Source organism: Manacus vitellinus, unplaced genomic scaffold, assembly GCF_001715985.3.
Source record: "Manacus vitellinus isolate BGI_N305 unplaced genomic scaffold, ASM171598v3 scaffold_166_pilon, whole genome shotgun sequence".
NCBI classification, from domain to species: domain Eukaryota; kingdom Metazoa; phylum Chordata; class Aves; order Passeriformes; family Pipridae; genus Manacus; species Manacus vitellinus.
The window spans coordinates 35,201-102,245 of NW_021939170.1; the positions used below are offsets into that span (position 1 = coordinate 35,201).

Consider the following 67,045-nt stretch of genomic DNA (forward strand, 5'->3'; position numbering starts at 1 on the left):
TCCTCTGTGGAATAACAGTTTACTAATAATGTCACAGATCTTTGTGAAAACTGGCGTTTCTCAGAAAGGTAGTGTCTTTAACCAAGTCTTTCCCTTATTTCTGTAATTCATGATCAGAAACTAATGAAAGTTTACTGTTCATCTTTCTAAACTCATTTGAAGTACAATTGTACTTAGTCTTGAAATTATTTTCTTTATATTGAATATTTTGAAGTATAGATTTGCTCTGTATAAAGTTAAGTGTACATATGGTAAGAACCGTGCTACTGTGTTGTCACGTTTGCCTTTTAAGCATGTGGTTAAGTTCCAGCATGTTCAGGTACAATGGTAAACCATCTTGTCCTGGTAAATACGCTGAAGTATTTAATTCCTCTTAGTATCTCAGCAGAAAATTGGTATGCTCTACTGTTTGCTTGTTCTGACCTGCTCTGAGCTGTATGTTTGTGGCAATGTTTTACAGTCCTGCTGCTAGTGAGAGTGCCCAGCAAAGCCAAGTGGAAAAGGACAATTGCTGTGGCATTTTGAAATCAGCTGTGTATGAATTGCGTTCCTTTATTTTAAAATTGACTGCAAATGAGAATACAGGTCCAGTGCCAGGGAAAACCGCTTGTAGACCCTGAGAATCAAGACTGCAGGGGAGAGCACAGCCAGAACTTTTAGACTTTTGGCTTCCTTTCAGCCCACAGGATGGACTGCTGAGGAGCTAGCAAGGAGAACTAGTAGGAAATCTGCCAGCCTGTCTAATGTGTAGACAAAGTTCCATGGGAGCTTCATTAAAATAGGTCTTTCACTTTTTCTTAGTTGATAAATAATTTTTTGAAAGTATTTCTTTCCAGGAAGCAGCTTGGCTGTATGCATTAGTATTTCCACTGTATTTAAAGTACTTGCATGGGCATAAGTAGTTGAGACCTAAATAGCTGTAAATAGCTGGGACTTAACAAAAATGCAGATTTTAATCTTGTGAGTGAGCCTCCAGTAAAATCCTTATGCAGTGGTGGAACCTTATAGGCTTTATTGACACTCTTTTTGAACAAGTGTTCACTTCTTGTGTGTCTATCCTACATGTGCTATTGGTGCCTCAGCCTGGTATAAAGCAAGGTTTATCACTAAATAGGTGAAACTAGTCTGGGTTTCGTTCAAAACATAAATCCTAATTCAGAGGCAGGTCAGGACCTAAATTGCCACTGTGTCCCTGTTGGAGCTAATATGAGTCTGCTGGAGTTGTGAGGTGTCTCGGCTCATCAGCTCTGTGAAGCAGCTGGCAGCAGGATGGAGCTGGCATAAAACCTGTTGTACTCACAGTTACTAGGTAAGTTCTGTGGATCTCGTGGCCCATATGTGGCCACATAAAGCTTTTTATGTGAGTTGTAAAGTTAGTAAGCTGGACTGTGTCTGATGCTTCAGGCAGCAGATGCCTCTAGAACTTGGGGAAAAAGAAGGGTGCAAGAACTGGTAGTGTAGTGTGTGCTACAAACTACCAGACCTACTGGCTCTAACAAAATGTTTGCATAGAAATGGGTGTTTCAATTTATGTTATTTTAGCACACTGAAGTTGCTTCTGCCTAGGCCATGTTGACTGTTTTGGTGCATACTGATTTGTTAAATGTCTAAAAATTGTGAGTTTCTGTCATGATTAAAACCCTGATTCAGAGGATATAATAGTGAAAGTAGTCAAAAGTAGGAGTATTGTTGGTTCTTTAATATATCTAGGACCTTTAGCTATAAATAGCTGTACTTAAGCATCCATAAGATTTTGGAAAAATACTCAGTTTGCTTCATCTACCTTATTGGGAAATAATTCAGCTCTGTTCCATTAATGTTTGTAAGGGGAAAGACTACTGAATAAATGTACCTTCTCTGGTTACCGTTGGTACAAAATGTACATTGTTTGTCTGACTGTAGAGCCAAAAGCGCTACACATCTCCCTGATTTGCACAACTAATAAGTGGATAAACTGGATGGGAACAAAGGATAAACCAAACGGAGGATTAATTTATGCAATTGCAGCATTTTCAGACGTGTGAAATGTTATCTCTGTGAAGGAGCTCAACTGGTTATACTGGTTAGTACCAGCTGTGTTCTGTCTCCCCTCTGTGGGAGCTGATGCCCTAATGGCAGGCTCTTGTTTTCCATTAAACACTGTCAGTTAATCTCTGGGTGAGAAGACAGCATTGCCTTCAGATTTCAGGATACTTTCTTAGTGCAGGAAACATGGTGACAAGTCAATTTATGATTTGGTGGAGGTACAAAGCAGGCATATAGATTTTGCCCTAAAGACATTTTTTAAACTACTGATTCTTGCTAGAAACCACAAATAATTAGTGCATAAGCTTAAATGCAGTCAAAGTTTTTATTGTAGTTATTGTTGGGCGAGATTTCGACATTTTTCGCTAACAGGCTATCCAATCTTTCCTTGAGTTTCTTTATAACCATTTTTGGAAAATAAAAAAAGTGAAAAAATTATAATAATTAAAACCCCCAAACATATGTAGAACTTGCTCTTTTTCCCATGTAAATTTGTTTTAGAGAACCACCATCTCACTTTCTCTCCTGAAAGCCCAATGTGTGCTTCAATGCATTTCTGAGTCTTATTGTGACAAGGTCTGCATTTTGATACTAAAAGGAAATAGGAAATGAGACAATATGGGTCTAGCACTGTTACTCCCTTTCCATGTTCAAATAAATGGCATTTTTTTATAACTGGGAGGAGATAAAGCTTGGCTCTCACAAGGGAAGTGGTTACTGTAGCTGTTTTTTTACAGGGTGACTTTTGATACTTTTGTTGCATTACTGTATACTTATTTGCAGTTGCTAAAATAATGTATAATTACAGCATTTAAAATGCTTAACCCTTTCTGTTTTACTGCATTTGCTGGTCCTTCAGCACTTGTGGGTGGGCAGCCAGGGAGTAGGAATTGAGAACTGTGCTGTTCTGTATTCATACAGCATCTTGTTTCTAACTTTGTGTAGATGCATGACTGGCTGGCTAATGCTTAACCCAGACGTGTTAAGCGAGTAGATAGGAAGGCTGTCCTCTGAAAGTGTTCACCTTCCATGTTGACAGTGTTCAGAGCACTAGTTTATGTCCTGTTGTCTGAGTGTTCTTGAAGAATTTGTTGTTACAAACATGACCGAAGCTGACTGTTCAAATGCGTTTTGGTTTTCTAGGATAGGATTATGTAACAGTATGTTCTTCACTGGTCCTGGGCTGAAATCAGCCTTGTTCCAACTACACTCTAAAGGCATGTCTTCCTTTTGATATCTGCATGGTCTCGGGGCTCTGTCACCCTTTGCCTGTCACAGGTTGCCTGACACTTTAATGCACCAATTAATTCAATGGTGACATCAGTTTTTAGTTTCTAGTTCACAGCCAGGTCACTCCAGTACCTAGTATAAGATTAACTTATTGAGAAAAGTATTTCCATAAACAGTCCATTAGTAAGTCACAAGGTCATGATTTGTTTCCCATGCAGACTTTCCCCCAACTCTAGTTTCACCAGTGTGTCCTGGAAACTAGTTTTTATTTCTCGGCTTTAATGTAAGTACTGTGGTTTCATAGTAATTTGCACACCTGTTTAAAGAAGTGAGACTCCTTTCCCAGTTACTGTTCCATTTTTGTGAGGCTGCTACTATCATACAGGTTCTCATGGTAAGAAGTAAAATGAGTCTGACATCTTCAGTGATCAAAATGTTTGCTTAATCTTTGAGTATTTTATTAAAATTGAATAAGTTATCCATGTTTTAAAGAAAATGATGTTTTTTCATTCTCTTTTCTTAGACCTTGTATTCTTTTGGTTGTAAAATGAGCATATTGCAAATGTGTTTCAGTGATGTTGGTTAAACTTTTAAGACTTCTGATCATGCTTTGATTTGACATAAGATTCCTTTTGTAATCTCTTAATATGTGGCAGTGCCATTAAACTGGAGCACCTTCTAGAATTGCAACAGATCTCGATTTGTTCCCCACTTTTTTTGTTCTTCTAAAGTAAAACTTACATTGGATAGCAAATTAAAGAAAATTAAATTGGATTATGAATTTGTAATAATCAAACAAATTCTGGGATAGAGTTCTTACTATGTCCTGTAAACAAGTTGTTTTAACTAAGGTTGAAGGTCCATTTAGAGGAGTCATAACACAGTGGGGTAATGACAAATGGAACTATAAACTACTACTGCTGCCATGCTGCTCAAATTGCATAGTAATCACCTGTTTAATTTTTTTGCTGCTTTATCATTTTGTATGCTGAATCACTGCTGATGAGTTCCTTCGTAGCACCCCAGGGAATCCAGGTTCAGTTGCTGCGACTCCCTTTGGGTGAAAGATATTTCCTCTGTAACAAAGAGGATAATTTACCCTTTCTGAAGTTGGTTCAGTGAAATCTTGGGCTCTTATTTCCCATATTTTTATGATTTTCATCACTGCTTCAAGTTACAGTCCTAGTTTGTGTTTTGTGTTTCTTATCTTTAGATGTGTTGCTCAAAGAAGCAACACTGTGGTTTAGGTTTCTACTGATTTATATGGATTCTGATTTTAAATCCTGAAATATACTGTGAAAGTGTGGACAACTCAAAACCTAATGAGATTTCACTTATGATTTTTTCTGCAAAAAACACCCATGAAACTTGGAGGAAAGTTTATAGAGGCAGATGTGACAGTTTGATCTTTCCAAATAAGAATTAATGTTCTTGAATATAATTAGCTCTCCATTTTCCTTTCACTTAATTTTGAGTAAGACAGTTATGGCTGCTGGCAAATAAGTGAAGTCAGTTTAAAATTTTTAGATTGATCCAATGAATCTACAAAGAGTGAGCAACTAAGAATTTTCTTCAGAAGGAATTCAGGAAAAAAACCCCACAACTATAAATGCTCTTCTGAGCTGTGCAATTTAGATTTTTGCATTACAAAAATACTTTAACATATTTGTATGTATAGAGAATTACAGAAATCAGTTCTGTATGAGTTGTGCTTCATCAAATCAAAAAAGGATTAAGTGAGCTGGGCCTCACCTGATGTGCCTTAAATACATACTGGTACTTGAATAGGCTCAGAAACCATACTGAAACTTCTAGCTAGCAAATTCTTCCAATTATTTTTTTTTTTTTTTTACATCCAGTTGGATTCTCATTCATTTAAGTCACATTTTTATTGTTAACTTTTTATTTCAAAGTAATTGTCACATCCCTTACTCAGTGGTTTGGTTTTGGTGGTGTTTTTTTGGTGAGTTTTTGGTGGTTTGTTTTGGTTTTTTTTAAATATTGGAGCTTTAAAGCATTATTGTCATGTATTGCTGCTTTCTGGATTGTTGTGCTTCTGTCTGAATATTCTTACAGAAAAGAAATATCACTCTTGTTAGTCAATTTTCTTTTAAAATTCATCTAATAGTTCTGAATTTCTCTTGTTGGTATTTGATTTATGTGTTTTCTGGAGAATGCATCTTCTGTTCTTTTCCCTTTATTGTGCTCTCTTTGACTAGAATTGCTTATGCAGAAAGTGAATGTTGGATTTTAAATACGGGTGAAATAGAGAATTAGTTACTTAATCGTGAAGCCTAAATTTGGTAACAGCTTAGGGAGACTTAGCATTTTTTTAAAAATGAGATTGCTCCTATGGACACTTTCATATTAATTGGAAAGCTTTTTTAAGGTGAAAGCAGGGAGTGGAACAATCCAGAAGAGCAGTCATGGTTAGTCTTCTGCCTTCTTCAGAAATGTAATACCCTCTTTTTCAAAGCTGACAGTGGGAAAAAAGTAATAGAAGAGTACGTTTGTCAGCCAGTTTGCTCAAAGTGATGTGGTTTAATCTGACTTATTAACGATTGAGTGCACAATGTTAAATGTTGTTTGCATTATTATTTTCAAGTTGGAAGTAGTTAAGAATCTTCTGAGTATAATGCTGAAAATTTGCCTTTGTCAAAATATGTGTCTTGCTTGAGGTGCTTTTTGTTAAGTGTCTGTGATGAGACTAGATGCCTGTCATCTGCCAGTTTGAACCAATAAGTTTTGGTGGTTTCTTTTTTTAAAGGTTGTAATTTTAATAGACCAGAGTTTGTTGTTCCATGAAGAAATTGTAAGACAGTTTTTGAACAGAAATAGAGGATTCAGTCAATGTTAGTTTAACCTTCCCTTAGAAGACTGAAGTAAAATGCACTGGAAAAGCTCTGGAAACCAGATTAAGACACACTTGAAAGCACAGATTCACTTACTGCCTTTCTAATTTTAGGGCATTGTGGGGGTCAGAATTACTGGAGATTTCATGAGAAACAGGTAATAGATTGAAGTAAAAAGTTGCTGAAGGCATATATGCATGTCGTGGTTTGAGACCCCCAAGTTTCAGAAGTTCATGTTAAAACTACAGTGCAGAAAGAGTATCTCGGTGAGCTGGTGCTGTGAAGTGACTGAGGAACTCTTCTAGGTTAGTTCCAAAGCAAAACAACAACACTTGCAAACCATCAGGCTGTTGGACCTTTTGTGAGACAAGGTGGTTTCTCAGTCAACCTCAAAACTTGTAGTCTCTGTTGGTAGGGATTTGTGTCTGCCAGTGGGATGTGGAGAGGAAAAGTTGGGTCTTGGCTTTACTGAAACTCTGTAGCAGGATCAGCATTGTCATTTATGGCCTGTTCTTCTGGGTTTACCTTTGTTGGTGTTTCAAGTACTTTCCATTTGTTCTTCTTCACTGCACTGAGCAGTAGGGAGAAAGTTAAGGAAAAAATGTTTCTGTGATTAGATTCTGTACTAGATTTGGGGGGGGGATGGGCTTCTGATTTTGGCTTCTTACCTGAAAGCTCAGACAGCCATGAAATGCTAATTTATATCAAGTTGTTCTTATGGGTGCAAAATTATATAGATGACTTCCAAACATAAGATTTTTTAAATAAGTGCATATTCTTTCTTAATTACACCTCTGTTTCACTCTGATATGGTTAAAACCTCTTAAATTTATGAAATATTTTTTAATAGTGTTTACTCCGATGGAGGTCCTGGAAAGTACAGACGTAGTTAGAGACCAGCATTAATACAGCATAGGTCTAAGATCTTTTGAGCTGATGACAGCTGTATGTTTCATACTAGAAGCTGTGCTTTTAATGATCAAAAGGATTTGTGAAGGGGTATACAGTGGAATATCACTGTTTGCTCATAATTGTACTAACTGGTGAATATATGAAATGAGAAGAAGATTCAGACAAAGGTAACTGTTCCTCCCCCACACCGTGGCCTCACCCCCCAGAGACTAGTGGCACTTGTGCATTGTGTTTTAAGTTAGACATTTTTGCTTATTGCTCTCATACATTTGTGTGCTGCCGCCCTTCATAACGGCAGAAAACTGGATATGTCGATTGAGTAAAATAAAATAAAAACTCCAGACAACTAACTTGCTTCACACGTTGATCATAATTTTAGTTGGTAACATTTCAGTTCATGGGCTACATTTCATGATCTGCTTTCTTCTTAGGAAGAACATTGCTTTTTAGTGAATGCTGTTAAGTAAATATGAACAGCTCTCTTGGCTTATTTGGTTCTGGAGTGAGGAGAGGCTATGATATGTTGTCTTAACGGATAAGAGAGATCCACATCCTATGGATATGTAAGTAGTTTACTTTCTAATGCACTCTGGTAAGTTGTAAGGTCCTAGTTAGATAGTAACATCTCCCAAATTAGATGATGTTTTCTTTGTCACTTTCAACTAAAGGTATTATATGTGAATGATGCAAGATTTCTTTGGCTGTGAAGAGAATAACTTTATAAGATAAATATTTTAATTTTGTGAACTGTAAAGACTCTCCCTAAAAACAAAAGGCAGATCTGAGCGTTTTTCCTCCCAGAAAAACCTTTGAAATTAGTGCTATAAAAGTCTTCTGAGATAAATTGGAGGTAACAAGTCCCGTGTACTTTTTTTAGCTTACCTCATGCAACTGAGTCTTTAGCTCATGGTGAGTTTGCTGTGGAGTTGATGTAAAGTCATGCAATACTGCAGAGAACGGTCCCACTGAGTGTGCTCTGCAGTGCAAGAAAACGGGGTCCTGATCTCCAGCAAAATGCTTCCTGTTGAGTTCTTAACAGCTCTGTTATGATGAGTTGTTTATTACTTAAACAAGCCATCTGAGGAGAAGCTGAATTGCAACAGATCGTATAGGAAGTAAAATTCAGTTCTGTGCTGATTGTACCTATTAAGTTTCTTTAACTATGATGTACTTTAAGTCAGCTGGTATAATGCGGTATTCGTAAGACTTCAGTGTAAAAGTCATGTAAGACTTAATCACACCCTTTTATAATTGTTGAAACTGCTGTATTTCTACTTTGTTCGACCATTTTGGTTTTTTTGAATGTAAGAATCTCTCGTAAAGGAAATGCTTCATAAAACATGCTCAGATATTATAACAGCACATGAAAGTATGTTCTGTTTTTAGATATCTGCCTCCCGTGAACTGAGTTTGACAGAGATTTTTTTTTTTTTATGTGCTACAGCGGAAAGAAAGAGAAGGGCTTTTTCTTAGGCGGATAAGAGAAAGTGAAAGCATGTGACTGACTTGTGCAAAATGTGTTTTTTTTTTCCCAGGCTCTGCAATAGGAGTCCTTATGAAGTGTTCTTTAACTTCGATTAGTAATTTTCTTTGTCTTAATGCCATCTATGTTATGGCAATTACCACTTTACTGTGTGTATTGAATTATCGGTTGCAGGGAGAGCATGAGAATGCATCTTTCTTGACTAATGTCTGGTCATGGTCTGTCTAGGCCTTGGTAAGAGATTGCCTTTTTGTTATTGGTGCCCTCAGAAATCCAAGGTGGCTTTTTTGGTTTTGTTTACCTTTAATTCCGCTGCTAGCTTCCCTACCTAGCTGAGGTACCATTTTCAGTGTGCTAATGAAACACTAACATTGTCTGGGTACAGTAATCTGTTCCTGTCTGCCTGTTAGATGCTGAAAAAGTGACAGTCATTTTGATAGTTTTGCAAAGCAGGAAATTACAGACTTCTTATGCGTTGTCGGAAACTTCAGTGCCCAGGGCAAAAAGAGCTGCTGAGATCCCTAACAAACACACAGTTTTTCTGTTGTAGCTTTAGTGTTTGTCAGGAAACTAATTTAACTGAACACTTCTTCAGTTTGGTTTTTTTTTTTACAGTTTGTAGTAATTGATAATCGTCTTCTGATTTCTTTAGGTATAACTTAGAAGTAATTTTTCAGTAAGACATGGTGCAAACAGACCTTATTTTTAAGAAGTCATTGCTAGTGTAGTTACCCTAGAGAAAGCCTTCATGAAGTGGAACTTCCTTTCCTCTCCTGGGTAGAATAGACTTGGTAACACTGACAGACATATTTGTTGAATGTCCTCTTGCACGGACAGCTTCCTTCAGAGTTTTGACATAAACCATAGTTGTATCATTTCTCCCTTTTCCACCCCCGAAAGGTCAAGTAGGTCATTTGAGTTTTTCTGTGTGTCAGCTTAATTTGAGTAAAACTTACTCACTGAATAGTTTCTCGAATAATTTTTTTATTGTAGTTCAAATTTAGTTGTACATAATGGCATTTCTGGTTTAACGTTTCCTGAACGTTGAAGCGGTGGGATTTCTTGTATCATTTTTGTGTAATAATGCTGATGGTGTGGTGCATCATCAAGGAGATGCAGTGTCTTCTACCTTGAGAAGTCAAAGACTTTTTCAAGATAAATTTAATCAAAGCAAAAATAAGGAAAGCAAAGCCTGCACCTGTGGACCAAGATTTTTTTATCAAGTCTTTTATTAATACCTCGGGAGGGTACCTGAGTACATCCTTGTTTTCGACTTAATTACAGGAGCAGATTTGATAATTACAACTCTTTTATACTTGCTTTAGTATTTTAAAAGAAAGGGCAAGCTCAAGGTGTGTGTGTGTGTCTTTATGGGAACTTTTTAAAGTTACTGTATTCCCCAGCCTACACTTTTTCTGATTTATAGAAATGGGAATTTGTTCCCTGACCTACCTTTGTACACAAAGGTGGCAAGTGTATTTGACTAAACAATGTGCATTTACTTCTGTATCTTAAAATTTCCTGTACTGGAGTTAATTTCAGCTGTCATGTTGCCTTTTTTTTAGTATTGTAGTGTGCTGAGTAAACATAATTTTAAAATTTTCCTTGAGGTCAGCTCAGCTTCTTTTAAACATCTCAGGTCATTTCACATGACATGACTTCAGTTTCTAGGGCGGGGTCTGTATACAAACCAGCAGATGAAAGCTTACAGCAGATCAAAAATCAATTGAGCAAATTCATGAGGGGGCATCCTCTTCTCACTCCTCCCTGAAGCCACACATTTGCTGGTGAAGAATTTAGTGGGAGATGTTGGTCAGAGATTGTTCTGTGGTTTTACTGCAGCATGCAGAGATAGTTGCAGTTTGACATAGGATATTGGGCCAGATGGACTTGTGGCTTGTTCTTACAAAGATGCTCCTGTGGGGAGATCCTGTGGAGTGACAGACTGTGCAGCTGGGAGCCTTGTGAATGCACAGGGTCTACAGTTATTTGTAAGTTCTGTTCTTGTGTTTATATTGGAGTCATACTGCCATGTTTCTTTTCTGTCCTGGAAATGTAGCATTTTCTTCCTACCATAAATAGGAAACAAAGGAAGTTGTTATTTTGGGGGAATAACCTTTTGAACAGAAAGCAGGAAAAGGGTAGTATTAATGGCTTTCAGTGTGATAAACTTTCCAATACATCTAATCTCATGGCTGCAGGTCATAACCTCTACTGTCTTACTGAGTTGAAGGGGAACAAACCTCAGCTTTTGGGGGCTGTTGTTTCTGCTTTGGCAGCTTCACTTTAATGATAAGACTTTCTTTATCCTTTGAAACGGTAGTCTTCAGTCTGGTAATCCCATTGCTGCATGTGAGGAGATCTTCTCTAGTGGAATAAATATTTATTACAGTACATGTGTACTGTGAAAGAAGTTTGTTTGTTAGAAATGCCATCCTGTCTGTTTTCCTGGGAAATTGTTCGAGATTCACATGAATTAGATTGGAAATCAAATCCAGTCTGACAGTCTTCCATTTTCTCCTCTCCAAGTTTCAGTGTGTGTGATGCTGTTTTGTGTTTTTGATCTGAAGTCAGATCCACATCAGTAGGGATAAGTAGAAATGAATAATTGAGGCAGGGAGTGGAAACTCCTCAAACTGACATTGCATCTGGGAGGATGGTACATAGAACTGTTTCAACAGGTTACCTACCCAAGTTAGGATAGCTTCTGGCCCCTTCTTCCTCTGTAGTGGCATAAATAGCTGTTTATTCAGAGCCTAAGTATTTAAATTACCTAATGTGTTTCTAGGCTTATTACCACTTAGTTCTAATGTTCATACTTGATCTAAAAGTATTCTAGCAGCAAATTCAAGATCCTACTTGCATACAAATATTTCAGGTACTCTTTGCTGTTTATTATTTTTTAAATTCTCAGTGTTTTTTTTGATGATTAAAAGCATCTTCATCTCTAAGTTTTTCAGTTTGGTAATAGACCTTAATGTCAGACATAAAGACTTAAGGTTTAGAGTACACACAGCACCTTGACTTTTCTTCAATGGATATGGAATGGCAGATAGGGGAGTGAGTAGAAATGAAATTTGGATGTCTTGCTTAAGCAGGTTTGCTTTCAGATGAATACTCTGAAAAACTATTAACTTTTTTTTGCTTTTTGTTCCTCAAATTTTTGAAAGCTGCTTGATAAAGAAATAAAAAGGCTTGAACATTTTTTTCTGTGTTGTCTCTTGGAATAAACTCTCAGTACTCTCTCTGAACCTCTAGTTTTACAAATGTTCTATATGACTTCAGTTTGATAGCATTCCCTGGGACTCACTTCAGCTGTTATTTAAAGATTACATTATAATGCTAAAATACCTTAATATCTCTGTCACATACTCCTTGTATGTATACAACTTTGTTGCAGCCTGCTGCAAGCTGCTTTATGTCGTGTCTGATTTCTGTTTTATTTGCTAGTTCTCTGGCCTATAGAGTACACTTTGTGTTCATTTTTCCTCTGTTATATAAGTACCTGATTAAGTTGGAATATTCAGAATAATACTGTCAACTTTACTTGGATTTTTTTGAGATAAAATTCAGTGTTCCTATTTAGTTGATTTTGTGTTTTCTAATGAACTAACTAGGGAAAATGCTGCATCTTGGTTCTGTGAATGACAGATTTTAAAAGAATAATACACTTTTTTTTTTTTCTTAATAGCCTAACATTAATATTTTGTAATATAGAATTTTAGGAAGTACTTATTTTGAACTGAACTGCATAGAAAACACAGATTTCAATTGTGGCTTCAGTCTGAAATCTTATGGTAGCTTTATTACCGACAATATATCACATACAACTGTGCCTCTTCCCTGAAAAGGGGAGCACAGCAGTCTTCATGAGTCTAAATGCCTGTCACACACTGCTGTAACTACATTTTCTCACAAATACTTGAACTAAATTTAAGGGTGGCAATTAACAGTGCATGGACTCCTAGTCCAACAGTGGTTTGCACATTCCACCCAATGCTGAATTTTGTGTTACTCTAGTTGTACTGACAGTGTGAGGTGGTAAATTGAGAACCAGTCTGCTCCAGGAGACTGGGGCTGCAACTGTGTTGTATCCCTCTAGAGCAGGTAATTGTGTCCATAAGGAAGATCACATTTTCTGACATTTTGTTGTTACTGTGTTGATTGTGAATTAATTGTATTGAAACTATCTGAAATTCATTATCATTGGGGGCAGCATTAAAGCTTAATACGTAGGCAGATACATCTGTGCATTAAAATAGGATTCATGTTAAAGTTTCCTTGTAGGGAGGGATACATGCAGTATGCTTGCAGCAGCATCCAAAAATGTTTGTCTTGCTTTTAAAACTTTACAGAACTATGGAAATACTGTCCTGTACGTAGGGCTTTGTGTAGCAGGCTTTCTGCTTCTTGTGGATTTTTAAAATGTTAAATGTGTTGGTGGCATGTAATATGAAATACATTGATTTTATTATCCTTTCATAAATGAGACAGTCATACCAGGGATTGATACAGTTTACATGCTTTTCCCATATAGCTTTAATTTGCTCTGCAAGTTATTTTCTTAATTAAGAAAAATTTCCAAGGACAGAGCTAATATGTGTGAAACTGAAAATCAAAGCTCTGATATTTGTTTACTTTACAAAAACAAAAGCATTCTGGAACAATCTGAATAAAGCATCTGCAATTCAGGACTGAAGTTTCTCTTGAACTGTTTTAAATAAAATGCAAAAATGCTTTAAATTCCACTACTGTCTTAATCATACTAAGTCCTAATAACGATTGTTCTTCTTAATCAGGTGGTGGTGGCAGTGACAACTAGGAAGCAGAGGAATAAAACCAAAATATTTGTAATTAGACCTTCCCTTATTTCATATTGCTCATTTCAAATGGATGGTATCACTTGGGCATGCGGTTTTTAAGGGAAGTGTGCTGAGACATAGAAAAATCATACTTGGGATAAGGAAGTGCTTTCAGTTGAGCATGTTTTTGGCAGTTGGCTTTTTCTATTATTATTTTGGGTTTCTAAAGTGGAAGTTTAATGATAACGTCAGATTTCCAGAAAATTGCTCCATTAAACTTCAGACTTAATTTGTAGGGAGCAAACATAACTGTGGACAGAAGGTGGATGTTTGAGGATTGCTTTGATGAGCTTACACAAGTAGTCCACAAAAGCCTAGTGTATAGTATTGCAGAACAAACACAATGTTTGTCTTTTGGGCTATGTGGGAGCGCAGTTTAAAAATCTGAAAGCACGCTTATGTGTTGCTGTCCTTTTTTTTTTTTTCCTTTGAATCCCTGGGCTTCACTGAGGGCTGTTATCTCAGCTGAAGCAGTGCTTGAGGGTAAGTACTGCACAAACAGTTAATAACTGCTTCCTATCTATACCTTTTAGGGTCCTTTAGCGTGGATTAATTTCATGGCAATTCTTAACCGAATTTTTCTTGGTTGCTGGTTCATGGCTTGAAGTTTTTCTTGCAGTTCAGCTTTGACTTTATTCATTGAAAAGCTTGTATGGGCCCCGACGTTCTTACTGGCTACCTGAAAGATGGTCTGAGTAGTTGTGGGTTTTATGTGACTAAAGAAAAGTCGGTGTCAGTGGTCATAATGGTAATCTTGAATGCTGACAGTCAATTTCTGATGAAGTAAGAAGTTTAAATGGACAGTTATAAAGAAGGATATGACATCATGCACTTGTGAAGTACTAAATATTTATTACATTTCTGATGACTGTCATATTAAATATTTGAACTAAGTCTGAAATAAAGCCAAACTTTAAGTGCATCATTGTTGCTCTGCTTCTTAAGTTCCCTTTCTAAGGTAATCTAATAATGTAAGAGAAAGATCTTTGTCTTAAAAACATGTCTCTTCTGCCTAAAGTATGCATATACCTCTGTGTTCCTGTGCTCCAAATAATTATCTTACATGTAGACTTGTCATGTGTCCTACTGAAAATAGCTTTGGTGCTTGTCTTCTAACCAATGCTGTAGTTTTCTCAATGAGAAAGCAAATGTGCTCATTTGTGATCATACTTATTTTACAGCTTCAGCAATATAAGGCCACTTCTTTTAAGGTGATGGTAATCTGGGTTTTTGTGCTTGTGGGTTAGGATTAACTGAACAGTCTTTCTTACAAGTCACTTTAATTTGATACCTATTCATGGTAATAAAGCAAGCTACTTGCATGCTGCTGTTAAAACTTTTGAAATGAGTGCTTTAGAGATTTTTCAGTTTCAGTTTAATTTTTTATAGTTGTTTGAACTCCCTCATGTGTCCACAATTCTTGTGTTCCGTGATTGCCCGTGCTTATTCCTCTTTATAAGTTCCACATTTTTCACAGCTTTTTTCCTTCTTCCCTTATTCTTTTGGATCAATTAAAAAAAAGGTAAATTTAGATAATCTGATTTTGTTTAACAATAATGTATGAAAATTTAGGTTACTGTTGTAACTCCTTCCCAGCTAAAACCCATACAGCTAACTTGGGGAAGGGATCTCAGAATGTAGTTATGAACAGTAATTACTCTTACTCAGTTGTCCTGCTTATTAGAGAGGACAGGGAAATATTAACTCTTCATTTCTAGAAAACTTTCCTTTATTCCTCTTCAAAAGGGTTTTTATCAGCAGTAAGAAATTGTGCATTGTTCTGCCAACCATACATACAGTTGGCATGATCTAGAGTTTGTTACTTGTTTTAAAATATTACTACTTATTTTCAGTGTATCTGTGGTCTCAAAGTCCTATGTGAGGTTACAGACCAATTTGTTCCAGCTGCCATATAAGTACCAGAATGTCTGAATAATGGAATAGTGAGAGATGGGTAAATGTCAGTGTAGATTTGGGCTTGTTCCACAGTGTGGTTTATTTTGACCTGTTGGTCATACCTTTTAATGTTTTTGTACTGCCTTAGATGCAGAAAGGCTTTCAGTGTCGAAAGTGGTGTGGCGATTTAGTCAGCACAGGGATGGCATTTTAAGAATCTTTGCTAAACAATCACTCTGTGCAATCATGGTGGAAGGAAAATATTTCTTAAAGCTGGCAAGCATGGGAATACTAAAAAGTGCTATGCTTGAATCAAAAATTGCTGTTTAACTTTAAAAATAAGTACAAGAAATTACATGTAGCCAGAGCGTTTTCTGGTGTACTGCTGAAAGGCAGAAGTGAAGGCACCACCCAACAGCTTCCCCCATAACACTCTGAATTCAAATTAAGGGAACGCTATCTGAGGACTTTTTGCAGGAAGTCTAGGTTTGCTTTCCCCTTCCCCCGCCCCCTTTTTTTCTGTAATAATTACTGAAGCCATTGGTTTAGAGAACTCGGACAGTGGTCCAAGTGGGATGCAGAGAGCTGGTGTGGAGAGCTGTACATACTGAACACGGGTTTTAGTGAGCAGAGAGATACCAGTTCTTGATGCCCCACAAAATCTGCAGCAGTTGGGGAGTAGTCTACTGGAAGTCAGTGTCCTGACTGGAATCTGAACATAATGAAAGCATCTTTATTCACCACCAGTGTCTCTGTAAGCCTTAAGCACTTCATGTTAAATACTGGTGCTCTTCCATGTTTCACAGATAGGAAGAAGAATACCAGCTGACCCAATAGCTCTTACTCTTACATCATCCCTCAAGTACTCTGTAAATGCTTCATACTGCTTCTAATTTCTCTTGCACAGTATGTCTTGATGAAATCCGACTATTCCTTTTCATATAGAGTGTGTTTAATTGTAATATCTTACCTATATAATTTCATGCTGATGCATCTTTCTAGATATAGGTAATGTTATTTTTATCTTCTTATGGCAGAGTGCCCATGATTTGTGAAACTGTTATTCACAGATGCTTATGCACAGGAGAATATATTGTGCTTGGGAGGAAATGATTAATCTGAAACCTGAATGCAAAGGCTTTCTGGTCAGGTTTGGTTTACATGGAACACTGTGTCCTTCAAATCACTGGTGACAAGCTGAAGCTCCTGTAAAGTGATGCTTCTCTTGTGTTACGCTTTCACGCTGCTGTGTGAATGTGTCTGCAGTTTATAAGTGAATTTTTAAGCAGATACTGAAGATACCCATTTTCCTTTATCCAGGCCCATATCAAAGGGATGTGACCTAAATGCATTTTTACTCTGACAGTGTGTAATTTGTAATTAGTATCAAGAACTACATTTCTAAAGAAGTACTATAAATGAAAAACTTAAGTATATAGTGAGATACGAATGCAGCAAAGTTTTAGAATAAAATCTCAGGAATATACTGAAGATGATAAGAAAAAAGTGTATATTTTTGTTAAGGAGTATACTTGCTGTCCTGTATTGGCATACTTATTTTATCATCACAGATCTATTCGGTTATTATGGAAAAACTTACTGTATGGTAACTACACAGAAGGGTTTTTTTAATAATTTTTTTTTTTTCAAATTATCTAACTAAACACTCCCCTCCTCATCAATTAAGATTCCAGCACTTATTTTCTCGTTAATACTAGAGATTTTAAGGAAGGCAAAATAGGAGTTACTGAATCTACAGCCATTTTGGGCTATGTGGGAGAGCAGTTTTTTGGCTTGCAGAAGTTTTGAATGCCTTTTCCTGTAATTTTTTTGTCAGTGCTGGCTTGTTATCTTACAAAAATAAGCATTTGTAATAGCAGCTGCCATTGTTAAAGTGGGTGTAGTTACTGTATGCTTGGCCTGTAGCTAGATTAGCTGACAGATAGCACCAAAAAGTCTTCTTGGTGCTCAGGGAGACAGAGCACACTCTGTACCTGGGGGAGCATTGTGTGAGCAGTAAGGAACTGAAGAGACTGAGTCTGGATCTTCATGGTGAGAGCCAGTTCACCTTTGGCTTTCTGCTGCTAGAAAACGTGCTGTTCAGTATGGATCTACCACAAACTGGGTGGAGGGTTGCTATGCGTTGTATTTCTTCACCCAGCAGTTACTCAGAATAGGCTTGCAATTAATTTTTTACTTTATTTCTGCACCTTAGGAAAGCTTTTTATTCCAGATTCAGAAATATATGTGGAAACGCTTAGTCCACTTCGTCTTTTGAGCAAATGTCTGCATGAATCTTCACAGGACAGGTATACTTTAAATGAGTCTCTGACTGTCAGTGAGTAAGACATATCTCTTTAGGAAGAAGTGCCTGTTTAGTATAGTATATTGCTCCTATATCATATCGTATTAATGGTATTAATCCATTATTATTATTTTATTATTATCCGTATTGATAAATACATGGACAAGAGATATGAAAAGAAAAGAAAAAAAACTTAGAGCACAGACTTAAAAAAAATGAATACCAAATAACAAAACAACAGGAATAAAACCAAACAACCAAAACCAAACAACAACAAACAAAAACCAAAACAGAAAACCAAAAGCAAACAAACAACAAAAAAAAATTGGGATGATTAGGATACTGGAGTCCTGCTTCATGACTCCTAAGTGCTACTTCAGTACAACTAGTAGGTGACAGTAACAGTTGATTGTAATTGTAAGCAGTGTGCAGTAAGAAACAAGTATAACCCTGGAGAGGAATAATGGTTATCATGAAACCATATCAGTCAAATCATTCTTCAGAAGAGAGCAAACCTTTTAAACTTCTTTCTGCATCTCTGGTCTCCTTCTGTAAGGCTAGTGATTTTGGGGGTTTATAGCTTTTTGAATTTAGCTTTAAATCATTTAAAGACTTAGTGGTTTTGAATAGTGTCAGATTAGTTCTCCATTTGCCTTACACTTACTGACTAACCAGTCATTAAGATTTAAAATTTGTAGATTATGTTATGTGTCTTTGCTAGGAATAACATACTTATATGCCTTTGAGTTTTTTATTTCCTTTCTTTTGTTGCTTATTTTTATGATATTTGCTTAGAGAAGTTTAAAATTTTCTTTCCAGCAATGATCTTGGAACATTTGATATCTGCTGATAATTCTGCCATTTTGAACAGTGTCAGAATGTTCTACATTCCCTTTCTTGTTTATAACTGCTTCAAAAATCATTTATAAGTTGTAGCTTCTGAAATTCTCTGTAGCTTATCCTCTCCAAGTCACTTGTTTGCATGCTATCTTATTTCCACCATTCCAGCTGGAGGTGGAGAATGTAGTATGCAAGTTTTTCTGCTCCTCCCTATGATCCCTATGATCTGAAGCTGACTCAAAGCATATTTTTTTTTTTTTTATAAAATACTTGATGTTCTTCTATGTTGAGGACAGGGGAGTTAAATTGGCTAAGAAAGTCTTTATCCCGTGCATTATGTCTGGAGGTGTTTTACTCTGCTCTGAGAGTCATCCAATATATAATAAGCAATTTAATCTTTAAAAGTAGGACAGACACTTGAAAGAGTATGAATGTTCTCATATACCTGATAAATGGACATTAAAATTATAAAAATATTATTATAAAAATAATCTCCAATGACAACCGTGGTTTAGGAATTCTGTTTTGGGGTTTATCCTGTTTTTAATCCTACCTTTCTTGTAATGGCTTCAGAGTTTTACATCACCAAAGACCACATGTGCTCTGACTCGATCCTTTATATCTTGGCCAATCACACTTCACCTCATACTCCTGCTTTGGGATGGGACAGGCTTGAAGAATCTGAAGCGGCAGATCAGTTTGGTGCCTAAGAGATTCAGCTTCATACAAGAAGTAAAGAATTTGGTTCTGTTTAAAGGGGAGTTGACTTACGTGATATATAACAAGTAAACACTTGGTCTTAAACACTTCAGCAAGAGCCAGAGGAGGGCTCTAGTGGGCTAAACTGAGGGAAAAGAATCTCCTTCTAAAACCTGTCTGTGAGGTCCTATAACCTGTTGCAGATGAACTAATCATGTAGTTGACTGTCAGTGAGCACTCGTATTCCAGTGTTTTTAATGACATTACTGCTGTTCTTGGAGAAAGGCCCAGTAGTATGTTATGCTGTGATGGTGCAGAATTTACATATTCTCTTCAGCTGATGTAACAGGAATTGGGCATACTGGGATCTACCCTCTATTGGGACACTGACCTTTGTCATACAGTAATAAATTATGAACCTTGGTATAAGCTGTGTTATCACACTTCAGTTACTTTAGTCAAAACACATAAGATTATGAAAATAATTAAGCTACACAATTGTTACTAGCTTTGGGTCTCATGTATCAACATAAGTTGTCTACCTTCTGTAATTTCTAGAAATTCTGCTCAGTAATGGTAGAAGCTTTTAGGTTTTGAGAGATAAAGTACCATATTCTCTGGAAAGCATTCAGTATGAAAGGTCTGAGATCATGTAATGTAACTACTGTTTTTTACATGTTGAAAACACCACAGTATGCATATACCTTGATGCATCTGGATTGCTATTGGGAGACTAAATGATGATGGAAAATTAGAGAGCCACAGGAGCTTTTTGTAATACTTGTGTCATATATCTGATAGCTTAAAAAATATACAGGAAAGAGCAGCCCATTTCATTAGCTTTGTAACAAGCATCTGTGGCAAACAGAGGCTGTTGTTTCTTGGCTTGTTTTGTAGGAGTCGTCTCACAGGACGGATGATCCTTCTTGACCAGGCCCTGTGAGGTTCTGCTGAAGGGGATGGTTCATTCGTGGAGTTAGAGCTTTGGTTGTGAATATTGTCCTGTTAGCAGTGAAATATTCTCTTTGACAACTGCACCTTTTGACATACCAGTCTTCAAGGTATGTCTTCTCTAGCAGAATATTAGGACTCACTTTCATAGTTATGTAACTTTTCTGCTTAAGTCTCTATTTTAAGGAGCCAGATACATAGGTCTCTGGGAAGTAGTGTGTTCAGTGCTGTTAAGTGGCAGTACCAGGTTAGGAAAGTTTTCTGGTTTTTCATTTTAATAAGATGTGCCATACCTGATCTTTTGCTTTCTTAGGATGGGCACAAATGGATAGATGATAAATGCCAGCAGTAGTGAATCAGCAGGAGAAGAATGAGAGACTTACAGGAGAACAGACTGTGCCTTGTCCATCCTGATCTGATTCTTTTTACTGATCTTGATATCATTAGAAGAACTTAATGTTAAAAGAGCACTACTGGAACTGTAAGTGGCAAGAAGTTATCTAAACACTAATAGCTGACCTCCTCAATTCAGTGAATGGTTAACTCTTCTGTCCCTGCTCCCCACACTGAGCACTGCTCCTTGCATGCCTCCTGGCTGGCCAACTAGACCAGTGTTCTTGGGATCTGTTGAGGCCTGGGTTGCATTTTGCAGGGTTTCAATATTCTTAATTTTTGCTTAAGATCCTCAAAATGAGATCTTTTTCTCTCCAAGTAAGATAGCAGAGAAGCCAAGACATCTAACTGTTGAGAAGCACAGGAAAAGGAATTGGAGCTACAGTTCAGCTTTCATATACCACTGTGTACCCTTTGTAAGAAAAATACTTGCAGAGAATTAGTATTTAAATCACTGAGCTATTAGAAGTAAAGATTTGCTTGTGTATTTCACTATCACTTGCTAAAGTAGCATGTCTACTACATACTCCTTGTTTTTAAAATACTGAGTCATTGATCCATAGAAAACAAGTTGTTAATATTTCTGACTATTTAATTACTGTTTGCAAGTCTTCAAAATTAAGACAGAGAAACAAAGGATGTTTTGCCTTCTCTGTTGCACAGGATGTTGCAGTAGATTGTTTCCATGCAGCACACTAATCTTATTGTATTTAGTTTTATAGTTCATGAAGCAAATAATCCAAAGTGAGTAAAGCAATTATTAATGTGCAGACCACTTAGCTTATGCATTAAAAACCAGTATTCATCACACTGTTGATCTTGCTCTGTACTTTAGAACTACAGTTTAGAAGCATTTCTTTGGAATTTCTTGGCAGCAACTGATGTCTGTTTGTTTAAAACTACTAATACAAAGAATTCAGAAGATCCTTAGTGTTGCCTTACAGGGGCAAATTTTAAATGTTAAAAATTATCAGAAACAAAAAAACAAAGCCTTTTATTTTTTTTGCCTGGTTCATGAGAAGGCGAAACATTTAAGAGCAACATCCTGGCTTCCTGATGAAGCAGGGGGGGCAGATATTGAGAAAGGTCAGGCCCCATGGCCCAAGCTAGCATGTTCTCTGAGGCTTGTTTTTCATCTGCTCACTTAAGTGCTACCTTGACTATTCATGGCTACCTTGGACTCATGAATAGGTGCTGCTGTATGAAGATCAGAATTCTCTGTACCTTGCAGGGTCAAGTTCTTGGTGGAATATGCTTTGGAGGTCATATTTTTATTTTGTGCTGTGGTACAGTGATATGGAGACTGGCAGCCTAGCACAGTGCCATGTAGGAAAGCTTCAGCTTGCCTGGAATAGATGAAGGAGTTTGCTATAGATGAAATAAAAAATATTAATTAAACCCTACAGGTTTAATTAAATCCCCTCACTAAGTGAAGGGTTTTCTGCAGTATGCAGGAGTTTTATACAGGCACGGGAAAAATATTTTTTCCACAGACCCAGCAGACAAGAGTATTTAATGAATATTTTAGCCCAGCCTTGAGTTAAAATCCAAATTGTTTTGATCGCTTCAAAAGTCATGTTCTGTAAATATATGCAATACTTAAATTCTGCATAAGATAACTGTGGTTTAGTAAGCAAAAGCTTTCAGACTCGGTTGGTCTTTCCCACCTGCATGGAGAGAAAGCACAAGAGTTCTTTGTGCAAGCCAGAATAGGTTGGTTTAGCTGTCACATGAGAGGAAGATAGCTGCTTCTCCTTTTTAAAGAAGAGGCAGAGATTATGAAACCTCCACTGTTGTATTACATTGTTCATGAATTCAAGTCCAAGGGCCTCTAAAAGACTTTTTTTATATCAGTTGGGAAGTTAATCATGATTATATGAACAAACGAAATACTGTGTCATTCTTTCACTGCTGAGGTGGTGTTTTCTGTCTAGTATACAAAGTATTCATGCAACTGAGATGGTTCATGCCATGGAATAACTAATATAAAACACCAGATTAACAATATTTTAACTTGCACCTATTTTAAAGCTGTGCTGTTCTTATCAAAGATTTTTTTGTCTTTAAACAGATTTTTTTGACTGAGGAAAAAATGTAAAGTTGGCTGTTTTTACACAGTGGCTTCTTCTGTATTTGAAACTTTCAGGCACATTCTTCATTTGGACTCTACCTGCTGCTATATCTTTGCTTTTCAAGAATTATCACTAGTGTTTGTCTCTGTTTCTAGAAGGTAATGGTATGGAATTCAGTGCTGGGACAAAAATGATTCTTATGTGACTTGCATTAGATCTAGAATTAAGCATTAATGCTTAACCTCTGAAAAAACATTCATTCTTAGGTGGATTGTGTTTCTATTTATAAACATTTTTAAGTCTTTAATCACTAGACACAGTTCTACATATCCAAAATCACTTATTAACAGTAGGTTTAGATTATAGGTTGCTTGAAAGAAAATATATTTTGTTTACAGTATCCGTTTGCGTATTACATTTCAGCACTGGACAGGAAGAATTATTTCCTGCCTCAGAATCCTTTGTTTCCTTTGTCTCTGCAATGAGAGAAAAAAAAATAATGGGAGCAATGTCCTTTTGACCAGCAAAAACTTCATTTTTTTTTTTTTAAGTACAGATTTGCTATAAATGACCCTAGTAATACATTGCTGCTGAAGATAGGAACTGTAATTTTAACGTCATTGTATTACAATGAATGTTACAGGGAATACATTGTAGGTCATCATACAGTACATAAATGCAATTGTGACTCCATAGTTAAATGTTTTAAAAGCTGAGACTTCATGCAAGACAGCTGTGGTTACAGCTAAATTATTATATAGCTCTGTCTTCCACTTTGTGATCTTACTTTTGTAATAAAATCTCAGTCTGACAGTTGGCTTAACCAAGCTTGCTTATTTTTAAAGAGCACTAGCCTCATTAAGATGGGTGGGGATCATGTGCTGCTGCTTAAGAATGTGGTTTTCTTGGTGATCTAGCAGATAGCTCAGCAGAATCAGGAAATCTTCCAGACTGTCCATATTTGTTTTTCAGTGTCTGACAATGCTTTTTGCTTTTTTGTTTTTGTCAGGAATCACATGCAACTAGTTTGCTGTAAATCAAAAAGTACAAGTCCAAATGGATTTAATTTTTATTTTACAGATACAAACATGCTATAAAATTTGCTATTATTGTAACCAGCTTAAATAGTTCTAGTCATCAGTCACTCAGAAAGCAACTGTCAAGGCCACTACCCTGAATTTCATGACTTCTGTGTCTAGTTTAAATATATTTTAGGCCAGGTTGGATGGGGCTGTGAGCAGCCTGGAAAGGTGTCCCTGCCTGCAGCAGGGGGTTTGGAACTAGATCATCTTTAAGGTCCCTTCCAACTCAAGCCATTCTGTGACTCTGTGATACTTACTGTGTGTTAGTTTACAGGTTCTCTTTTCTGAGAAGAGTTGATACATAGGAAGAGGCACTATGTACATAGTTTCAATCTTGTTTATCCTATTAAGATGGAAAATTTTCACCATTAATTTAGATTCATTTTGTAAATTGTATTAAAATAGAGATTGCAAGCTTTGAATTGCCAAGGAATGCATGAATCATTGCAGCACTTGTGAAACCACTGGTGAATGACACGACATAGAGTAATTTTTGTATTGGTTTTATATTTGTCAAGATCTTCCTTTTTATTGGGTGTTCAGTGTTACAAACAGTACACACATTTTAAACAAATATCCCCCTGAACAGGTATGGTTCAAATGGGAGAATAACAAATCAGCTTAAAAGGCTTGTTGGTCTGTTGGAAATAATGTTTTAGCAGCTGCGTTGTAAGGAGAGGGAGAATAGGGTGGCACAAAGTTTAAGAATGCTGTGGCATTACACTTTAACTAAAATTAATTGTGGTTATGACTTTTTTTTTTTTCTTTGCTGTAGTCGTGACATGGAGAATAAAGATACCCTCAGGGGGCTGCAGAAGATAGATGACCGCCCAGAAGAGCGCATGATCAGAGAGAAACTCAAAGCAACGTGTATGCCAGCCTGGAAGCATGAATGGCTAGAAAGAAGGAGCAGAAGAGGCCCCGTGGTAAGTGGCACAGCTGAAAGGGTAACAGCTATTACAAACAAAAATCCCTTAAAATTTTTTCTATTAAAAACCTCTTTTTCCTAAAATTTTTCCTACTCTTAATTACGGTCCTCCTGCCCGTTGTTTATGAGGTGTTTAATAAGAAACTGTGGGTGATTTTCTGAGATGTACGCGTTCGTTTGAGCTTTGTTTTTAGGCAAAGATGTTATCGCCGTGCTGCTGCTTTGGGAACTATCGCGTACTGCTGGGGCAACACTGCCCTCAAACGGCAAAAACCAAAATAGCTCCTGTTCGTTAGGTAGAAACTTGATAAAACCAGCAACAAAAATAAAACCCAGACTGAGCTATTCCTTCGGCCCGGTCCCAACTCTGCTAAACTTTGGATGGCAGAGTATTCTGCTAACCTTCATTTAGCATAAATGGCTTGGAAGCGGTTTTAAGAAATGCAGATAGATCAAACCCCAAAATTTTTAAGCATAGTTACAATTCTATTCAGCGTAACGCTGGTTGATTAATAGCCACTACTTACCTACAAATGTAGTTGCACTGGCTGATGTGACTCTCATGTACCAACTGATGGTAGTGTTAATTTAAAGCTAAGATCATCGGATGCAGTAAACAAGTGTTTGGGGGCAGCTTTTCTAGAACAGAAATAAGCTGGTTCTCTTGGTTCTGTCATGAGAAATAACACTGAAAATACTTACAAGTGCACCAAAAAACCAATACCTCAAAAGGTCAAATAATACCAAACAATTTTTACTTGAAAAAATTTAAATACATCTGTGTTAATGCATGGCTTGAAATTGTTTCTCTGCTCAGCCCACTTCCCTTGAGGTTTCTGGGTGTTTTTAAACATTTGATGCTCAGATCCTCAGTTACTATAATTTACATTTTAAATGTTTTCAAGCACTAGTAGCTGGTAACTTTAACTTGTCCGTAGATACAATATTTGCATTCTGACTTCCCAGCAGAGAAGCATTACAGTAATTGGTAGGAGGGGAAAAAAGGCTTTCCTTGCTCTTTATACTTCTCTTCTATCCCATTCACTTTAATAATAACTAGGCACTAATTCTAGATGTCTCTTCCTACACATACCCTGAGCAGGGAAAGCCCCTTTCAGTTTTTATCTTAATCAAAGAGACCTCTGGAACTTTCTAGTAGAGTCTGCTCTGTTTATCTCAAGTGTTACTTTGAGCTTCCTTCTAGTTTTGAGTCAAGCCTCTGAAACATCAATAAGTGTAGAACTAAAAGTGAATCTGCTCAGTGTGACTGTTTTTAATTCAGTTGCCAGGACCTTACTCTTCTTATGTGTCAATGTGGGTCTGACAGACAGACAGCTGAAAGTTGTGTTGAAATACTCCGATCCTCAATGTCAAAATTTAAGTGTTCATGCAACAAAGCACTGTACTGGAAGTGTATGTACTGCCTTTACTTAAGCATGTGTGTCTGTCGATGTCATGCAGCGCTGTGTGCAGTGATTAGCTCAGATACCAGATGTGGTACAGCTATTTTACTTGTATGGCAGGCAGAAAATGTTGGTGTGTTTTTTACAGGACATAGCACACCTGGTTTTGCTGGCTTACCTCTAAGTTTAAAATTTTTACTTTGCACTAAGTGTTGTGCTGTAGAAAGAGTAGCCCTAGTATTTCTCAGCTGGTTCTGTGTGTAGTGGATGGATCCAATATTACAGCTTTTAATAAGCATACAGTGCCTGTAGAAAGAAATTCTTTTAGTTTCTGCTGTCCATATAGGGAAACTGCTGTCCTTTGAACTATCTCAAATGACAATTATAGAAGTAATTGGAGAATCAAATCAGTTGGTGCCACAACTAACATAAGTGGCACAAATGGACAGAAAGAAAGGTTCTTGCTTTTGTGTTGCATGTAAATCAATAAGACAACCCCTATTAGACATTAAGAGTAGGACCCAAGGAATATGCAAACTTTGGATATCTATATAATGGCTTAGTTTTGATTAATTTGTTTTGCTTCAGTGTAAAATTACCAATTTTTAATTCTAACTCATGGTTTAATTCCCACAAGGTCGTGAAACCTATTCCCGGGAAAACAGATGGATCAGAAATGAACAAACTCTGTCTAGAACCTCAGTCTGAAGGTCAAAGCACTGCTTCTTCAGCTACACAGAAAGGAAGACGTAGTCCTTCTCCTAGCAGCTCCTCTTCATCATCTGCTAGGACAGTTAAATCTGAATCACCAGGTGTTAGAAGAAAAAGGGTATCTCCAGTGCCTGTAAGTTGCAAGCTGTAATTTTTAATTTTACTATATTCTACAATCTCTTGCTTGTAGGGGCAGTTGGTCCTCCCTCTGTAGAGCAAGATGCTGATACAAAGAGGTTACAGCAGGGTATTGCTTGAGTGATATACACAAAACATATCTGATGTGATGTTTCTCATGTGTGGAATTTTATTGTCTATTCTTAAGGGTGCATTTTGTTCTTCATTTAGTCCTGCTTTCATTTTTTATTTCTAGGACATAAATGAAGAAATATAGTCATGAAACATGTATGTTTGCTTAGCTTGATTAACATGAAGAGGTGCTAGTACTTTCTTTTTCTCCATATGGTCAGTTTTTTCCTACATGTCAGTTCACCAGGCAGGTATATTCCACTGAGGATAGGATTGCTGACAAGATTAAGATTCCTGCAGAAAAGTATTACTGGTATGCTGTTTGTGATCCTCTGTTTTTGATCTTTTTGTACAGATTAGGGAAGACTTAGACATGTGCATTGCTAGAAGTCTAAAATAGCTATCACTGCATTTGAGAAGATCTGGAATAGAATGTTTTCAGCAATAGTAACTGGCTTAATTAAAGAAGAGTATAATATTTTAAAGAATAATATCTAATGCATTACCTTGTAAAAATGCTCATCGAACAGTTATGCTTCAGTTGATTTGCCTACAAATTCACAGGGCAATTAGATTAAGAATGAAACCCAGTTGTCCTGTTGTTCTAAACAAGTATTTCCAATGTCAGGAGTGGCAGTATATATTTTAACTGTGAACTAGAGACATATACATTTAACTGTGAACTAGAGACATATACATTTAACTGTGAACTAGAGACATATACATTTAACTGTGAACTAGAGACATATACATTTAACTGTGAACTAGAGACATATACATTTAACTGTGAACTAGAGACATATACATTTAACTGTGAACCAGAGACATATACAACAAGTTACAGCACTGCAGTGCTGGTCCTTTCCTCTGGACAAGGGAAACTGAAAGTTTGAGTTGTTGTTTGGTTTTTTTTTAACCTATCTTATTTAGTCCTTGATCCATTTTTACATGCTTGTTTTTATTTGTTTTATATTAGCCTTTCACATTAAAAACGTTAGAAATCCAGGTTATATTTTACTTAACTAGTGGACACTGAATCAGTTATTACTTTCAACCTGATATGAAATTCAGGGGATATAAATAAAAGCTGAAGATTTGATATTGCATGGAACCATTAATGCATCTCATAATGTTAGAAGTGTGAATAACTTAAATGAAAGCAATTTTCTTAAAAGGTTTGGGCCATTGAATTTTTGATCAATTAAAAAAAAAAAAAAAAACAAACACAAAAGCATCCTCAGCTAAAAGTTGCTCTTATTATGCAAAAGAGGAGAAAGCTGTATCTTTTTTTCTTTTCTTTGAAGTTTTCTTAAACTTTTGGTCGTCATTGAACGTATAATCCCTTTTGTAAACTCTAGTCATAGCACTTCTCATTAATAATGTTATGATTTTATAGCATTACATAATAATTTCCTGTATTGAGTCATAAGTCCTGATTATCTTCAGATTGAATTACACTTGATAATTCTGTAGTAATATGGTAAGGCAACCAATGAAGATGTCAAAACAGAAGCAATTTAAAAGACTCCTGTTGTAGTGTCAGACAAGTTTCAGATACAGCATTTCAGTTTTTCTTCTGCTTTCGAGTTTTGGGCATGGACAAAAAGTAATCCTTTTAAAGTTGTATAGTCTGAGCAGACTGTAGTAGTTTCAGGTTTTTGGGACTCCTGTTCCATCTCATTTGACAGGGGTGAAATAAATAAATAGATAACCCACACCTAATTAAACGTACTTTTGTCCTATGGATGCTTATGACAGAAGCACTTGTGTAGTTTCAGAGTGGACGGATAACACCACCACGACGAGCCCCATCTCCAGATGGCTTCTCTCCATACAGCCCTGAGGAGACAAATCGTCGTGTCAACAAAGTCATGCGAGCCAGGCTGTACCTGCTGCAGCAGATAGGACCCAACTCCTTCTTAATTGGAGGAGACAGCCCTGATAATAAATATAGAGTGTTTATTGGGCCTCAGGTAGAGGATGTTTTTTATGTTGTTTATAGCTTTTACTAATTCATAGTTATTCTTGGAAAACTGTTCAAAGCCAAATTAGATCAATGATTACGGTTCTATAAAGCAATGTCTAAAAGTTGTAATTTGTGCTTGTGCAGTATAATGATCAGCTTCTGTTTTGTAAATCAGTTTTGTCTGAAGTTTCTCTTTAAAAAAAAAAAGACTTTAGTTTGGAAGTAATTATTGTTGTCCTGTCTATTTTTCATTCCTAGAAGTGGTTCTTAATTAATTGTCTTGAATATTTTTGGTTGAAATTCGGCCACTTACTTCCTCTATTCATTGGATCTATATAAATGACAAGCACATGACATAATTCCCTTAATAGTGTGATAATTTCATTAATACCCCTAATGAGTTCCTTTTTCATAAACTTTCTTGGTACTAATGTGATGCAGTATTGGGATATATCTAGGCTGGGTAAACAGAAGCATCTTATTTAATTTTGATTGCTGTCATGTTGTGGATTTATGATTATATGCATAAATTCCTTCTAGTATGAAGCTTCAGTTGATATAAAAAAGGGGGGGATAAATTGAAAACTAGTGTTGTAATTGTCTGCTTTTTCATTTGTATTTTTGAATATTATTTTGGGCTTTCTCATTTTCTATAAAGCCATGTAAGAGGGTATTTATGCCTATATATGAAATATTTTGCATAAACTCCTTTTTTTTGTGGGGGGGTGGATAGCGTGTGTTCTGTCATGCACTTAAATGTGGAAAACTGATCAAGTCAGTAGATCCTTAGCATATACTTTTCTTTGCAGACTTGTAGCTGTGGCCGTGGGACGTTTTGTATCCATCTGCTGTTTGTTATGCTGCGGGTGTTCCAGCTTGAACCCTCAGACCCAATGCTCTGGAGAAAAACACTGAAAAACTTTGAGGTGATCAATTTCTAGCAGATCTAATGGCAGATCTAAAATACACTCCATGATGACCTTAGGACATTATCTTAAAAATGCTGAAAAATGTTGGATTTCAAAGCCATAAGAACATATGTTTTTGATTATATCTTTTAATTCAGTCTCAAGAGCTCTATAAGTGGAAAAAATTACCTGTAAATATAAGACATAGCTAAATGAATAGTAGAGAGTGGTAGTTTAGTGAGTGATTCAAATCTTGAGATTTTCTAGTCAAATTTGTAGATCTGTCTCACCGACCTGTGAGAAGGTAAACAGAACATGGGACTTTGGAAGTGATTGTGTGTATACTTAGAGCTGTTATGAATTTCTAATAAGAAAAGAAGTTTTTGTTGTAAAGTGTTTCTTGCGATCTGTTTAGTAGTAAGACTTCTGAAATTCCTTCTGCTAATGCATTATTGTGAAGGTGAATAAGGATTTTTTTTTTAGCAGTAGTTATGCTTTGGTAATATTGCTTTTAATTACTAGCTATTCACAGCATAAACACAACTGTTGCTATCTTTTTCTGATGTTAGGTTGAGAGTTTGTTCCAGAAATATCACAGTAGGCGTAGCTCAAGGATCAAAGCTCCATCTCGTAACACCATCCAGAAGTTTGTCTCACGCATGTCCAATTCTCATACATTGTCATCATCTAGTACTTCTACATCTAGTTCAGAAAACAGGTTAGTATTTTTTTAAAAGGAATTAAAACCTTTATTCTGTAGTTTTAGAATCACCTACATTCTTTCTGTTCAAAGCTGCTTTCATTTCAAGCCATGCTAAGTCTCTGCATTTTTGCAAGCAGTTGAGTCAAGCATACATTAGTCACTGTGGTACCAAGTGGGCATATTTGTTTTGTAACTTCTGTTTGGACAGTGTTAAAGTAGAGTTGTGAAAAGAATTTTTTTGACCCTATGTGAATCTGGGAAACAAACTTTTGAGATGTAAGTGCATGACTGAAGCATATATTAACTTGGAAGCCTATTTGTGTGGATTTGTTCAAATACAGCACCTTGTGCAAGTGTTGACAAAAGAGTGAACATTTTTCTTTATCTCATGTCTTGCTTTGGAGAAAAGTCTGTGCCTATGACAATATACTGAAAAAGTTTTGAGTAACTACACTCTGTGTAATCATATATATAAAAATATATCTATAGAAAAACACAAGCCAGTGTACGTTTTTAGAAACACTTGTTTTAAAATGGGTGATTAAATTGTTTTAAGAGAACTCTTAAACTATTAGTTTGATAGTTTATATGATATTAAATAATGCCTTGTTTATGAATTTTAAATGGTTTTATTATTTGATTTTTTTTTTCCCCGTACTACTTCTACTTGAGTGCTTTTACGTGTTCTTTTCTGTGATTTTGAAAAGATAGTGGTTAATTATTTAAACAAGTAATTTGTGGTTGCATTAGTTAGTGGGTGAACTGAACATTATCTGGAGAGGTCAAACCACAGGAGGCAACCCAAACTGAGGCTTTTTTTTGTGTGAAGTGAAATATAACCGAAGGACTACCTCGATATGTTACTTTCTGATAAGCATATAATTAGATGAATATATTCAGACAGGTTTAAAATTCTGATATACAGACTGTGACCTTAATTTCACATCATATTTTACTTATTTTTCTAAATTGAATCACTGTAAATAAATGGCATAAACAAAGCTGTTAAATACATAACCTACTCTGGAACTACTTACCTGGCAAGCCAGTGCCTTTAAAGTAGATACCCTGTGTAGCAAATTTGTTTTCCTGTAGGATTGCAAACCTCACTGCATTAGTTAGCACTTTTTACAGGATGAAAGATTTTTCAGTTGTTTGTCAGTACACCTGGTGATTGGTTCCTTGCAATCCTGATTCAGTGAGATAAGCTGCCATTTTGTGCAAGTCTAATTTTGTATGGTATAAATATCGGGGAACACTGAGCATCAGATTCATTTGACATAAAACTTCACTCAGTCTTGAGTCACAGTTACTGTGACTTGGACTTATTTTTTGTTTACTGATAATTCTTCAAAAATAAGTTTCTCATTAATAGGTATATGTGCTATGGAAATTAATTTTTCACTGTTTTGGATTTTTTCAAGGAAAAAATAGACTAAACCATTTGCAAAGAAACAGAAGGGAATACAGGTGTATAGAAATAATGTATGTACAAGTTAGTTTTATTTTAAAAATATATTGCTGGTGAACAAATACAGAGTTCCTGCAAACCTTTAGCTGCACACCAACTATAACTTATATATTTGCTATGAATAATAAGGGTTTTGCACATTTAAACAATATTGCAAAAGGTTAAAATCTATGTTTTTCCCTGCATGTTAAGTTTGGAATAATTTTTCTGTTATGTCTGGTTATGTCCATTTAAATATTAAGGTGGGGGAAAATAAAATAGAAACAACATGTAAAACACAGAACATAGGCTTTTTTAAACATTTGCATGTGACGTGTAGGTATGTTAGTGTTCATGTGAATTTATTCCATCAGTTTCTGTTAGTGGCAGAAACTTCTTGAGTAGTTGTTGATTTTTTGAGTTTTACATATGTTTGTCAAACAGTATTTACAGTTTCCTGTAATGGATTAAAGAATATCTTGTACTCTGAAAGGAGTGTGATGGAAAAGGAAGTTGATAGCTTTCAAAGTGTAAAAATTTCTTAGTTTTTCAAAACCAGATGGTAGATTAAAAAGTGAAGGTTGGTTTGTTTAAAGAAGCCTTAGGGGAAAAAAAACATTAAGTGGCCGAAGCTGGGCCTTTCAATATCTAATTGGTATCTGACCTAGTTTGAAAAGATGTCATGCGTTTTGTGACTTTCCCTTTCATTTCAACAAAGTGTTGTCTGTACTCAGTGCTTCTCAAAATCTGGTTACTTACTTATTCAGACCAAGGTTTAGGAGAATGTTTCATGAATATAGTTATCTAGAAGTGACTGTTTCAAACTGCAAGCTAGTCTTTTTCACTGCTGAAGCCTGTTCTGAATTTTGATATGCCACTTTTACAATAACAAATAACCTCTTTTTCTAGTACGAAGGATGAAGAAGAACAGATGTGCCCCATTTGTTTGTTAGGCATGCTGGATGAAGAGAGCCTAACTGTATGTGAAGAAGGCTGCAGGAACAAATTGCACCACCACTGCATGTCAATATGTATGTTATCATATTGGTTCTGTAAAGTTCTGGTGAATCTAAATATGCAGAAATATAACTTCGTGTGGTTTTGGGGTGTGGTTGGTTGGTTTTTATTAAAAAGCAGAAACGTTCTCTTAAGTGATAACTGTTAACTCTGTGAGAGTTTGTCATCATTCAGGTACTATTAATATGCTTTATTTCATCGCTTATTCACAAATCAAGTTTGTAATTCTCAAATGCTCTGAGAAAGAAGTCAATTGCAGGGCTAGGAATTTGAGCCCCCTTTACCTGAGTGAAAAGATTGTCCAATTAGAACAAGGTTAGGAACAAACTTTCAGCCTTCTGTGAGTTGTCATTAGCATGCATGAGAGTCATCTACTGTCAGCTAGGATTATATTGTGAATTATGAAGTATGTTTATATAATACATTAAAGTATATGAATATTTACAGTTTGCTTTAACAAATAAATTTGAAAAAGTATTTCCTGTGTTTGAGGTACAAAAGGAACTGCATTTCAGTTCATTTCAGTATTTATAATATTAATCGTAGTACTAAAGCATTTCTTCATGCAAATAAAAACGTTTAAATGCCCAGGCTGTTGCAAATGGCTCAGAAGTGTTTATTCTGAAACTAATGTGTAACAAATGTGGGTAGAGCCTTTCCCAAGTCTTCGTTTGCGAAGCCCAGCCATGATGATGATGACAATGAATGTTCTTCAGTAAAACTTAAAAGTAGTAATGCCATTTTCTGGCTTTATACACTGTAAAACTGAAGGACATATTCTGTTGCTGTGTTCCAGGGGCAGAAGAATGCAGAAGAAACAGAGAGCCACTCATCTGTCCTCTCTGTAGATCTAAATGGAGATCTCATGATTTCTATAGGTGAGGATTCAGTTGGTGTATAACAAAAACTATCTGTTTCTGGATCCTTCGTTGACGTTTCTAAGTATGCTGAGGTATTTGCCTCAATAAATGTTTAATTTGTTAATCCGTGTTATTTGTTGTTGATCTGTAGTCATGAATTGCCAAGCCCTGTGGATTCCTCTCTTCTCCGTGTGGTTCAGCAACAATCTCAGCAGCAATCTACAGCTGGATCTCAGAGAAGAACCTATGACAGCAATTTTAACCTTACTCATTATGGGGTCCAGCAGATACCTTCTACATATAAAGATTTAGCTGAGCCATGGATTCAGGTAATTGTACTTTGTAAAAGAAGCTTCAAGTATAAAAACTGATTTTGAACTGTTTTGCTAGATTTGTCAGATCAAAGTTCAAAAATTTATTCTAAATCCTATCAGCTTTATGGTTGATTATTATTAGAAGGTTATATTTAACTAGCATCAGAAAAGAAGGTTTTACAGTCTTGTTTTAACTGAGGCTTCAGTTCTGAACCTAATCTCATGCCTCATGTCAAAGGTCCACGTAGTAAAATTTAGTATTCTTAACTCTGGTTTTGGTTGTGCAAGGTATCACATAAACACAGACCTGGCTTATGCAACACAACTCAGGTAAAAATAAGTGCCAAATGACCTAAATAACATCTAGAGTCTAGAGGTGGGTTCAGCTGAGCAGGGGTCACACACTTAAAAATGGGAGAACTTGTATTTCCTACATTTCTGCTGTTATTTTGTCTGGTATAGCCAGACCTTGGTTTCAGGATTGTTTATATTGATGTCTAAAAACCAACTTTATACTGAATAATTAAAATTCAAAGTTGATGAAACCATCCACATAGTCATCCTTCTGCTTTTCTTAACAGTTTTTAGATAACCAGTGATTTACAATTTATGGTATTTCATTTCTATCACAGAATCTGTTTTTTAAGACACTCCACCTTCTGACACATTTTTCCTTTCAGACTTGATGATTTTTCACTAGAAACATTTATTTCCTCTTTTTGATTGCTCTTCTTAGGTATTTAAGTTGCAGTAATTATTGTTTGACTCCTGTAATGTTGCTTTCTTCCTTGGCAGGTATTTGGGATGGAGCTGGTTGGCTGCTTGTTTTCCCGAAACTGGAATATACGAGAAATGGCACTTAGACGTCTTTCCCATGATGTTAGTGGTGCTCTGTTGCTGGCTAATGGTGAAAGCACTGGAAATTCTGGAAGCAGCAGTGGAAATAACACAAGTGCTGGAGCTCTGGGAGCAGCTAGTGGGTCATCTCAGGCCAGTATCTCAGGAGATGTGGTGGTGGAATCCTGCTGCAGTGTGCTGTCCATGGTCTGTGCTGACCCTGTCTACAAAGTGTATGTTGCTGCTTTAGTAAGTAGTTGTTTACTCGTATTTTAGTAATTTATTAGTTACTTCACTTTGAAGGGCGAGGGAAAGGGAGAAGATATATGAAGTCAGGCATCCCAGTAATTGTTGTTGAGCACCACTGATGACTTAACTTTTAACAATCATTTGAAAGTGGCGCAGTGAAAATAGTCATCATAACTTCACTGGCCAGATATAAGGAAGCAGTTGCTACAGTGCTAAGTACTGACAGTATGTCTTTCTAGTCTGAAAGAAGACCTGACTAGTTCTAGCAGTGAATATGTAGTAAGCTATATATCCTTTGAATATATTTTGAACACAGTTTATGTAAAACTTAATTTACAACTCTTCAAGGTTTACTTGCATCTCTTTAAAAAATAAAAATTGTGTAGCTAATTTGATTTCATATGTATTGCTTTTTTTCCTTTCTCTTAGAAAACTTTAAGAGCCATGCTGGTGTACACTCCCTGTCATACTTTGGCAGAGAGGACTAAATTACAGCGACTTCTCAAGCCAGTTGTAGAGACAATATTAGTTAAATGTGCAGATGCCAACAGGTATGGTGTCTCATGAACTTTATTTTCAGTTGTTATTAAAACATCTTAAAACTTTGTTTATTGCTATTCAAGTGGAACTAGTTGGTGATAAAATAAAGTGTGTGGGATTATAATTACATCATGTTTTGTTTCTATAACTGCTGCCAGCAAACTTCTGGCTTGAAAGATGTAGGTTTTGAAGGCAACTGATTGTACTTTTCCAACACTTAAAATTTTAAATACTTTGCTTTCATAAGGCCTTTTTTTCCCCCCTTAAAATAAAGGAAGATATTAGGTGCAGTCATGAACCATTCCCTCCATCACAGTTGATATTGTTTTGGTCTAGTTCTCATGACCTCTTTAAACTGTCCTTACTTTCCCTATTTCAGCACAAGTTGTTGCATATCTGTGCCATGAAGTGTTAACCTGAATATAACACTTCTGGTTTTTAATTCAAAGTGTAATGTTAGGAGACAGCTATTTAGAGTAAATGCCCTTGGCTTGAGTCTTCCTGTCCTAGGCTACCCTGTTTGTTCTGCCAGACCAACCATTTCTTCTCCTATACTGTAAACTAGATACAGAAGTCCACCAGCTTGAGTTTTGTTTCTCTAGTTTTAGTTTCTAAGCAGCATTTCCTCTGAAACTGCAGCTAGGGATGCCCCAGTAATAGTCTAGCAAGAGATTATCTAAAGTTAAAGTAATAATTGAAATAGAACTGTTCTTATGTTGTTGTATTTCTGAATTTGGCCACTTTTTGCAAAAGGATGAGGTACAATTTGGGTTTCTGTTTGTGTATTAGTGATAAACATTACATTTTTGGAAGTATCCTTGTAAAAAGTGTCACAACTATTGGTAGCTTAAAGAATTACAGAAATTTACTGGAATAAAGTGATGTGAAGTCATTTTGCACACAATCCCTAGCTAGTGATTTTTGAAATATAATGAGTAGAATCTTTTTCCTTGAAAGCATTTGCTGAAAGAGTTCTTTTTTTGGTTTTAATTTCTCACAGTCGAACAAGTCAACTTTCAGTCTCAACGCTATTGGAGATGTGTAAAGGTCAAGCTGGCGAGCTGGCAGTTGGGAGAGAAATACTTAAATCTGGTAATAATAGCTCTTCATACAGAATTGAATTATAATTGCGAGCAAATACACTGGGATTTACCAAGTATCAGCATGGCAAAGAGAACAGTATTCCTCTAACAGTTTGGAAGGGTGATAGTTTGGGCACACAGTGTGTAATTCTGTAAGATACTGTTCTGATCTTTATTTAATCTTCATGTTATCCACTCTTTTATAGGATCCATTGGTATTGGAGGTGTTGATTATGTCTTAAATTGTATTCTTGGAACCCAAACCGAATCCAGCAACTGGCAAGCACTGCTGGGGCGACTTTGTCTCATAGACAGACTTCTCTTGGAATTTCCTGGTGAATTTTATCCCCACATTGTCTGTGGAGATGTTTTACAGGCTGATACTGTAGTAGACAGGTACTTATGTGACTGTTTGTTGTCAGCAATTTTATAAAAGAAGTATTTGTTCTAATTTCTGTAAACAAATAGCATATATTTATATGTGTAGTGTGCTTGATTTATGGAGTAAATGGCTGTCTTTTTTAAAACTTCTGATCTGTGAAGCAATGTGAAAGCACAGGTGCAGCAATAAATCTCCTTTCTACTTCAGAACTGACAGCTAAATACATTATCTTGAAACTACTTTTTTGGCACTAGTTAACTAGAGCATGCCAGTGTATAAAAGATCTCTTCTCTTTTTTTAGGTATAAGAAACTTCTCTCCCTCTTAACTTTCGCCTTGCAGTCAATTGACAATTCCCACTCAATGGTTGGCAAACTGTCACGAAGAGTATTTTTGAGTGCAGCAAGAATGGTGGCAAGAGTGCCCCATGTTTTTTTGAAGCTGTTAGAGATGTTGAGCGTGACAAGCTCAAGTCATTATGTCAGGATGCGTCGACGTCTGATGGCAATAGCAGATGAAATGGAAATTGCAGAAGCCATTCAGCTGGGCATGGAAGAAGTGCACTCTGGGGAATGTCGGCATGAAGACTTTTTGCAGCTGCCTGTACCAGATAACTCTCCAGAAGCTACAGAAAGTAATACTCCCAACAATACTGTCCAGTTATCAGGGAAAAGTGTGAAAGGTTTAAGTGATAAAAAACTGAGTGCCAGACCAGAGGACATTTCTGAAACTCTGGCTGGCCTTGCAATGGGACTTCCTGTTTCATCAGTAACCACTGAGCAACCAAAACCAGCCATTCAAACAAAAGGAAAACCCCACAGTCAGTGTTTGAACTCTTCTGCCTCCTCCAGTCATTCCCAGTCATTATTGCCAACGCTTCTGTCTCCTTCAAGCCCATCTGTACCAGCTGGCTCTGTAACAGATGTCTCTAAACTCAGACCTCAGGGATTTGTTCCCTGCAAAATCCCTTCACCTTCTCCTCAAACACAGCGGAAGCTTTCTCTCCAGTTTCAGAGAAACTGCTCTGAAAGTAAAGAATCTGAGAAACTTTCTCCAGTTTTTACGCAGGGCAGGCCATTGCCATCCAGTCATGTACACAGGCCAAAGCCATCACGACCCACCCCAAGTGATGTGAACAAGCAAGGAGAAACCTTAAAAAGCAGTATGACACTTGACCTGAATGACATTACACAGAGTGATGGCAATGGCAGCAGCAGTGCAGTTATACCAAGTGAAGAGACAGCGTTCACACCAGTAGATGAGAAGTGTCAGCTGGATGCTAACGCAGAGCTCAGTTCCAGCATCGAGGACCTGCTGGAAGCCTCCATGCCAACGAGTGATGGCACAGTTACATTCAAGTCTGAAGTTGCAGTTCTTTCTCCTGAGCGGGCAGAAAACGATGATACTTACAAAGATGACGTAAATCACAATCAAAAGTGCAAGGAAAAGATGGAAGCTGAAGAGGAAGAAGCTTTAGCTATTGCTATGGCAATGTCAGCATCTCAAGATGCCCTGCCAATAATTCCCCAACTACAGGTTGAAAATTGTGACGATATCATAATCATTCAGCAGGATGTAAGTATACCTGAGTCTCAGCTGGGGTTCACTGAAATTATAAAACAGTGCTATTATATTTCAAAAGTGATATAAGATGCTAATATATACTCAGTACCCTTTCCTAGGAGAATGAGTACAAACCATCTGCCAGTTGAGGGTGCTAACAAAATCGTCCCATGTTATTAACAAATTTAGAGAAGGTATTTGGAACAGAAACACCATGTCATGTACCAACATTTAAAGTGGCAAAGAAGTAAAATTGGGGAAACCAGGAAATGAGAACAAAGGTTTTAAGCAGGAGTAGAACTGTGCAGAGTCTTAACGTTGATTTACTTTGAAGGCAATTGTACAGAACCAAAGTAGCTTCTGAAGGCAGAGTGGGAAGAGATCTTGTTGTCAGCTTATCTTGAGAGAAGATGCAAGATACTTTAGAAGTCAGAAAAAAACCCCTATTTATTTGCAAATAGACAAAAGCACAAGAAATTAGAATAGAGAAAGGTGTATTACATGTGTGATCCTTTGTATAAGGTAAAAACATACGAAGCGTAAAACGGAAAGAATAAATTAAATAGAAAACAACATGATATTGGTTCTGTTTACTATAGGTGCAAGCTAAAACCTTAACTAGGTGTGGGACCAGAACAGAAAAGGAAGTCATGCTTCTACTTGTGTCCTTAAATCTTGCCTTTCACCTTCAGGTAATAACATATGTGTAGGAGCAGAGAGCCTCCTCTAAGTAGGAGTTAGAGAATACACTGGTGCTCTGATCTCAGCTGAAACATATAACATGCAGTACAAAGGAGTGTAAGGGAGAGGACAGTCATATAAGATGGGCTATTTTGTAGTGTTTTAGAATGTCTGCATTTTGGATGCATGCTAGTAAACTCAGAATTGATTTTGAATTTAATTTGCAGACACCAGAAACCCTACCTGGACATACCAAAGCAAAACACCATTACAGAGAAGATGCAGAATGGCTTAAAGGTCAGCAGATTGGTCTTGGAGCTTTCTCTTCCTGTTACCAAGCTCAAGATGTGGGAACAGGGACATTAATGGCTGTAAAACAGGTAAATACTTCAAATACTTCACTTTCTTGTGCTTGTTCTTCGGTGTTTTTTTGGAATACTGAATATAAAAAGCTCTCTGCTCTCTCTTGTGTTCCTTGCTCCTTCTGCTCCCTGTCATGTGTTCTCACATAATACATAATTGAAAGAAGTCCTTATGTGCATAGTATTAGCCTAATATATTTAATTTTTTTCAATTCCCTTTAAAATTAAAAGCAAAAAATGTCCTTTTTCATAGGCCCATTTTCTTTCACAGTTCCTCAAAATGCATTTTTACTTTTATCAAGATGATGACTTGGTAACTGAGTTAAGAATGGAGCCCAGATCTCTTGATTCCAAATTAATGCCGTATTTGCAAGATAGCTGTTTAGTATCCCCTTACTTGACAACAATATTTTTCCTACAGTTTATAAGGAGGAAATATAGTTTAATGCTTGTTTCCTCTGATTCAACTTTGTTAACTAACTAAAGCCAACTTGGAGGCAAGTATTTTTAATATTTAATTTAATAGATACAGAAGGGTGGCTGAGAAGAGGCCCAAATGCACATGCTTCACTCAAGATTTTTGAAGGTTTTAGATGTGACTAAATTGTTCACACTTAATGATGCCCTAGGTCTGAATCAGTGGTAACAACATAGAGGGAATTTTAGTCCCAATATTTTCTTATCAATTCTAGAATGCACTTATACCTGTAGAATTGATTAAATGTTTTGTAATTGCTCAGGGAAAGAATATCAGCTATTCATCTTATGAAACTCTTTTGCTTGTGAAAAAGTAGGACTGTCCATATAGTCCTTGAAGCTCCTCTTGGAGAGATGATGATTATGGTGATGCCTGGGGGAAATTCTCTGCAGCATACCATTATTTCATATTTAATATGGATCAGAGCTGAGGTTGGCTCCAGTTCCATTATAGGAGTTCTGATCTGTCATGTTCCCCCCTCAGTTGAATTTCTGGGATAAGAGCTTGTTATGAAATATTTACCATTTAACTAGTAAAATTTTACAAATAGCACTGTCAGAATCCCATTTCAGGCCTTATCTTTCTTTCTTTTCCTCAACATCTGGAAAGCAGGGGTTTTGTCCTAGTTTGGGCAGAGAGATGTTTTCCCACTCTGTACTGGAAGAGATTCTTGTTATTTCCCTAGAAGATCACTCTTAATTTTCCGTGACTGTCTCACATGGAGATATGTTCTCAGCTGAAGGGGTTTGAGATAAAGAACACTTGCAGATGGTGAAAACCATCCATTCTTGTTGCTGTACTGAAGGGGGATTACAGGAGGACTGGTAGATAAGTTAGGTTAAGTCTAAATATCATATTTCAAAACAGGTGACGTACGTCAGGAACACATCATCTGAGCAAGAAGAGGTAGTTGAAGCACTGAGAGAGGAAATAAGGATGATGAGTCACCTGAACCACCCTAACATTATTCGAATGTTGGGTGCTACATGTGAGAAGAGCAACTATAACCTCTTTATTGAATGGATGGCAGGTAAGCAACTAATGAAAATACCATTTGAGTCTTGAAATATTTCACGTTGTATTTTGCATCACTTCAGTTTGTGAATTTTTATTTTCATTGCTATTGGTAACTAGTATGAAGGTCTACATGCAGGACAGTTGAAGTGGTCGTAGCAATATTCTTATTGGTGCATCTTTTTATGATTTGGAATTTTCCATACCTAATCTGTCATACAGTTAAAGCAGTTGGAAACCTTGAAGAAAGATTCTATTACTTTTCCTTCAGTTTCTGACTCTAAATGAGAAGTTACAAACTTTGATTTATTTCCAGCTGAAGTGCCTGTCCCTCAAACCATTTCATTTTCAGTGTACCTGTGTAGCTTCAAGTTATTACTAAAAATAACTTGGCTAGAAAGTTTGGAATACCTGTCACTTGCTTTTGTCCCAAGCATTATCATAAAAATTGTGTCAAGTGACATGTAAAGGCATTTAAGAACTTAAAGTAAATTTCCAACAATAGCTAATAAGCAGGATGCTTTGGGAAAAACTTAATCATATCTCAAATAATTAACTGGTAATTTAGTAAAAAAATTTTAAGTCTTTTCATAATTGTATAGAGCAGGGACAAGAAAATCTATGTCTTTTTTTAAAGAAGTAGTTTTAATAATTTTATGAATGGAATGTTGTTGCCATCCAGTTAACAAGACTAGATTTGGTGTTTTATACATCCTTATTTCTTGTAAAAGAAGGCATTGCACCTTAACTTGCATTCATTGGGAGAAACAACTTAGCAATACAAGAGTGGTAACAAGCAAGCCCAAGTATGTGTTATCACAAGAAGTAGTGCAGGAAGTATTTTCCAAAAATTAAGAGTGTTTAACTTCTTAATTAACTTTTTTTTTTAAATATTATTTAGATAATGAAATGTCAGGAATTGTGCTTACCTCATTCCAGCCCAAGTTATGTTAGCATACTTTGAGAGGCACAATGTAAATCCAAAATATGAGAATCTAGAGACCGATTTTTGGAAAATAGGGGGAGGATACTGCTTTTCTTTGCCTGTCTGCTTAGTTCTTTGTAGTAGTGCTTGTATGGTAACAAAGGTAAATTAAGATCTTCAGAGGGAGTGCTTACTGGAGGCTGTGCATATCTATTGCCCCAAGAAAAGCTTGTTCTGCTGCTCACACATTAATGTGAAGTGTGGATAAAATGCAGGCCTTTTTATCAGCAAAAGTACTTTGTACACTAGGGATTTGTACATTCTTTTAAGGAAGTATAAAATTATTAGGAAGCATGAGGATTTGTGTCTTTAATGTGTACGATTCCATGTAGAAAGTAATTAAGGGACAAAGTATATTACTTTTTGCCAATGAAACTCTTAATTTTTAGGGGGTAGGGAGGGAAAAATTAGTTATAAATTAGAAATACTAAACCAAGTTCCAATTTTAGGAGGCAGTGTTGCATTCTAGTAATAGAAAGTCCAAGTGTTGATAGAATGTACTGTTTTATCTTTTAGGGGGTTCAGTTGCTCATTTGTTAAGTAAATACGGAGCCTTCAAGGAATCGGTAATTATTAACTACACAGAACAACTGTTACGTGGCCTTTCTTACCTCCATGAGAATCAGATAATCCATAGAGATGTTAAAGGTGAGAATTATTGAGAATGTCTCTTAACAGGGAATATTCATAAAGCAACATCTGTTTTGGCCTGAGACCTGTTGCTTCTCTTGCTTCTGATGGGATTGTCTGGTCATTCTTAAGAACCTTTAATTACTGAAATTAATCAAAATGTTACTGAAATGAATCAAGATGTTCACAGCATGCTTAGGGATATTTGCTACCCCTGCTGACAGTTTGGAAAACTTGTTTTTCTTAATTGATTAAAATAAGATATGAAGTTGCCACATAGTTTTAGAGACTGCCGCTTAAATTAATGTAAATGTTTACAGTGAAATGATAATAAAATCTGTGAACAAGCCAAGATAAAGAGACGAGTTTTCTAATTATAGGAATATTATGATGAGTTTTCTTCCTTCATCCTAATTGAATATAAATACAGTTGTACCTTGAGAAAAATGTGGACTTCACTGGGAAGTACCAGTCTTAATCAACTTGTCCCTTTAATGTTACTATAGCTGTCCATGAAGTGGAGATACCTCTGTATAAGTAGCAATGTATCAATGGCAAATACTTGCCTTTACTAATTCTTCTTAAAATAGTAAAGCTTTCAATTGCCCTGTAATTCTCTTCAAAGCAACTCAGAGTTGCTTGATAATGAAATAAGTTTAAATTTCATGAGGAGCTGCAGGCAAGTAAAATCTCCAGGGTTTTAGGTCACCATTTTCTTGCATTATTCCATCTCCAGGCGTTGTTCCAGAATCCTGTGTTTGCCCTAGTTTGAAAGTTTGATTACTTCTGTTAATCTCTCAAGTGGCCTCAAGCTGTGTGCAGTATCATTCAGGCATAACAGAAAAGTGACATTATTAGACCTTGTTCTTGATTTTTAAACTTCCTTGATAGTGGGGTGGGGAATATTAACCTGGTTATAATTTTAAAATGGAGGGAGGAAAAGCGTCGACTGTCTGTTCATCATTTTGCCTTTAATAGAAAGCCAACTAGCAGTATTTTTATTGTGCTGTTGACAGGTGCCAATTTGCTAATTGACAGCACAGGTCATAGATTAAGAATTGCTGATTTTGGAGCTGCAGCCAGGTTGGCATCAAAAGGAACTGGTGCTGGGGAATTTCAGGGACAGTTGTTGGGAACTATTGCATTTATGGCACCGGAGGTAAGAAACTAGCTTTAGAAGTTATTTCAAAAAGTTTGTTTGAACTCTTTAAGCTGATTCATATGGCTAAATAACAGAAAATTGCTGTATATGCTTCAAATGTGTCTTAAATGCCTTGGTTCTAAAGATTTGGAATGATTCCAATATAGCAATCATGACTGCTGTCAAGGTTGTTGTAGGTAGTTTGCTACAAGATAAACCCATCACGAGTGTTGTTACTAAAGCCCAAATGGCCATTTGTTCAAAAGCTGTTGTAAGATACTTTGTTTTGCCACTTGATGAGGCATTTTATTTACTAGATCTCTAGACCTGTATAAATCTTAAGGCATTTACATCACTGATAACTTTTTCATCCTGGAATGTTAATCAGTATACGCTTGGTTGATGATTTTTTTGGGTTTTGCTTCTAAATTATTTAAGAGTTAAGAGACTTTGAAGCATATAATCTGATTTTTTGTCTGCCTTTACGTTCAGGTTCTGAGAGGTCAGCAATATGGTAGAAGCTGTGATGTGTGGAGCGTTGGCTGTGTTGTTATAGAAATGGCTTGTGCTAAACCTCCTTGGAATGCAGAGAAACACTCCAATCATCTTGCTCTGATATTTAAGGTGAGGGTATTTTGTTACTGCCATTATTCTACAACAGACAACAAATTGTACACAGCAACATGAATTTTAGAAAAGTATACAAGTATCAGCAGTCGTTGCAATAGCTCTTTTTTTATACTGGATCTGTTAGTACAAAACAATACTGGTACCAACATAACCCTACTTGCTTGTTTAAAAATAGATACCAACACAATAATATGCCGAGACATGGAATTGTAGAAAAGTTTATATTAGAAGGGACCTTAAAGATCTTCTAGTTCTGCCTTTCCTTCTGCCATGTGCAGGGACACCTTCCACTAGGCCAAGTTGCTCAAAAAGGTCAGTTCTAAGATATAAATACATAGTGTAACAGGCTAAAAAAAGAAAAATCAAGAACAGAGTTGATCTTTACTCTAGGCAGCAAATTGGGATTTTAACGTTTTCTTACAATCCTGTAAAATACAGGACCAAAAGGAGGTTTTGTACCATTTAAGTGTGTATTCATATTTCATAGTGGGGAGAATATTTTGGTAAAAACCTACTGTTCCAAGTTCAGATTTTGCTGAAAGATATTTACCATTATGCCATGCTATACATGATTATTGCCCCTTCCTTTTCTCAGTCATCCATCTTGGCATTCATGTTTCTTACTGAAATCAGTTAGGCATATTTCATTCTAAAGTCTAGTTGAATTTTAGGTTTGAATTAATAAAATACTGCTGCAAAGTGATCATCGGGATTTTCAATATCATGAATGAAGAAAGTGTTTGTACTAAAGAGAACTAGCACAGCAGTATTCAGATATGTCCTAATTAAGTACAAATCACTTGTGATAAGAGATGTGATTGTCATGGTTCTGTGTCTTCGTGAATCTAGTGGTGCCACGCTAGTGTTCTCAGTCATCTTGCTTAATTTGATCTAGAGAAAATAAAAATTAATTTGACTGGGGGAGATCTGCATCTGTCTGAGAAATACTGCCATTTGGGGTGGTAGCAGAAATACAGTAAAGAGAGTGCAAGAGAGCATGCCCAGCTTAACATATTGTAAAGTAACATCTCTCAGTTTAATCTGTCTCCATGTTGGCTTACGCCAGTTAACAGTGAAGGCAACTAATAGACTAAAGAATGCCTGTATGTGTGGCATTAGAGCTTTTCCTAGGCCTGCTCAGCACGTGATCGCTGCAGAATCTTGCTGGAAGGAGAAAATTTAGAGAAAAGTGTAAGGAGGGTCAGACTGTGAAAAGCAACAGGCATAAGGACAGCTTAAACTGAAAGTAGTAATGTAGTCTTCAAACTGCAGTAGGAAACATGCTGAATGGAGAAAATGTCATAAATATAACTCATCAGCTGAAGTGATGAACTTGTCGGAGGTTTTTTGGGGTAGAAGAAGGGGCTTAATTGCTGACTTCTAAAAAGTTGTTTTCCTTTGTTCAGATTGCTAGTGCAACTACTGCTCCATCTATCCCTACACATCTGTCTCCAGGTTTGAAAGATGTGACCCTTCGGTGTTTAGAACTTCAACCTCAGGACAGACCCCCATCAAGGGAGCTGCTGAAACACCCAGTCTTCCGTACCACATGGTAGCTGCTTATGTGTAAGGCTGAAATACTGAAGAAAATGCTACTTAACATACAATAACTGTCTTGCAGTGCAGTTAAGCGCAGCAAATTTTATTTTTCTCTGGCCTTAATGATAGATACATCAAGAAGTTATGGCCAGTAGGGGATCCTGCCTAAGTATGTGATTGACAAATCAAAATCTTTACCTAAGCTCAGTATGCAACATCTGACAATTTGTGCAGAGATTTGTAAACTGTGCCTTTTCAAACATCTGGCTCTATGTGAACACAAAAGCATTTTTTCCTTAAATCTGCAAGATTATCTAGCAGGTAAGTAATTTTTAATTTTATTTGGAGCACTTTTTCAGCAATATTAGCAGCTGAGAGGCTCAAGATCTATTTTAACATAGCTATCACTGTTTCCATTTCACATCATGTAGATGTTCTGCAATTAGTAAGTTTTCAGTACTGGTTAAAAGGACACTGTATTTGTCCTTTTACATAATGTTCTCTGAGTTACAAATCCAAATATTGATGGAAACTTTAAAAAAAAGGCATATTGCCTTCCTATAAAGTAAGAGCAGGCACTTGTGGTTCACTGTGCATTTACTGGCCATGTAATTTCTCTTGAAATTAAAGTTTGTTTTCTTTGTATTTTTAATTTTTGTGAAAAGGGGATATTTTAGTCTTTAGACAAAAAGATGCAAACTGTGTCATGGAATGTTTTCCTGACACAAGAGTTTTAAAACCAGATTTGCTGGATATCTGGAATAAAATGCCACCTTCAACAAGGATGTGTTGAGGGCTCTGATAGTATAGGTTATTTAATAAACAAGATTGTTCTGTATAAAGCAACTTAGTCTGAATCATGCTAGAAGTTGTTGAGCCTTTTTTATTTTCACATAGCAGTTTCTTCTGGCAAATCACGTAGAGAAGTTTCATGTCAAAGGCCTCTCCAAACCCACTAAAGTTTTTATGGGAGGCTTTGTCATCTACTTCAGCGTGAGCAGGTGCCAAATGTGCAAATCTCATTCTTTGTGTAAAGAAACTGAGGTTACATTCTCTACTGATAAGAAGTTTTACCTGCTGTTTTCCTTCTGCCATACATCATCTATTTACTGTAGCCTTTAGTGATAATTAATTTGAAAACGTTAAAAATATCACTGTAAGAAAGGTATTTATTTTAACGAGAAACAAACTTTGACTTGAAGAGCAAGATAAAGTAAAATGTGAAGTAAAGCTTCACCTGTAGTGCAAAAATTGTGGGTTTTTTTAGCAGCTGTGGATTTTTCTTTTAAACAGTTTTTAAAATTATTTTAAAGGCAGGTTTTTAGATTCTGATGCATGTAATACTGAAGGAAAATGGCAGCTTTTTCTTTTGCTTTTTTAAAAATGGGGATCATTTTTAATCTAATACTGATTGTGTTTAATCCATTTTGAAAAAAATACTGTTCATGTTATAACTCTTCAGAAGCCAGTTGGATTGTTGGACTCAAATAGAATTGGTTATTTTCAAAAACTCAGGACAAACTAAATAAGCTATAGTACCTTAAAAATGTATAATACAAATTGGAAGTAAAACATCTTAAAGATAAGTTTACATGAATGAATAGTGCTCATACTAATAAAAAAAAAAAGGCAGTGTCATCAGTTGTGAATGTATTTCTTTTGGAAATTTTACATTCCTTTGTTTTGGATGATTGGCAGACTTTGAAGAGTTAAAAAGATAATACTGAAATGTGAAGTTTGGTAGCTCTGTTTTGTACTTGACTTTTTTTTTGACCACTTTAGAATTTCTCATTCTAATAAGATTATTTCCAAGTCTTATGTGCAAGCTTTAAAGGATGCACTCTTGCCAATTCATGTACTGGAAGATCACTTGTCAGATTAATACTGTTTCTGGCAGAAATGTAAACTGTATAAACTGATGAACCTCAGCTAATCAGTATTACTTTGTAGATCACTATGCCTACCACATTTCAAACTCAAACTGCCTCTTAGGTGTCCAAATGCATTTGTTTGAGTTTGTGTTTCGCTCAGCTTGCTGGTAATCGTGGTGTTTTTAAAAATGCAGATGTGATGTAATATTCTTATTTTCTTTGGATCAAAGCTGGACTGAAAATTGTATTGTGTAATTATATTTTGTGTTCTTAATGTTATTTGGTACTTAAGTTGTAAATAACGTCTACTGCTGTTTATTCCAGTTTCTACTACCTCAGGTGTCCTATAGAGTTTCTTCTACCAAAGTTCACTTTCACAATGAAATTATATTTGCTATGTGACTGATTCCTAAGACTTCCAGGGCTTAAGGGCTAACTTCTATTAGCACCTTACTGTGCAAGCAAATTTTACGGAAATCTCTGGGTTAAGAAATTTGGCTTCGTTGTATCCTTTGTTATTTTAAATATATCGAGATATTTTAATTAAAAGTTTTTACCCCATTGAACCAATTTTATATAGTATAATTTGTACGTATTTTGGTGTTTTTGTCTTTATAGTAAATAAAAGTTTTTGAACAAATCTTGTCCTTTTCTTATTAAAATGTCAATATGTTCAGTTTACTGATGTGAGTAAAATATTTCTGGTACACTTGGCTGTTTATACACAGTTTTGTACACCACACTTGGTATATCAAGACTTGTTTTCTAATATTAAATAACACATGAACGAGTTTTGGCCAATATATATCTATCTATATCTGTATCTTGGCTGTATCGATAAAGAATGGTTAGATAAGGGGCAGCAACAAAGACTAATTTTATTTTTTTTTTTAACTGATGATAAAGATAGCAACTTCTCTTAAGACAGCATTGTTATTTATGAACCTCATTTGTTTTTGCCTTTAGGTCAAGAATTAAATGTCTAAACTCTGCATTACTGCAAATGTTACAATTACCTAGTCAGGTGAGCTGATTTGATTAGGTCAGTTCTGGAGCCATTGAAGTGTATCTTGGAAGTCAATCTGCTATTTTATGTTTTTGGTGAAATGATTCTGTTTGCAATTTAAGTAGCAAATACAAGCCCTTCCTTGTTCAGGCAGTCTGACTATGTATTGCAAAGCTAGGACTAGTTTCACTTGATAGTCCTTCTCCAGATATTTTTTAAATTTTAAGAATTAATCTTTTTTTTTTATGGAACACAATTTTCAACTATAGCCTTTTTTGTGACTACAAATTCTGTACTTCAAAGGATTACACTTTTCATAGTTTCCATTAGTTATGTGACTTTCTACAGATAGGGATGAACATACTGCCAGCAAAAACTGGCAGCAGAAATCTTCAGATAAGTTCTAATATCTGATCTTTAAAATCAGAAAAATGTACTAACTGAAATACATGACAAGGATTAAGTAAAAGATACAATTAATTTACCTTCCTTTGCTTGATTTACCATAGAAGTTCTGAATTGTGCAGTACTGTGTCATACTTGCAACACTGCAGCCTAGTTTTAGTAACAAGGGACGGCAGAGATCTCCTGTCCCGGCACTTGGCAGTAAAGTCAAAGACACCTACTTAGAGAACCAAATGTCTTCATTTGCAGAAGGCATGTTCAGTTCTTCCACAAGCAGATGGTAAGCTCTATGCCTGTTTGAATTTCTCTGGTGGGAATAACATCACATTTCTACATGATGGTCATAGGTTGAAGTCTGATGTTTCATCTTGCAAAGTTCTCACTGAAAGGTGACAGCTGCCTCCAGGACATGCTGGAGTGTCATGAAGATCACGTATGTCCTTCCATCACATGAGTGGGCAACCTATGTGCATGGCTGTGGTGACCTGACTCAGACCACTTTCCAAGGCACTCTATTTCCCTTACTAACTTTTCACTCATACTTAGCTTTCCATGCCAACCTGAATCGCGAATGTGACTTGCTTTTAAGAGCTACAGCATGCATGCACTGTGGAAAACGTGTATGTTGTTTTCTGGTTATGGCACGCAGCTGCTAATATCCGGAGTTGAACGGAGACCTTTCTTCCCTGTCATTACCGAGGAAGTCCAGGAGATGGCAGGGAAGCACTTTCAGGCAGCCACTGTGCCTTCTGTTGTTTCCCTCGGTTCGCAATACCTCAGTTTGCAATACCTCATTGCTCCTGTTCTCGAGAAAGATGTGCCAGGTCAACAGTAGAATTAAAGCGATCATGGAGTAAATCAAGATGCAATTTATAAACACTTGCAAGGCTCTGAAAGAGGAAGTTAATTCAGTTTGTTTCATTGCTTTGGTGGACCTGTCTCAGATTCCCAAACTCTCTTCAAAATTTCAGGTCTGGCAATAGGAGTATAACCCCTGAGAGTGTCTGGAGGTTTGATTTCTCTGTTTACCCCCAAACCGGTTCTCAAACACTTGCTCCATGTTTTTAAACTAGTTTCCGAAGAAAGTAAAACACACGCACACATATTCGTGTTTTCCCAATTCATTGGCAGTTTTTAACTAAACAATAATGCAGATAAGGAGCAGTATCCAAAGATGTAAGTATTGTGGAAGTAGGTACCCAAGCAAGGAGGGACAACAGTAGCTAAAGAGGTGATAACAGTACCCTTATCTTGACACTTGTAATGATTTGTAAAGAATGATTTGCAGAGCTTTGCTAATTTTTTAAGATCGATTGCTGAGCAGTTGTTTTCCTCACTCGATTTTTGTTTTTTTTTAAAAAAATGTTATAGATAAATGATGGTAGAATGTGGCACCAAAAGGGCTTATGACCCCAGTTGTAAATGCTCATGATTTGTAGCATATCTCTTCAGTCTGGCTAGGTGGGTGTGTAGTAAATGCAGCACTGATCAGCAGGCTGCATCTCCCGGTCATCCTAGCCAAATACTAGGCACAAGTGTGGACAGAAATATAACAGGTTTCAGGTCTGGACTATTGATCCACTCTCTTCATGACATATGCTGCAGACTTGTGATCTAAGTCTTATGAGGAGCAGCTGAGGGAGCTGGGGTTGTTCAGCCTGGAGAAGAGCAGGCTCAGGGGAGACCTCATCGCTTGCCCAGCAATCCTGAAAGGAGGTTGTAGTCGGGTGGGGGTTGGACTCTTCTCTCGGGTAAATAGTGACAGGACAAGAGGACATGTGGTTCAGGTTGGACATCAGAAAGAATTTCTCCAGTAAAGGGGTAGTTAAGCACTGGAACGGTCTGCCCGGGGAGTCGTACTTCCTGAAAGTGTTCAAGGAACGGATGGACGCGTCACTTCGTGTTGTGGTTTCGTGTCCGTGGTGGTGTTCAGTCACAGGTTGGACTCGATGATCTTGGAGGTCTTTTCCAACCTAATTGATTCTGTGATCATCTGAAGCACTAATAGCCCTCAGCATCACTAGGAGCAGGCACGAGATGATTTTGAAAGGCTGACATCATAGTGCCGGGATTGCTCCTGGATGCAGAACTGTCAAGGAGGTGGGTTCAATCGCTGCTTCCGGATAACTTCCAAGCCACCTTTTTAATCTGGTACCAGATCTTGTCTTTTTGAATTGTTTAATATAACACAGAAGGGACACGTAACATTGTTCAGAGAGAGGTGTGCGTACTTATATCTGGAAGGGGGGCCGTGAGATCCCTTTCCCGATGCCCGCGGCTCTCCCTACTCGGGTATCCCTGGACACCGCCCCCGAGGGGCCGAGTCCTCACGGGCCCTCCCGCGCCGCGGCCGCTCGCAGCCATGGCGCTCAGCACACAAACGCTCCCCGCCGCGGCGCTCGCAGCCAATGGCAGCTCAGCACACAAACGCTCCCCGGCCGCATCCGCAAGCCAATGGCAGCTCAGCAGCACAAACGCTCCCGGCCAATCCGGCAGCCAATGGCAGCTCAGCAACACAAACGCGCCGGCCACTCGCAGCCAATGGCTCCAGCCAGCACGGAAATGGCCGCCGCGCCTCGCGCGGTCGCGGCCGGGCCGGGAGGGCGGCGGGGGCCGTGAGGGAGCGCCCGTGAGGCTGAGCCGGCCGTGCTGTGACCGCCATGGGGTGGGCGCTGCTCAGGGCGCTGCGCCGCCGCTGGGCAGCCTACAAGTACCGCTTCGTGCCCTGGCTCGCCCTGAACCTCCGCCGTCAGGGCAGGTGAGGCGCGGGGGGAGCTCTCGGGCGCCAGCCCGGTCCCCGCTGCCCCTCCTCGGAAGAGACCGGGGCCGCCGCTCGGGTTTGTCACTGGACAGTGGTTCGGCCTTGGGGTATCCCTTGGCTGCAATGGAACTCTTATTTAGATTTTTTAAAATGGTATTTAGCATTGAAACTAGATAGGTTGATTGTTGAGGTTTGGTTTTGTTTTTTTGTAAGGTGCGTTTGCCCAATTTTAAAAGGAAAACTAGTGTTTGAGTTTAAATGACTATGACATTGTTATAAGTAACTAAACTAAAACAAGTAACTAAATTAAAGTCTCTCTAATCAGCATAACATTTATCCTCACCTCATTTAAAGTGTTATGAACTACTTGTATTTTTTTTTTAATAAACTTCAATAATCATGTTTCATTTTTGGTGCATTTGTCACAGAGAGCTCAGGAGGGTTTAATCTGCTTGACTTGCAGTAAATACACAGATGATGGTTCTATAGTAGAGCAGGCACTGGTTTGAACTAAACAATCCTTTTATTTCACCTTCAGATGTTTTTAGTGTTATAAACAGTTCTAATTAGAACAAACATGAAAAAAGTTAGGGGTTTTCTGAAATAACACTGCACCTAAGTTACTGCTGCTGCAAAATGGCTCTTTTCTCCTTATTTAGGAAAAAAATTTAATATTAATATATCTTTTTAATTTTAGAATACTTTCTTTTCTTCACAGAACCCTCCGATATGTTCCTGAGAGCTCTCAAGACAAAATTATCTCTGATGAAGATGTCTTTGAAACACTACTGAAAACATTTAAAGCTCTGTTCCTAAATGATTTCAGTAGACAGGCGGATATTTTGGCCTTGCTTCCCGAAGTCAAATGTCAGTATCTGGAAGTACTGACTTGGGAGCAGAAGCGGTCAAAAGTAACTTCGTGTAACCATGGGAGTCAGCAGGTGTTTAGTCCTGAGGAAGTTCTGTTAAACACACTTGGATTCACTGTTGGTAGAGACCAGAGTTCCCTGGTGTCTGCTGGAACTGGAGTCTTTGTTACCAAAGGTTTTGTGCCAAAAGGGACAGTTGTGTCGATGTATCCTGGTAATGGAATGTTCTTATTTTTGGTTTAGATATGATTTCTAACTGTTTAATTATGGATTGCCAAAGTTCGTGCTTATTTTTATTTTATGGCATTTATTTCTGTCATTTCTTAACAAAATCACAAGTTATGGTGCATGAGAATATTTATAAACTGACTAGACTTGTTTTGGAAATAAGCAAAGCAATATTGGGAGGGATAATTTTATTAATTAAAAAACTTCAGTATTTAAACTCTGATTTTCCAGCTGTTACAAAAGCTGTTCCAGATTCTTTAAACACAAATGCATGGGAGAAATTTCAAGTAGCTGAACAGTACAGTTTAATTCCTTGGGGTTTCCATTTTGGTTCAGGATCTGAAAAATGAGGTTCTGAGGCCTCCACACGAGTCAGTAGACATGAGTTTCTTCAAAGCACAAAAGTACAAATTGGAGAATGAAAATAAAGTGTTCATTTAGCAGAACTATTCCGTAAAGTATCTGTGGAAAAATCAGCACTCCTCTTTCCTTCTCCTCATTTCTTGGAACTGTGTTTATGTCCATTTCTTAGGAAGGTTTGTAATTCTGTCGGCATGGCCCAGCTAGGAGCGCTCTGCTGACGTGCTTTGAGTTTGTTTCTGTTTCATCTGTCAACAGAATCACCCCCTGCATGTGGTCTCTGGCTTGTGCCAGCGCTGCGGGGTCGGGAGCAGCCCGAGCCCTGGGCAGGGGAGCACAGGGGAGCTGTGCCAGGGCAGGAGTGCACAGCCATTACCACTGGCCAGTTGTCAAGTCACAGTCACAGTGAGTGGTCCTGCTGCTTTGCAGGTCACTTAAATTTTAGGCACGTACTAAATGTGAGCCTAGGTTCATTCAGAGTCTCCCCTGGCAGCTCCTCTAGCATTAAAAGGGGATGGGCGGGTGAAATGCCTTTCATTTTCAAGGGAATGAAGGAAACTGCAGAGTGATGGGCTGGGTGTGATACTCTGTGGACAGGGACCCTGCATTTGTGAGCACAGCCTGCCCGTGGCCTTTGCCTGGCTCCTTGTGAGGCTGCAGTGAAGGACTTCTACTGAGGGGTGCTGAAGGTGTAGTGGGTGTGAGGGGGATGCAGGACAGCAATTCCATGAAAAACTGTGAGCCTGTCAGCTCTTACTTTTCTGTGCTTGGAAGTTGGGGCAGGTTAAATCCCCTCTGCAGATTTGGGAAACGGTCCACTGAAATAATTTTTTCTTGGTTTGTCGTTTTCCATTTCCTGTACCAAGCAAAATCTCTGATGTAGGGTGGTGGAGGTTGGTATTTCAGATTCCTTGCTGTCTGCGTGTGCTTTTCAGAATCCTGACATGGTAGAAACAAAATAGCATAGTCTCTTCAGCTGTGTTTTCCTGACGTTCTCCTCTCTGAAGCTGATCAGTTGGCTTTAAGGCTTTATCTACCTGTCCCAAAGATACTGAAGTCAGGCCTTCTCTCTGATGATTTCCTACAATGGCTTCCCTCTTTGGAATACCTCAACTCATTTAGTTGCGTGAGGTTTTTTGCATTCCAGAAAGCTGCGTATAAAAGCCTTTAGGTTTACAAATGTCAATGTCACTAAGTGAGAAGGGACTTCTCTCCTATCCCCTCTCTCCTTTGAGTTTCTGTGTGAAGGGGACTGGATGATACCATAAGCCCATTCTAAAAATTAACTTATTTTCTTCTGAAATAATAATATCTGTCTTGCAACAGGTACAGTATACAGAAAGCATGAGCCCATCTTTTTCCAGTCCCTTGGCAATCCCTTTATTTTTAGGTGCATTGATGGCATCCTTATTGATGGGAACGATAAAGGACTATCAAGATCAGTGTACAGGTAAGCAAAAGAAATGGGGGATTGTCACTCATCTGATTTAAAAGAGGGGTACTAATAGTCTCAGTTCCCTGTTGTCTTACCCTAAATTGAGTTTACATGATTGTCATCCACCTGTGTATATCTCATAATGCAAACAACACAAGGGTGAAGAGTTGCTGGTTGTGATCCTTTATTGTGTCTTTGTCTGTAACACCAGAGAGATGAGTTTTGATGTACTGAGACTTTCTTGTAAAGAAATTAGTTTTAGTAAGCAGGATGTATCATAAAAGGATTTAAATGTTTCTGAGCTGTTACTCAAACCTGCCTAGTTTGGCCCATCAAATCCAACTCCCTGCTCCTGGCAGGACTGCCTCAAATCAAACCATAGGACTAAGAGCATTGTGTAGACATTCCTTAAACTTGGTGCCGTGACCACTCCCCAGGGGAGTCCAGTGACCAGCCATCCTCTTGGTGAAGAATCTTTTCCTAATGTCCAGTCTGAACTTCCCCTTACACAGCTAGCCTGGACTGCTTTAACTTACCTTAAAATATAATTTGTAGCAATTTGTGTTTAAATATGACATGAAAAGAAAATAGTAACTAGCAAAATTATCTAAAATAATACCTAGTTTGAATATTAATACCTACTAATACCAGATTTTAATTTTGGAAGTGAATCTAGGGCTAATACTGTAATGAGCCTTTGCATCTTTAGAGGTGAGTGAGATGAGTTGACACTTCTGTGACAGTAACATTTGATGCTGGTTTCTGGAAGAGTATGCGGTAGTTTTGTGCAGATTCTTTCACCAGAGTCTGAAAGACACCACACACCAGAGGGAGGTTTAAATACTCTTTTTAAAGTATCATTAAGGTGTTGATCTGCAGCAACTCTGGCCATTTCTACAGGAGGAAGTAAGAAAACCTGTTAGGTGAAGAAGCAGTGATTCACACTGAGGCTGTTGGTCATTTCAGGTCTTGCAGGAGGAGAGATCAGCTTGGCCCATTTCAGATGAGCGATGAGAGCTGGCTCACTGCTGCTCCGCAAAACCCACTGGCAGTGGGACAGTATGTCAACAACTGCTCACATGGTAAGTTTCCAGGTAAATTTTTGAGGCTTGAGGTTGTCTTTATAGATATAAATTACTTTGGAGGTAACACAGAGAATAGGATACTGATCTTAGGGGACAGTAGTCCTGTTTAAAACAAGATAAGCACTTATGGGACAAAACGTTTCTGAGAGTTTTTGTCACAGTTTGGTGTTGGAATCCTTCAGTGCAGCAGTGCATCAAATACCCTTGTTCTTTTCTCATTAATTCCCCCAGTTTCCTTCCTGGTAGAATGAAAGGCACACACCCCAAAATGTGAGATGGTTGGATAGGATACTTGGCACAGGTCCACCGGGCTGGGACAGAACATAGAGTTTCAAATCAAGCTTCCCAGTCTAGTTCCAGCAGACTTCGTGAGAAAACCAAATGCACAGTGACATATACAGTAAGATTCTATCACTGCTCATTTTGAACCGTTTTTTTAGACTTCCTTATGTTTGTGCACAAAACCTACGAAACTGTTGGTATGATCTCACTGTTGGACCTGAAGAAGGGAACTGTGTATTCTGTCTCACTGTTGGTCTTAAGTAATTCATGGGAATGGTTGTGATACATGGAAAGTTGAATTGATACCATACCTACCATATCTAGCTTCTGAGTGTCTTTCATAGCCTGCATTACACTAAAGATTCCCTGACTCCAAGTAGCATCCAGAACAGTTGCTGGAGTAGCAAACCAAGTATGGACTGGCACAGACTGTCCCATGAAACTGTTTCTTCCAAGTCCAATGTCCATGAAGTAGATTTCCCTCTTTCTGCTGGACAGATTGGGATTTCCTCCTTGGCTGTATTTCTGACATATTTTGACACTAGAAGAATTTTTTTCAGTATTTTTTTTAACAGTAAAAGCAAACATTGTGTATTAACAACATTAGCAGTGCTGTAAGCTCTCTCTGGTGCTAAGCAAGTTGTGCCTCCTCATATACAAGTTGATAATCGAGTCAAGCTCCTGTAGCTGGTTGTGTAAATTCAAAGTAGGACTTCAGGGGAGTGCAGTAGCTCCCAACAGAGGAGCGGTTTTCAGTCCTGATGAAGCATCTGGTATTATTGTATCAGTACATTTGATGTTTTTACAGATCTTTAAGCACTATCTAATATTTCCTTTGTATTATAGAGAATTATTTTTTTTTCTTATTTCTAGAAAAAGCAGCAAACGTGTGTTATCAAGAGTTTGATGTGCCGGAACATTTTCCAATAGAGCTGAAACAGTACCTTCCAAACATCTTCTACAACCATGATACAGAGAGGTCGGCAGCAAATGAAGGAGCTCATGGATTTGTATGATACAGGCATACTGCATGTGTAAAAAAAGACAGACATGGCTGAAAAATAACATACAGTGTGAAGATGAGTTACACAAAGATGTGCAGCTATATGGGAGAGTTAGCTCTTTGAACAGACTAAGTTTGGTGCCAAGACTGTTTGTTCCTTTTTCCACATCTCCGCAGATGAGTTCAGCGGGAAAACACGGTTTTGCAAGCAGTGATTGGGTTGCACTGCAGGGCAGTTCTTCTGAATCCCATAAAGCACTGGTTATATTTTGCTTGTATTACAGTATTGGAGGTTTTGGGTGTGTATTTAAAATGTAGTTAGTGATCCTTAACCGTTCGAAGCCCTTCTGAGATAGTTCAGGTTTAGACTTCTTACTCTCCTGGTTCTCCGTGTCTTCTGCTTATGTGACAAATAAGCTGAATTTGCAAAAAGAAACCTAAAATTATATTGAGACAAGTGAAGTATTATGAAGTATAAAGGCGTGTGACTTTTAGTTACAGTACACAATTACAACATCCTCATTATGATGTGGAAATTCACCTTTTTTTGGAAATTAAAACACTTGGAAACCTTTCTCAGATAATCCTCTTCATTTCAAGGATGAATGAGGATTTTAGAGCAGATCATGTGAACTTTTTATGTAATTCTGGAGCTATTTTAAAACTCTGAAATTGGAGAAAGTTATGGTGCATATTGGCAAGTTGGCTTTTCTGATTAAACTTAGACTTCCTTGAGGGAAGGTTTAAGATGCCCTTGTAACCTGCAGATAATTAAGTAAATGCTAATAAAATAACCAGTAGGACTGATTTCTGATGAAGCATGGATGCTGTACTTGAAGTGTGAAAGCACAGTGAGGAGAGATAGGCTATGGGACCTTTTCAGGAGGGGGGAATTTTGCTCTCTTCCTTGGAATCTGTGGAAGAAAGTATGGTCCTTCAGTCATTATTTCTCCCAGTGTACAGCCACTAGACAAAAGATCATATCTGCTTCCAGCTGCTTGGTTTGATACTGATATATACAATGCTGGCAGCATGTGAAATCTGGGTTCTAAGTCTTTTTCTGTCTTGTAAAAGAGTTCTTAGGACTTGTTTACCTTTTGTTTGGTATGTTTCAAAATGGCCTCACACTAAATCTTTAGTAGTCAGACTGTTTGGGTTGATGCTGTTTTTCTGGTTGATCAGCATCAGAAGCGTGTGCTCTCCTTCCTAGAGCAGATATTTCAGCTTTAGGGCATGGTCATTTACTGAAAGGAAGTTGGGGGCGGTGGGTTCCTAAATATATCTGTAAGAAAAATGCCAGCCCCTGATTTCAGCTTGGAGTTTATGGAGAAGTCACCCATCACTGTAGATTGAAGCAGATCTCTGATTGCAGTTCAGTGCTGTCTTCCTGGGTATGGGTGGGCTCAGAGTAGCTTTAGCCAAGTATCACCTGTGGGCAGGTGTGTCTAGAGGAATGGTTTCTGCTCCATGAACTTTGATATAGCTTCTCCTGTCTGAGTAAGTCTTGACCAATTCTTTTCAATTCTGAATAACTGTATGAGTGAAAACATTATTTGCATACCTACATAGACTGTGCTTTTTTGGTAATTGTTTTGTTTATATTTGCTGTCTGTATTTCAGTGTTGTTTTTCCATGGTCCCTGCCCTGCATTATGCCTATTACTCCCAAAACTAATCTAGACAAAGCCATTGTTTTAGCTTCTTGAAATGAAGAATTAAAAAAAAATCAAAAGGAAATATAATTGTTCACTTTCACATGTTTTCTTATCCTTTTTTTACAGCCACCTGAGGTGTGTAGTTCTTGTCACTCTCAGAGACATCAAGCAAGGAGAAGAACTTTTTTCAAATTACTACACTGTTGTCAGATGAATTAATTGATTCAAGACTGAGGAAATCTGTGTCAATAAAATATGTACTATGTCTGTACTTCAAGCTTCATCATCATTTTTACTCAAGGGAAGGGCTGTAGCCTCTACCATTTGGAGAGCAAGCTGAAGGCTTGAATTTCTCCTAAAACAGTCCACATTCAATGCACAGGTGAAGGTTTACCCATTTACATCATTAGGTTCTCAGCTGTCTGCTGTTGTTCTGCTTATTGGTGTTCAGCTGTCCATATGGTAGCTTATAAAATTAAAGCCCAAGTTCTGGATATGTCATTAAATCTACTCAATTGCACAGTTGTCTGTAACTGGGACTCAGGACATAACTTGTAAAAATAACTTCCCTCATAGTTCACAGTACTTACTAGTTATGGTTCTCATGTTCTTGGAGCTGACCCCTTTGGTATCAGCTTCCTTTTAAAAAGTATTCCAGTGCTGCGAGTTGGCCCCTGGATGACAGTGCACCATGCAGGCACAGCTGAGGGGCCCACCAGCGTGGTTCCAAAATGGGCTTCACGTTAGGGCATCTTAGCCACTGGCTTCAGTCCTGCCTGTCCTGGGCCAGGAGGAAGGGCGGTGTGTGTCTTGAAGCCTTGTCCAGTCTTAACTTCAGTGATTCACTGAAAGTTTCCTGGCATGTGGCAACTTTCGTAGCTTTTGTTCTCAAAGACAGAGAGCATCATGTTGCAGTGTAGCTGGAGGAAACAATGCCAACCAAGTGTGCTGTGTATTTTTTTAATGAGTGGCTGGTATAAACTGGTCCGGGTATTCCTATGTTAATTCTTGCTGCTGTCTGCAAACTGCAGTCAGAAAGATCATCCCAGTATACTTACTGCAAAAGTCCAAGCAAGCCTCCCAGTGACTTCGTGGTTGGCATAAGCTCATGAGAAAGGAACTGGGAAACGGTGTGCTGTAAGGAATTGGGAGTGGCTGGGGCAGCCAGGGTGCCCTTGCTTGGCTGCTGAAGCACCTGGTCTCCTTTTCAGAATGCAAAGCTTTTGATGTCTGTGTTACTTGATCTGTTTCCAAGCCTGAACCTTGTCTTTCAGATTCATTTTGAAGTCCTTTACTGCCAGAGCAGGCTGGCTATTTCAGCAGGATTTAAATAGCAGAGCTCTGAGGTAGTAGCATCTGGCTCTGCATGGGTTGTGCAAGTTTTATGGTGATGCTTTGGAAGACTTCCAGTGACAGTCCCTATGTCTTCACTGTGTCATAACAGATCAGGCAGTGATCTACTGAAGTCTACTGAAGAGGATGCTCCTCCTTCATGACTCTGAGGACCCCTTCTCTCCTAAGCTGGCCCCTCTCTCGAGCTCTCTACAGGCCTGTCAGCCTGACCTCAGTGCCTGGCAGGGTTATGGAGCAGATCATCCTCAGTGCAGTCACACAGCACCTACAGGATGGACAAGGGATCAGACCCAGCCAACACGGGTTTAGGAAGGGCAGGTCCTTTCTGACCAACCTGATCTCCTTTTATGAGCAGGTGATCCACCTGATGGGTGGGGGGGAAGGCTGTGGATGTGGTCTGTCTGGACTTCAGCAAAGCCTTTGACACCGTCTCCCACAGCATTCTCCTGGAAAAGCTGGCAGCCCACGGCTTGGACAGGGGCACCCTGTGCTGGGTTAGGAACTGGCTGGAGGGCCGGGCCCAGAGAGTGGTGGTGAACGGGGCTGCATCCAGTTGGCAGCCGGTCACTAGTGGTGTCCCCCAGGGATCAGTGCTGGGCCCAGTTCTCTTTAATGTCTTCACTGATGACCTGGATGAGGGGATCAAGTGTACCATTAGCAAATTTGCAGATGACACCAAGTTGGGGGGAGTGTCGATCTGCTGGAAGGCAGGAGGGCTCTGCAGAGGGACCTGGACAAGCTGGAGAGATGCTCTGATTCCAACGGGATGAGGTTCAACAAGGCCAAGTGCTGGGTCCTGCACCTTGGCCACAAACAACCCTGCCGGCTACAGGGCTGGGCACCAGGAGATGGGCTGGAGAGCAGCCGACAGAGGGGAGCTGGGAGTTTGAGGATTGACAGGAAGCCTGAACATGAAGCAGGCAGTGTGCCAGGTGGCAAGAAAGGCCATGCGATCCTGGCCTGTATCAGGAACAGTGTGGCCAGCAGGTCCAGGGAAGTGATTCTTGCCCTGTACTCAGTGCTGGTGAGGCCACACCTGGAGTGCTGTGTCCAGTTCTGGGCCCCTCAGTTCAGGAAGGATATTGAGGTGCTGGAGCAGGTCCAGAGAAGAGCAACAAGGCTGGTGAAGGGACTGGAGCACAGGTCCTGTGAGGAGAGGCTGAGGGAGCTGGGATTCTTTAGCCTGGAGGAGGCTCAGGGGAGACCTCATCACTCTCTACAGCTCCCTGAAAGGAGGTTGTAGCCAGGTGGGGGTTGGTCTCTTCTCCCAGGCAGCTATCAGTAAGACAAGAGGGCACGTTCTTAAGCTGTGCCAGGGGAGGTTTAGTTTAGATATTAGGAAGAAATTTTTTACAGAGAGGGTAATCAGGCATTGGAATGGGCTGCCCAGGGAGGTGATGGATTCTTAGTCCCTGGAGGTGTTTAAAATGAGACTGGATGTGGCACTTAGTGCCATGGTCTAGTAACCATGGTGGTGTTGGATCAAGGGTTGGACTTGATGATCCCAGAGGTCTTTTCCAACGCAGTTGATTCTATGATTCTGTGATTCTCTCTGGGAGGAGATTATTGGGCACCTTATGATCTGTGGAGAAGGCTGGATGTTGGGGTACCTGCAGCATTCCTTAAGTTGGGGTTTATGGGTAAGTAGGCATCATGGATGGAGTGATGCACTTCACCCATAGCAGAGAGACAACAATACACTATAACAAGTGAGTTAACAATCTCAGTGGTAGGTGTGACCATGGTTTAACAAGATTTGATGGCAAGGCACACCTAGCTATTTACTGCATACAGGTCAGGGTCAGATAAAGCTGTCACTGCATCCCTGCCGTCAGATCATGAGGTTCAGACAGGAACCTCTTGCTTTCTAAACTCCTCAGACAGGAGTTCAGGCACAGCTGGATCCAATCCTGGTTCCAGACTTGGTCGACAGATTATCAGTTCTTTGTATCCCTGAGCTAAGATGTCAAAGTTTAGCACACTTACTGAGAATGTGCTGCCACAAGGAATTGCTCAGCCTAGAGGCATAACATCAGTAGACACTCCTGCTCAGGGGGCAATCCTGGTGTGCAGCCACTGCTGTGCTGGAGAACTCAACAGACTCTGGAGTGCCCACTATTTATGGGGGAAGGTGACAGGCTCATAGTCATAGTTGTACACTGGCAAAGTGTGGTGGTTTGAGACCCTCAGAAATCCAATTTCCAAGTTCGAGCCCCCCCTCCCATAATTTGCCCCAGTGTGAGGGGGTTTTCAGACAAAACACAACTACTCAGCATTGGGGGAAGGGGAAAATACAAGGTTTATTTACATACATATATATATATGTAGGTAATAACTTAGCTATCACTTCTATGATGAAATTATATATTTACATTAGATTAAATTTCTCTTTTTCTTCAACAAGAGTCCAAGAAGGAAAGAGAAAAAGTCCTTTTGTTACTTTTCAGATGACAGTTCCTTCAAATTAGTTTCTGTGGTATTAGTTAGTATCCTTTATTTTTAAGGCAGCAGATTTAAGTATTGCAGTTAGAATTTTTCTGTTATACTTTGTGAAAATTCCAATCCCTCGAGCCAGAGCCTTCGGGGGATTTCCTTGGAGACTTTCACTCTTTTTCTCTAGTGCTGCCGCATTTCGAAGTTCCCTTCAAATGGAAGTCCGCCCCACTCTCCAAAAGAGGGTCTCTAAGAGGGGTTTTGGGGAGATTTAATTCAGTCTTACCCTCAAAACCACCTTCATTGAGTTTTCCCTGTTCTGTTGCCGGCTCTTCTTCGCTGCAGGAACATCTCTGTGTCTTTGAGCCTGGCTCCATGCCATCTCGCTGCTGCTGGCTATCTTTCTGGCTTTCAGCCATCGCTGTCTCTGTGCAGCTCTGCAAATAACTGTCTCCTCCCTGCCCCACAGAGGAGGGGAAGAAGGTCCATTCAGAGTCCCCCTGGGTCACCAGCCTCAAGGGGGACTTCACGCAGCTCCCGAGCTGCTCCAGACCCCCAGCCAGGGGCTGGAGGGGAGGGCCTGCTGGCACTCCCTCCTCGTGGCTTCACAACGTGGCTACAACTTTTTCAACTTCCTTCTCTTCCGGCCTGTGCCTATGCTGATTTTTACAGTAGTGAAATGTAGCACATCAGGAACACCACCACCACCACCCCCCCCCCGGGGTTAACCACTTTCTAACTCCAGGGGGAAAACACTTTTTATCCTAGGAAGCAAAGACATCTGGGCCACTGTTCCAGGTAGGTCTGGCTACTGTGTTTCATCTGACTCTCGAATCCCCCACTAGTGGTTATGGTTTAAGCTCTGGATGGAGGAGCAACCTGCCACGGTGGGGAGGACTAGTCTTGGCATGCCAGGAAACGCAAGTGCCGTTCATTGTTTTGCAGGCTGAGAGAGATGCCATCATGTCAGGCCATAGGTCACTTCAGCTGTCTCATTATACACTTGTTAATATACACTTTTAATTGCCCAACTTAAACATATACTCCTGACAATTTTGAAACTTAGGTTTACAATTTGTTTATTGAGAAAGATTTGCTTTCCTGCTCTTGCTGTCTCCTGGATGTGAATGTTGCTTGTTAGTGCAGGACCACAATGCTGAAGTGCAATGCTCTTCTGTCACTAACAGGGTGCCTGGGAATGGCATCTTCCTGCTGAGGTACTAAAACCTGACAGCCTGCTTCAGGGACCGCTCATACATAGGGGAAAGCAGCACCTGGCCTGCAACTGGCAGCAGCACTTGATTTCTAAAGCCAAAGCATGACAGGAGGAGGAGCTGCACTCAGGTGGTACTGCTGAGCAAGAAGCAGCACAGTGTGGTGACTGAGTGGGAACAAGGAAAATGGAACAGTAGAAGTCCCTTGGAGCTGTGGGAGTCACTGAACTCCCAGCTATGTCAGAGGCCTCCAGTCAGACCTGCTGATGGCAGATGCAGCTCTCCAGGTCACAGGTTGCCAGGAGCACCTGCTGCCTCTTTGTGAGGCTGTGACAGAGGAACAGTTCTTTTGCAGTTCTTTTTACACGTACAGTGTAAGGAGCTGCAGTTCCTGGGCGACTTCTGTGGCACTCTGGAAGGAGAACAGGAAAGGTGTGAGTTTGTGTAAATGCTGCTGCTGCTGCTCATTCATCCCTCTTCTCTTGCTCTTAAAGCCACCATTTCTTCCTGGCTCATCAGACCCTACCATGAGCTAATCTGACCTGCTAAACATGGTAACGACACCACCACGAACCCCACCCAGGCTTTCTTGCTTTGTTTTCTGCTATTGCAGTGAGTGAAATAGCTCATAGAAGGGCCAGAGTGAGCAAGACAGTAGGAGGCCCATAGGTGGTGGCAGAGTTGCTGATTTGACTCACTGGATCTTATGAAGCTATGCTTTCAGACACTTCCATTTTGCACATAAAGGTGATGCTGTACTTACCCAACACCTCATTGCCTGCCAGGCTGCTCTGCTCCCTGGCTGTGTGTTCCTTCCCTGTACTAGTTCTGGAGCTCACCTGGTGACACAGAAAACCGAGTCAGTACTTGCAGCAAAAGGCAGTGATGGTGTTCTGCCATGTTAAAGAACTGTGTCAGATCTTTGGCATAGCAGGCAGCTGTGTGCCAGCCAAGGCACAGGAGTGGTTGGGGATAGGCAGCTGTGCTGCAGGGGGCCCACAAACTCTGCATGGCAAAGCAGCAGGAAAGCATGTTCCTGTTGGGGCATCCTGGCCTCCTCCCGTCCCAGAGGGCCAAGTCTTTACTGGGAGCTCTAAATTACTTTTACTTACAGAGAGGGAAGAGAAATCCAAGAACTAGTACAAAGTATTTTATCAAACTGATTGCCTGTAACCCCTGCTGCCTTGCAAGCTGTGGACAAAACAAGTCAGCAAGGCAGCAGTGGCAACTGAGGTAAGTCTGGAGGTGAGGGTTAGATTGAACTACAGAGTGGGGTTCCTGAGCTCTGGAAAACCAGAGCAGCAGCGCTGAACCCCGTTCAGACCCAGAAACACTCAGAAGCCAATTGGGCACATTGCTGGGAGCAATGCAGGAGATTTAAATGGCTCTAAGGAGCANATTTTGCACATAAAGGTGATGCTGTACTTACCCAACACCTCATTGCCTGCCAGGCTGCTCTGCTCCCTGGCTGTGTGTTCCTTCCCTGTACTAGTTCTGGAGCTCACCTGGTGACACAGAAAACCGAGTCAGTAACTGCAGCAAAAGGCAGTGATGGTGTTCTGCCATGTTAAAGAACTGTGTCAGATCTTTGGCATAGCAGGCAGCTGTGTGCCAGCCAAGGCACAGGAGTGGTTGGGGATAGGCAGCTGTGCTGCAGGGGGCCCACAAACTCTGCATGGCAAAGCAGCAGGAAAGCATGTTCCTGCTGGGGCATCCTGGCCTCCTCCCGTCCCAGAGGGCCAAGTCTTTACTGGGAGCTCTAAATTACTTTTACTTACAGAGAGGGAAGAGAAATCCAAGAACTAGTACAAAGTATTTTATCAAACTGATTGCCTGTAACCCCTGCTGCCTTGCAAGCTGTGGACAAAACAAGTCAGCAAGGCAGCAGTGGCAACTGAGGTAAGTCTGGAGGTGAGGGTTAGATTGAACTACAGAGTGGGGTTCCTGAGCTCTGGAAAACCAGAGCAGCAGCGCTGAACCCCGTTCAGACCCAGAAACACTCAGAAGCCAATTGGGCACATTGCTGGGAGCAATGCAGGAGATTTAAATGGCTCTAAGGAGCACAAGCCACTGACAATGATGGCAGAGTATGATAGGGAAGGCAGGGAGGGCAGGACATGGCAGGGTGAACAGAGTATGGCAGTGAGGGCAGGGCACAGCACTTTGCATGGCTGTTCACACAGGAAGGGCTCCTCTTTGACCACCTGGGAGGAGCTAGTAGAGGCAGATAAACAGACTCAGTATGTGATGGAAAAGAGCTCGAAAAGATCCTTCCAGCCCCAGTCTTATCAGTGTACTAGTTTAAGCTTTTTCAGTTATGGTGTTGACACGCCACAAAGCTCAGTCCCTTGGAGCTGTGGGAGTCACTGAACTCCCAGCTATGTCAGAGGCCTCCAGTCAGACCTGCTGATGGCAGATGCAGCTCTCCAGGTCACAGGTTGCCAGGAGCACCTGCTGCCTCTTTGTGAGGCTGTGACAGAGGAACAGTTCTTTTGCAGCTGTGCCATGGTTGAAGAGCTGTGTCACCAGGGGAAGGAGCTACAGGAAGAAGTGAACAGGGCTACTTGGTATTTGAGTGAACATGCAAGAGACTGACCCATTATTTTCAGAGACACTACAGTCTCAAGACTCTCAGGAAATCCAAATCTCCATTGTAGTGGAGAAGCAGGTGGACTCAGAACCCTGAAATGTAAATAGTCAAGGATCTGTTGAAGATGAAGGCTGGAAGGAGGTCACTGCACATACCAGGAGGAAGGTTCTTCCTCCTGGAAACTGAATAAGTAGGACTGGTACCTTCTACAACAGGTATGAGGCTCTAGAAGGCCACACAACTGATGAGGTGAACGAAGGTCCCTCTGGCATA

The 67,045-nt window shown here is 38.7% G+C and overlaps 2 protein-coding genes across 3 annotated transcripts; both read left to right on the forward strand.

Annotated features, from left to right (window-relative positions):
* Nucleotides 1-24,377: 24,377 nt before the first annotated feature.
* Nucleotides 24,378-48,726, forward strand: MAP3K1 (mitogen-activated protein kinase kinase kinase 1; the record flags this gene model as incomplete). The annotated part of the gene is made up of 19 exons (XM_018069960.2): nucleotides 24,378-24,528; nucleotides 26,571-26,777; nucleotides 28,666-28,866; nucleotides 29,669-29,785; nucleotides 30,337-30,485; nucleotides 32,830-32,951; nucleotides 33,734-33,815; nucleotides 33,949-34,126; nucleotides 34,907-35,197; nucleotides 35,627-35,748; nucleotides 36,738-36,829; nucleotides 37,026-37,215; nucleotides 37,503-38,775; nucleotides 39,672-39,824; nucleotides 41,152-41,314; nucleotides 42,800-42,931; nucleotides 43,930-44,072; nucleotides 44,547-44,678; nucleotides 46,091-48,726. Coding segments are annotated over 19 exons (4,048 nt in total), but the record flags the coding sequence as incomplete, so codon positions are not given.
* A 3,397-nt stretch (nucleotides 48,727-52,123) lies between these two features.
* Nucleotides 52,124-59,453, forward strand: SETD9 (SET domain containing 9). Of its 2 annotated transcripts, none has more exons than XM_029958656.1 (6): nucleotides 52,124-52,263; nucleotides 52,985-53,349; nucleotides 55,050-55,173; nucleotides 56,125-56,240; nucleotides 57,399-57,535; nucleotides 59,309-59,453. In XM_029958656.1, exons 1-6 carry the CDS (start codon nucleotides 52,166-52,168, stop codon nucleotides 59,399-59,401), a joined length of 933 nt encoding a protein of 310 aa, XP_029814516.1. In that variant the 5' UTR covers nucleotides 52,124-52,165; the 3' UTR covers nucleotides 59,402-59,453. The 2 variants fall into 2 exon arrangements, with proteins under 2 accessions (XP_029814516.1, XP_017925450.2); XM_018069961.2 differs by having other exon boundaries at nucleotides 57,399-57,504.
* The last annotated feature ends 7,592 nt before the right edge of the window (nucleotides 59,454-67,045 follow it).

Bases quoted from the DNA above. Each gene is read 5' to 3' on its own strand.
- SETD9 (XM_029958656.1), top strand. From the start codon at position 52,166: ATGGGGTGGGCGCTGCTCAGGGCGCTGCGCCGCCGCTGGGCAGCCTAC. The intron at 52,264-52,984 runs GTGAGGCGCGGG...TTTTCTTCACAG, and splicing joins AACCTCCGCCGTCAGGGCAG to AACCCTCCGATATGTTCCTG. The intron at 57,536-59,308 runs GTATGATACAGG...CTTTTTTTACAG, and splicing joins ATGAAGGAGCTCATGGATTT to CCACCTGAGGTGTGTAGTTC.